Source organism: Melospiza melodia, chromosome 16 (assembly GCF_035770615.1).
Source record: "Melospiza melodia melodia isolate bMelMel2 chromosome 16, bMelMel2.pri, whole genome shotgun sequence".
Lineage (NCBI taxonomy): Eukaryota > Metazoa > Chordata > Aves > Passeriformes > Passerellidae > Melospiza > Melospiza melodia.
In genome coordinates, this window is record NC_086209.1 from 8,549,123 (window position 1) to 8,620,572 (window position 71,450).

Below are 71,450 nucleotides of genomic sequence, written 5' to 3' on the forward strand. Positions count from 1 at the left end.
ATCAGAAGCTGCTTGGTGCTCTTAGTACTTCTCACAGGCATTTCATTAAAACTCCAACATTTTCTCCTGTACCAAGTTATGTGCAGGGTTTCTGTTGTGTCTTTTAAGCAGTGTCCTAGGTAGCTGCACACACAAATTCCTCTGCCTTCGCTTCTCCACAGTCCTGCCCACACACTCACAGTGGTGCATTGCAAGCAGGTGCTGATGGCACCATGTGAGAGAGAAGCCTTTGCAGGAATGGCTTCTGAGCACTGCAGCTAAAATGCCCCAAATAATTATCATTATTGTTTTTCTGTAGAGGACGGGCATTGCAGCAAGCAGGTTTGTACAGATAACCCCCAGCTCCCTGCAGACACTGAATCACTTTTGTGGGCGTTCTCACTGAAGGTTTTAAGTTCTGTTTGAGATTTGCTTTCTGCAGGGAGTAAATCCCTTGTTTTAATCAAATGCCAAAAACGTCAAAACATTTTGGGGGAAAAAAATAAATCTCAGCATTTTTTAGTTAAGAATAAACTTTTCAGGAGTGCCTAAAGGGATATGCCGTGGGTTTGATTTACAAAGGTGCTGAACTGGTTAAATTAGGGAGGGGGAGGGTGAGAGTTACAAAAATGCAAAGGTGCTTCCTTCTCCTGGCAGTCACACTTGCTGGGATGTTTTGACTTTTCCCTGTCATTCTTACTAAGCACTGCTGTGACCCTTGAGGGACTGAAATCCTTTTTGCAGCAGCAGCCCAAAGCTCCACAGGCACAGTAGCAAATTCAGCCAGCTAGGCAGCTCCTGCTGAGAGCAGCCTCCTACAGCTTGTCTCAGCAGTAGTATTTGCTGAGGGATGTCTTGGTGGGTGATGTTCACAGGCACGCTGTCCTACACTTTGTGTAGCTTGGATTCTGCTCAGATGGCTTTCTCTGGTTGTTTGCTTCTTTGCAAGTGTGTCAGGTTTTGTTTTTCACTCTGCAGACAACTCCATGTGCCATGGGAAATCACTGCATAAAGATGTCACTGCACTAAAGTCCCTACAGCTGTTTCTCACTTGAGTAATACCTTCACTGCCCTTAAAAGCATTGGTGTTCCACAGAGACACTTTATTTAGGCGTCCTGGATCGTCAGTGGGAGGTAATTTCACCCACTGGATAGTACTGCATGTTGAAAAGTGCTGATCTCCAGAATGCTGCCTGCCAAGCACGTGAGCAGGAGCGCAGAGCTGCTGGAGATAGCAAGGTATATCCATGCCATCTACAGGTAGAAGAATGAAGCTGGCAATGTGCAGCTCTGGCATCTCCCCTGCTCCAGGTTTGCTCTCTTGGCTCCTGCTGAGGTGGCCGTGAGCTCTGCCATGCAGGGACAGGCAAGGACAGGGCTCTGGGGACAGACCCCTCCATCCTCCTCTGGCAGGGGCAGCAGGGAAACAGCGACTTTGTGCATGGCTGAGCCTCCTGTGTGAGTGAGAGCAGCTGTGGCACCCATGTCCCTGTGTCACCTTGGCAGGAGGTGTGAGCAGTGCCCAGGTGTGGTGCTGCTCCATGGTTCAGGGGAGCTTGGAGAAAACCCTTCTGCACCATGAGGAGCACCACAGCGCCCACAAAGAGCTTGGAGAAAACCCTTCTGCACCATGAGGAGCACCACAGCACCCACAAAGAGCTTGGAGAAAGCTCTTCTGTACATGGGGAGCACCACAGCACCCACAGAGAGCTTGGAGAAAACCCTTCTGCACCATGAGGAGCACCACAGCACCCACAAAGAGCTTGGAGAAAACCCTTCTGCACCATGAGGAGCACCACAGCACCCACAAAGAGCTTGGAGAAAACCCTTCTGCACCATGAGGAGCACCACAGCACCCACAAAGAGCTTGGAGAAAACCCTTCTGCACCATGAGGAGCACCACAGCACCCACAAAGAGCTTGGAGAAAACCCTTCTGCACCATGAGGAGCACCACAGCACCCACAAAGAGCTTGGAGAAAACCCTTCTGCACCATGAGGAGCACCACAGCGCCCACAAAGCTCCTTCAGAAAGCTCCTCCCAAAACAGGCTGCTGAGAGAGGGAGCTCATAAAACCCCTGTGCTGAAGGGGACAATGTGAAGGTGTTTTATCAGCAGGGAAGGGGCAGGAGGAAGTGGAGCCCAACAGTTTGTCAGGGAAGAGAGAACTTTTAAACTGACTGTCAAACCATAATCATGGAAACCTGAGGAGAAGAGGCATCAGCGGGTATGTCAGCACAGATAGGCATCAATCTTCCCTGGCTAGACAGCAACATGATTACTTCTGGAATACTGTCAACAACCTGGAAGTGCAGAAAGCTGATTTGGCCTGTTTCAAATGAAGGGAGGAGGTGGGATGCACCTCCTCCCTTAGATTGTTTACAGCTATTTTTTAATTAGGAACAATTTAAACCTGTACCTCTGTTTTAAAAGATTTACTTTCATTTTGTTATGGCCTGCTCCAAAATAAGGTCAAACTTAGGACAAATACCATCTTAGCCATTTTCTTTCTGTTTTTTAATGTTTTCGTGATTTCCTTCACCTTAGCTTAGGAGATCCTAGCAAAAGTTATAGAGTGGTTGATAGGAAATACTACTAAATAGCTTAAATTTTATCAGAAGAAAAAAGGATTTTGTCATGTTATCAGGAAAATTTTATTTAGGAACAGTTCAGTAAGTGCAAACCATTTGGAACCAGTCAGCAGTGCTGCCCATGCCATGGTGGGACCTCATCACCCAACCAGCATTCAGTGCTGCTGATGGAGCACCTGGCAGGACATCTGTCCCCTCTGCATGGATGTGTCACCAGTGCCAGTGGTTTGGCTGATCCACAGCTGTTGGGTTTAGCTTTGGGGTTTTTGTCACCCTGCTTGTTGTGCTCCAGATACAGCAGTTCTTCTGCAGGGGAAAATGCACTGAGCTGCTGAAAAACCTTGGACAGACAAGATTAGAGATGTGATGTACAGTGACTGTGTGACATGAGATTTCTACTGCTGTCATTCTGCCTCAGGACTGTTTTCTGCTACTGGAATGTAACTATTGGTGAGCATGGTCTCTGCTCTCCATTTCAGTTCTGCAATCTCTTCTTGGTTTTGGAGCACCTCTCTTTTCCTGTGTAGTGGCAAGGGCCATGCAAATGAGAGGCATTTTTTAAGTGAGATTATGTCAAGACACTGTGATTTATAACCACAATATCACAGTCTTGTCTCAACTTCTTTGCACAACTTATCCTAATGGCATCTGCTGTTATCTGGGAGGAGAAACAGAACCTTAGCTTACAGCTCAATTTATATTAATTGCATTTCCTTCTTATGTGTCTGGACCAAACTTTTGCTGTTTGTTTTGCAGGAGTTAAGGGAAGGCAATCAGCAATACCATGGCCTGCTGTACAGCACATTTCAAACAATTAATATGACATTTTCTGAATTAAAAATTACTAGTAGCATAAATGATCAAAGTGGTTTGTCAAAGAAGAAACATCTGTGCTGACTGCAACCCTTTGAAGGCATCAGCCCATTAACACCCATTAAATTGATGATTTATGGGGCTGTGCTGGAGAGGAGGCTTTCTCCAAACACCTTGGGGTATGTAAATTTTATCCCCGAGGTGCTGACAATCAGTTAAAAATCCCTTTGGTGTATCTTACCTTCTTTATCCCCCTCTGTTCTGCTTTTGGAAGGGCAGTGCTTTGGCTGGGGGCTCCAGGGTGTGCAGGTACTGTGTCCAGAGATGATGGGAGGGTGTGAGCATGGCCTGACTCTGATATTATTCCCAGCTGCAGGCTCTAAAAGGCAACTTCTGCTTGTTCAAGCTCATCTTCAGTTGCCTTCCCAGCTGCTGGTGGAAAGGGGAGCTGAATGGCTGGAGACAGCAACCATCAGTGACAGGAGGATTTAGCAGAAGACCTCAGACAGCCAGAAAATATCTGGTGAAGAAAGCAATAGAAAAACAGAGCTTTAGCCCCAAACTCTAGGTATGTTGTGCTATTAAGACATTTTTATTCTATCTGCTCAGCTCTATCTCCACTGCATTAAAATTCCTACCAGCCCTTTTAAATTTAGGGGAATTAAGGGCACACACTGAACTACTTGTTATTAATATCTCAGCACTATTTTCTAATTCCCAATTCATACTTGAAATGGATTAAAACCGCTAATCCTTGACAAGGCAGCAAAATGTGATGCTAATTTATTGATATGCTCTTTTAAGAAACTTTGGGTTTCTTGTCTATAAATTAAATTTCAGCAGAGCATTCAGGGCCCCTTGCAGGCTGGAGAGTGGAGCTCTGTGTGCTGACACACCACGTCCTTGGGCTGAGCACACAGCGTGGCTGGGGAGGGCTGCCTTTGTTCTGCAAGGATGTGTTTGTGCCTTGTTGGCTGTCTCCTGAGGCTGGCTGTGCCCGTGGTTCAGCTCATTCCCCATCAGCTCACCTTGGCTCACCTTGGACAGGGCTGTGACCTCTCCTCTTCCCATGGCTCCTGCTCCATCCCTGCTCCCTCCTGCTCCATCCCTGGCCAGGCTCTGCTCTGCACCGAGGGTGTTTTCAGTCAGCTGTGGGATGGCACTGCTGAGCCTGGCACGGGCTGGGTACTTCTGCTGGGAATTATTTTGAGTCCTTGCACATTTTTCATTACCTTGCAGCTTAATTTCAATCTTCCCCCTGTATGTTTGTTAGTAACACGCTCCTCTATCAAAGGGAGGGGATTATTTTCAGAATATTGCAATTATGTGGCAGTTGTTGCTTTCCTTGGTTGTTGTTCTCTTGTCTGGGAAGGAGTGAACACTGGAAGCTTAGAGAAAGCCTGCCACAGGAATCTATGCTCTGTGCCCTTCTCAGAGCTGAGCAGAGCTGCCCCTGCTGGAGCCAGCCTTGTCCAGCCACAGGGGCCCTTTCACAGCTCTGGAAAGGCAGCAGGAGCAGTTTGTGCATCCATGCCAGGCTCCAGAGCCCTGCTGGATGCTGGGGGGGCTGTCACAGAGAGGGCACCCTCTTTATGCTGGAGTGGAGTCACTGGAACTTCGGGCAAAGCAGATTTTCAACAGCAGCATCCTGGCCATGGCTGAGTTACAGCGAGCCCTGCATGGCCATTAAGGCATCAGCACAGGTTCCTGTGGGTGGTTTGATTTCTTGTCAAACCCAGTTCTCAGGGTTTGACATTTCTGCCTTGTGTTAAGGTCAAGAACATGAAATTTTTGAAGTAATTTCATGCCACCACTGCCTCCTTCATTCTGTCGGTTATACCAGATATTTTTTGTTTGAAAACATAAAAAAGGGAGTTGCTGGTTTTAAAAACATCTCATAATTTGACAAATTTAAATGAAAGTTTTTCTGAAGAATATTTTTAAAATGGCAATTATCACCCCAGACATTTCTGGGAAACTGACAACAAATTTTATCAAATTTAAATTATTTGCAATTAAAAAGGGCAAATTGCTAATGAATCCAAACAAAAGTTTCTGACAAATACCAGCCCATGTTTCTGTCCCTTTATCACACTCTCTGCACCACTGCTGTGCAGAACTTCTGTCTGTCCTCTGTCCTTCAAGGGCTCTCAATTAGTCAATAAAGTTTTGGAAATTCAGAGGAGAGTGAGACTTGTGATTCCCAGATACTGGGGCTGGTTAATGGGGTTGGTGACTGGTGACAGTAACGCTTGCACAGGGCTCTTTTGGTGGTGATGGGAGTTCCTGGCAGTCATTTTTCATCCTGACTCCAAACACTTTCCCACCTGTATCAGGCACAGAGTGAGCTCAGCTGAGTTGCCTGAGTGCATTGTCCTCTCCCCAGACAAAGCTTTTAAATGGAAAAGGCAAATGGTGTCAGAGCCTGAGTGTGGCAGGGGTGGGAGTGAGGGCTGGGAAGCGATTCCTGCCAGGATCCTCAGCCTGGAGAGTTAAATGCACACCGAATTGTCTCAATGTGGTGTTTGTTTCACTGCTGCATGCCAGGCAGAGGACAAGACTGGATCTGCCTGGCGTTTGAGGCAGGTTCTCACAGCAGGCAGAGCTGGCTCCCATTCACACTGCTGAACATTCTCTGTCAAAAAGCCACTGGCTAAGACACGCAGTGTTAATTACAGATAATGTCAGCTGAAATACCTGGAGGAGACAGGCAATAGCTGCAGTCTGCAGAATCCAAAGGGACTTGTTCTGAGTGGCATTAATTTTTAATGCTTTAATCAGGATAAAATCCCTCTGCAAAGTCTTAAGGGGGAGTAGGAGTAGTCTGTTTAATTTTTTTAATATGACCTGAAGGAGGAAGCAATAATTTCAGCAATCTCTAGTGATGACAAATTTCTTAACTGGACAACAGGAAAAAGAAACCTTTCAGTTTTACCCAAGACATTTAAAATTCAGCTGGAGGCATACAGAGAACACCAATTCCACTATCTTTATAAGCCATTCCGTAAGATTTAAATCTCTTGCATGCTCTTTTTTTTTTTTCTATTTCAAAGTGAGACTTCATGCTGCCCTGACAGACACTCCCCTGTTAAATCTGCGGGGTTTTTGCCCAGGAAGAGGCAGGTTTCTCCCCTCCCCTGGTGCTAACCTTGTGTACCAGCCCTGGGTGAGCTGTGCAGGGAGCACAGGCTCAGCACGGAGGGGAGCAGTGGCAGGGCGCCCTGTGCACCCCCAGCAGCTCCTCACCCTGCTCTGACCACATCCTCCCTCCCCACAACACAATGGTGCATTAACAGCCTTTCAAAACCCAGAGCTGTATTCTACAGGTGTGCAAGGCATATGGCTTCTCCCCTATTAGCAATGCAAATTTAATCAACTGGAATAATATTCAAAGGGTTGGCTCAGCACGAGCCAGCAGCCAACAAGCAGTTGTCATTTTCCCCTGCTTTTGACAAACATGAGAAAGATCTTTGATTAAAACTTCAATTCTCCTTAAAACCGATATCCCTTTGGATGAAAGGAAGCAACATCCTCTAGAAGTTCTATTGTATTTCTGCTGTCACTTCCTAAGCAAACTGCTTTTTATGTCCAGATTTCAGCAACATCAGAGAGAAAAAAATCTGTTACTTTCCAGTTGAAAAGCAATCCCTGTCACCAAACGTGCTGGAATTCAGCAAAGTGACAAAGTTCAGGATGATCCGCATATTTTCCCATGTGAGAGTTCTATTGCATTTCAATTTAATTTCCTAGCACGACACTGTTTGTTGTCCCTGGCTCTTGCTGACAGCTCCAATGTGCTGGGTGTCTCCTCCCCTGCCTGTCAGGCAGTGTCAGGTCACTGGGTTCACTGCAGAGCAGGAGTCTGGAGTGCTCCAGTGCCCTCCTGGCTGCAGCAGCACAGCCTTGGTGGCCGTGGTGGAGGCAGCAGCAGGGTCACCTTTCATCCATGTCACATCCATGTCACACCACACTCCAGCAGGAGATGCCCTTCACTGACCCTTTCCCAGCTTAGCAGAGTGGCAGGATGCTGGAAGGGGATGTCCTTGTTCCTCTGGGGTTTTGGGGGCGTTCCAGTGTTTCTGAGCCACCAAGGGACTGGCATTGAGCACCTGTAACTAATGAACCTGCTCCTTTTCTTCTGGCTGACACCAGGTTTGGCCTCATGGCACTTCACTGGGGCTCATTGATGTTGGTGAAGACAAGATCTGGTCCTTGCCTGTGAAATAGCTGCATCCTTGTCCTGTGGTAGGTAAAACTGCCTCTCTTTTGTGTTTGCATGTATACATTGCACATGGTGCTGCACCCCAGGGTGGCCTCTTCTTACATCTGTGCAGTTGGAGGAACCACTATAGTGTCACATAGTCAAGTGGGCTGGGAGACTTCACTAGGAATCTCAGATAATTGTGGTCACTTTATTTTTCATTCACTTAATAAAAGAAAATGTTAAATTACCATGACAGATAATTATGGTAGTAGTTTTCTCATATTCTGGTTCATTAAATGCTGATTGGCAAGGGCTTGCTAACACCTTTCCTGTTTCAAAAAATGTCATCATTTACAGGACTCGAAACAGATATTTTCATTGAAACCACTTTATCTAGAGGGGCCCTGCTTGACACATGTATTTGATCATAAAAAGCATCCAAGTCCATCTGACTGTGGCAGAAACCTGAAATCCACATTGTCTGAAGATGGGGAGGTGGATCCTGTGGTGGGCAATGAGGTTGGGCTTGTCCTGTTGAGGAGCCTTTGTGCTCCAGCACTGAGGGTTTGTACCCATCTGCTGCCTTCCATGACCAGCTGGGACAGTGACTCAGTCTGCAGCAGTGGCTGAGGGCTGCACAGGGGATAATGAAGTTGTTTGGGATGTGGAAGCACTGTGGGGATGTGGGACAAACCTTGGAGCTGTGTTTTCATAAGGGAAACAAGAACAAGGCCAGCCTAAGGAAAATGCAAAGCTAAAACAGGATTGCTGGACTCCAGCAGGCAGAGTTCCATGTGTGCCAGCAGCAGAAGGGGCGGGCAGGCTCTGAGATGCCTCGTCCTGCTCTGCCCTGCTGCTCCTGGGGCTGTGCTGCACCCAGTGCCCTGTGCTGCTGTCAGCACCCCAGCCCTGCCTGGCAAACAGCATTTCCCTGCCCTGGGCTCTGTGGATGGGGTTCCTCCCCTGTCTGAGGCTCTTGGATTACTCAGAACTTGCCTGCAGGCTGGTTGCTGGGGTGGCTGCTGCTGCTAAGTTGGTGTGGTGGCCAGTGTGTGTCTCTGGCTCCTGGCCAGGTGCATGAGGAGCTTTCTGAAACACCATCTGCCCCTTGCCTGAGTGTTTGAGTGCTGCCACTCAGCCCTGGAGTGCCACCAACCCTGTCCCCTCACATGCATGGCCTCCAACCTCATCCCAGTAGTTCTGGGAGGGCTGCAGGGAATTGTCCAAGTGTTCCATGGGGCCTTCTAAGGCAGGGTGACACCTGTGGCCCTGCTGGCTCTGCCATGCCCTGCCATGCCCTGGCTGGGCTGTGGGGGTGATCAGAGGGTCTGGGAGAGCACAATGATGCTGGAAGGCTGGGGCAGGACTCCACCACCACCACCTGGAGAGGAGGACAGAGGTCACAGGAGGAGGTTGAGCAATGTCACAGCTGCCAGGGGTGCTGCAGGAGGCAGAGGGAGCAGGGAGCACGGGGAAGGAGGCAAACATCAGCCCTCAGAGCAGGAGGCAAAGCCCTGGGGCTCCTGGTGCATCATCACACGGGACAAGCAATGCCCCTGCTGTGCTGCAAAGGGTGCAGGTCTTGAATGTGTCTCTCACAGAGCTTTTATTTTTGTTTTCCTGGAGGAAAGTACACTTCAGCATCTCTTCTTGCTATGTGACTTCTTCCTCTTGTAGCCAGGCAGGGAAGTGTGAGTGCCTGAACATCTGTTTGATTCTGGGTTGTGGCTTGGTATGGATTTTTGGTTTTAATAAAACTTGTTCAGCACTGAGAAGCAGTGAGCAAAGAATCTTTGGGCACTTTGATTCCCTTGATTGCTGATTTTTGTTTACTTCAACCTCTTGAAAAGCAAAGCACTTCTTATCTCTTCACAAGAAATGAAGCCATTTCTTCAGCTGCAGCCTACTTAAGGGTGTTTTTCTGATGCCTGTGTTTTCCCCTGAGAAAACATGAAACACAATGCAAGGAGTTTAAGCAAAAAGCCAAAGTCCTTGGACTCCAAAGGCATCAAAGCTGAGCTACTTTCCTTTGAAAATAATCTTGGGTGGGCTGTGATTATTCCTAGGCATTTATAATGCCACCCATCACACAGGTTTTATCCTAGCTAATTTTGTCTTGCATTTCTTGATGTTTTTCCTCTATTATTTTTTACTTTTGATGCTAAATAAGCTCAAATATGCTCCCAGGAGGAAATGCAGCTCTGGGAGGTGGTGCAGCTTGGGATCATGCTGTGCAGGCAGCCCAGTCTTCCCCAGGCCAGCAGAGTTCTGCATTGCTCATGTGTCCAGCAGGGTCTGTGTGTCTGTCCCCTTGCTGCCACCACCCTGGGTGTCCCCTCTCCCCTGTGCTCTAAATGGACTCCTAAAAAGCCCTTGTAATAGACTTTCCCCCTGTGCTTGAATGGCTGCAAACACAAATGGCCCTGGCTGCTCTCAAAGGCTCTGGTGAGCCTTGGTCAGGCAGCACAATGGGGTGGTTCTGATATTTCACCTCCTGAGCAAAACCAAAGGAGTCCTGCAGGTGAGACACTCACCTGCTGCTGGATTGGCATGTGCCCAGCTCATTTGGGTCTGGGAAGGAAACCTGGACTGCTGCAATAGCGTGGCAGAAAGAAGGAGTAAAAGGGTAGTAGCGTCCCTCTGCACGGAGCTGAGCAGCTGCTGTCTGTCAGTCTGTCTGGGGAAGGTGGCCTGCAGAAAAAGCTGCAGCTTTAGCTGAGCCTGTGTCCTGTGGGGGGGCTGAACTCTGCAAACCCAGCTGCTTTTTGGGGTGAATGTGGCATGCAGCAATGATAGGACATGAAATGCCACGACCCTGGGGGCTCAACATCTCAGAGATGACCAGACTGGCTTGAGGCAGTGATCCCACAAAGGGCTGTGCAGAACTGCCTGCTTTTAGTGAAATTCAAACATGAATCCAGTCCCAAGGGAAAACCATCTGTAAGTCAGGGCTGAGCTGTGCTCAGCCAGTCCCTGCAGGTGGCTTTGGGAAGCACCAAACACTTCAAAAACACTTTGGGTAGGAGGAGGCATCAGAAACATCCCAGTGTGCTGCAGGGCTGAAGGGAGGGGCATGGCCAGGCTGCCTGGATGCCCTTCCATGCAATGCCTGGAGCAGCCTCATCCCTCCCTCATCCTTCCCTTCACCTGGCTCTTGGTGACCTAGACTGAGCAAGGAACATTGAGGATTTGCTGCAGAAATTGTGTTCACAAAGTCAGATCTTGAAGTGGGGTTTTCTTATGGGCCTCACTCTTGACAGTGGCAAAATCCTCATGTTCCAAAACCTCTCCTGTCCAACTGGCCTCTAAATACATATCAGGTAAAAAGTTTTCTGTTTTCCTACCTAAGTTACCAAAGCAGCTTTTCCTATTACCGCTTCTTTTCTTAATATTCTGTCTCCCTGTCAGCTACCTATGCAATCTGCTTGTTTGCATATAATTACTTCATTAGACCTTTTTTGCTCAGATTGCTAGTCTTTAGTTTTGAGATGGTTTTTTTAACATTAAATTTTTAATCTTGTAAATTGGCTGTTGTCAGGATAGCTTCAGACCAAGTGAAAGTAATGAGTTCCAGAACAGAAATAACGAGATAAGAAGTAAAATGATCCCAGCAAGACAAACAGTGGCAAAAACCCCACAAAGGGCAGATTTTATTATTCAGATTTTATTATTTTTATCTCACTGCTGATCATGAATTTATCCTGCAGGAAACCTTGCTGGTATCAATGGAGGGAGTATGGTGGGTGTGAGCTGACCTACAGAAGAGCATGCTTCTACTGTGGGTATAAGCTGACCTAGAGAAGAACATGCTTCTACTTTCATTGTTTGGAGTTCCTTGGCTTCCAGAAGCCTTTCTGAGTATGGTGATTCCCTCTGTCAGTATGTCAGGGATTGGAAGTCTCCAGAGCTGCTCCCTGTGACTGTGCTGGGTGAGTGATATCCCTGCCTGTGCATATCAGCTCTCATTCCTCTGTAAATGGCAGGGGGCTCTTGGGGGTTGCATCAGCATGAGTGTTTGCTCCCTTCTCCAGGGCCATGGGCAGTGCTCTGGCACCTGAAGAAGCAGAAATGCTTCCAGGCATGTGCTGTGAGGATTCTTCCTTCTGGATGTGCCCCTTTGTGCCTGTGATGCTCAGTAGAGGAGAGACATGATCCCAACAGGTCCCTTCTAGAAAAGCCAGACTGGGCTGTGAGGAACATGTGGCTTGGCTAAAATATTCTGTGGTAAAACAAAGGAGCAGCACACCTTGGGCAGCTGACTGTGATGTTTGATCCAGTGAGGGCATCAGTGAAAAAGGGAGCTCTCAGGGAAGTTTAAGCTGTAGCTGGGGGAGCAGTGGGTTTTACAGCTCCAAACACAGTGAGCTTCTGCTAGCTAAAACAATGAATGGTGTAAAAACAGCCACTTTAAGAAGTACCCATGACTTCATCACCCAACCATCTGTGCCAAAAAAAAAAAAAAAAAAAGGGAAAACAGGCAAATTGAAAAAAGTTGTTACTGCTGGTGAGTGACACCGATGCTGGGTTTGTTTAAAGCCTGGAACAAGGAGCTGTGCTGAATGATACACAGCTGATCTGGGTGGTGCATGAATACAACCCAAGTTCAAACATTTCACAAGACAGTTTCCAAGGCAGAAATGGTTGAGGGGTGCCCTTTACACATCACCAGCTAAATGGTGTGTGCTCACTGTGTGAGAGCTCCTGTGCCAGCTGGACAGCTGCCAGCCTTGTAATGCTGCTCTAAAAGGGAGCACTTGCCATGCAGAGATTCTGCTTTTTCTGCCATCCAAGCAGACTCACTTGAATGTTAATTTGCTCCCAGCTGCCTGAGACCCATTTCTGCAAGGAGCTGAGCCCTGTGCCTGCTGAAGGGCTTGTTCCATCCCTGCTCCATGGGGCAGGAGCCAGGTGACAGTGGCTTGCTGCACTCAGGGAGCAGTGTGGCACTGGGGTGTGACACCTCTGGCCACAAACACGTTTCCTTCTCTCAGAGTCCAGTGCTGTGGCCTGGGCAAAAAAAAGGGACAGCAGCTTTTCTCTCTCATGGGAGGTGACAACTGGAGAGGGCACATGGGAGTGTTTGGAAAGGAAAAAGCCCCTTGGGGTTTTGGAGCTGGGCTGTGTGATGTGCTCTGGTCCTTGGCCAGGGGACAGCAGTGACGTTGGGAGTGTGGCACTTCGGTGTGGGTGATCCAGCCCTGCTGGGCTCCAAGCTAAAGCCACCAGGGCTGCTGTGGCACCAGCTCACTGCTCCCACAGTGTCTGGGCACACCCTGCTCCTTCAGGGGCAGGCTGGGGATCCTCTGGCTCAGAGGGGCCCCCAGAAACTGATTTACACCTTCTTTTGCCTTGTCATATTCAACGTGGCAAAATAGCAGACAATGGCCTTGGGCCGGGCTCCAACAGGACTGTTTGACAGCCCTTTTCTAGCTCTTTTAAATGTTTGCTGTATCTTTTGATGGAAATCTATAGGTTTTTCAAGTCCATGTGGCAGAAGGGAAGATAACCAGGGGGTGTCCTGAACTGCTCAGGGGCTCCATCAATATTTAGGGGAGACCAAAGCAGGTGGGAGAGGGCAGCAATGCAGAAGGTTTGATGAGAGGCAGAGGCTGCCTGTGGTGAGTGCACAGTGTGTTTGTTGTCATGCCAGCCTCATGCCAGGGCTCTCAGTTCTCTGGGCATGTTGGTGAGAGGACTCCAGGCTGTGATGGTGGTGGTGGTGCCACACTGCTTGGTGTGAGGGGCCATGGGCATGCAAGAGAAGAATCCTCCTCCTTGTGCCACTTGTGGCTGTGTAAACCACTGGAAAAGGCACAGGCAGATCTCTGTTGGGTGATGTGTTTGACAAGGGAGCTGGGATCTGCGCTGAAGCTTCACTGCTTTGATTAGAAGGAACCTAAATGGATTCAAATTTACCTAAATCTTCCTTCTTCTGCCTAATTTCTCTGTCAATATTTTTGGATGCTTAAAGAAAAATGTAGTTTTTTGGTGTCTTTTTTTTAGAGAAGGAGAAAAAAATGGAAGACTGTTCAAAATTTGATTAAATATTTAAAGCACAGTTTTTATTTAGAAACTGGCACTTTATCAAATTAAACGACCCATTAAGCTTGTAATCATGCTCTGTGTTTTGGGGCACAATGCCTTTTGCATCTTTTGAAATGAGAATTTGTGTCATCACTCAGCACGTGCAGAGGAGAAAATAATCTTCCATTGCATTGTTTCATTTTAATGCTGTCTGAAATAATATTTTCAATATCTTTTTTCATTGTTTATTTGCATTCTTTTTCTGACACATGACTTACAGAGGAAATTTGAAATCAAGTCACAAAATTGAGATCGCTGATAAGCTTCTGAAACTCCTTAAATATTCAGCTTGAATATTCTTTCATCAGTGGGTTTGAGTAATTGCTTTTTCACTGCCAGCAGAGGCAGTCATTGCAGCTTTGAGCATTGCTGGGGTCTTGAGGCTGTTTTAAGGTGATCAAATACCTCGAGGTGTGGCTCTTGCAGAGCCCCAGTGTCAGCTCTGGGGGATGGAGCCCACGGAAAGGCCAGTGAAGGCCAGAAGGAGGAATTGAGTCCTGGATTTCTGCAGGGAGCAGGGATGTCAGAGCCCCTCCCAAACCCTGGATGGGAGAGGGGATCCCTGAGCCACAGCCCCTGCTGCAGAGTGGTGTCCCCACAACCGGGGCTGTGCCTGCCACATCCCCAGGGCTGCCTCTGCAGGGTGGGAGTTGAGTCCTCTCCCACATTCCTCATGCCAAGCAAGGACCCTCCCTGTGTCAGCCGGGTGATCACTGCAGGGCTCTGCTTGGTAAGTCAGGGTACACCTTTATTTATTATTTATTGCCATTCATCAGCATTGCTGTGTGCACACTAACAGTGTTTGAGCAGAATTGTGCTCCTCCCCAGTCTGACATTCAAGAAAAGTTCTCCTGTTTTTGTTACCTCTAAAACTAAGAGAGGAAGGCTGCTATTTTTTTGAATGGTGTTTTTTGAATGGTCCGCTTCCTATGACAAGGCAGACTTAGAAATGCATTGCATTCATAGACTGAAAGATGTGACAACGTTTTAAAGCCCTGTATCCTTCTGAAAATGTCATCTTTTTCATGGAATGACTACAAAAAGTGGGTTATTTGCATTAAGAGATTCACAATGAATGTTTGCAGATTAATATTACAACATATTGTCACTGTGGGAATGGCCAAAGATGGACACAACACTCCAAAGTTCAAGTGGCAAAAGCAGAATCTTTATTACAGACAGCTTATATATATATGATTGTTTAGATGATTGTTTATATGATTATTTATGTGATTATTATATTTATATGGTTATCAGAGGGCACCATGTTTAATTCCAATTGCTCAGCAGCCCCTTGTAACTCATTCCATTGGTTGGCAATGGTGTAGATGTTCATCAAAACTTTTCTCTCTAACCATGTTTACATGTTTGTCAGGTTTTACCTCTGTGTGACAGCAGGTGAGTGTGGCTGTAAAGGAGGGTGACTGCAGCAGCAAAGCCATCACTGCACTTTGTGTGTTGGGAGAGATAAGGCTGTATCAGCAGAGCAAGCAACTGAGCAAAACCTATTGTTGTTTGTGGGTTGGAAGGCAGTTTGATATCGAAACATAAAAAGCCATGCAACCAGATCATTCTTTGCTCTGTGCCTCATTCTTGGAATTAGTGCCCAGCTTTTCAAAGTTGTTTTACTGCTGACAGTTCATTTGCCATGAGGAGCCCAGGCATTTCCTGGCATCCTCATCCTCAGATCAGCTCTGGGGTCAGAGCCTCTGAGGATCACTGTAACTGCTGGTACTAATTCAGTTTCTTTATTCCTATTAATGACAAGTAATGGAGCTTCCTGCTTTGCCTCTCATGATACCATTGACTATTTCCAGGTTCTCGCACTGGTTTTCCACAAACCTCATTTTCCCCTGCAATATAATAGTCATACACAAATCTTTCCAGTGAGCAGTGTGCAAGAAAATATGCTCCGAAAAATACCCAGAGCACAGGCCAAGTCTCTTACACATGCAGTGCAGTTTGGTTTCCTTCTGAGCTAATTCCCAGTTCACAGAGTAGGAGGAATATTCACAGGTGTCACTGTAATGTGCTGGTTCTTGGAAATTCAAAATTATGTTCTTTCTCATAAACTGGGGATAGCATATGTAACCTTATGCTAAAATTATGCAGTGCATCAGTGAGCTATTCTTTTTTTTTCAGAAATGAATATTGTTTATTAGATGAGGTATTTCTTAATCCCAAATTTTCAGAGCACAGTTATTTCCTTGGTGAATATGAGTAATTCACACATATTCTGCTACATTTCCTGTTTGGTTCTAAGGGAAATACTTGCAGCATCCAGCTTAGAGGGTCTGATCCCCAGTGGGAGGCTGACATGACTTGAAATACCAAAGAACTGAGGAAAAGATAAGAAATATGTAAATATTGCAGTTGTTGCTGTCAAAACTCATAGACTCATTTAGACTGGAAATGATCATTGAGTTCAAACACCAGCACTGGTGGCCAAGGCCACCACTAAACCACTTGTTGTCCCCAAGCACAGCATCCAATGTGCTTTAAACCCCTCCAGGGATGGTGACCCCACCCCTGCCCTGAGCAGCCTGTCCAGTGCTGGATAACCTTTTATGTGAAGAATTTCTTCCTAATATCCAACCCAAACCTGCCCTGGCACAGCTTGAGGTTATTTCCTCTTGCCCTAATACTTGTGAGAAGAGACTGATCCCACCTTGTCCCACCATCCTTTTGGGTTCTTGTGGAGAGCAGGAGGGTCCCCCTCAAGCCTCCTTTTCTCCAGGATAAACAACTCCAGCTCCCTCTCCCTTACACTGCTGTAGGATGCTACTAAACACTGAGATGACAGGGGTGAGGTGAAGTGTTAGCAGCACATTTGCATGGGTGGGAAAACCAAATGAGCACTGTTAAAACTGAAATGAAACCACCAGTGATGCAGCAGATTGTAGTGGGTTACAAAACAGGAGAAAGCTTAAACATGTATGGATATTTTATAACTCCATCATAGGGTATTTTAAAGCACAGGGCAAGCAGCAGTGAGTAAATATTTAGGGCTATAATTTTTGCACAGTCATATTTAGTCATATATTAAATGTTTACAATATACTTCTCTCCCAGAATTCAGCCTACAGAGAAGAATATTCTGCTTTTCTGGAAAGTGCTTGTCCTAGTCATAGAACAGGTTGGGATGTGCTTATTTACCCTTCATGCAAAGATTGCAATGCTTGCCAGGAGGGGCAGGTAGGGAGGGGGTTTGTCTGGACCAGCAGTTACACCCCCAGGTGATGACTGGAGTTTGTAAATGAATAAGTCCTGGAATTTGTTCCAACAGTGAATATGTTGTGAATTGGGCACTAAAGCAGGAGCTGTGGGTGCCCATAAACAAGCCCAGCTCTGAGAGCTGAGTGCAGGGATGTGCTTGCAGCTGTGCCTCAGCTGTGCACAGGGGGTGGGAGTGCTTCTGGTGCCTCACACACACTCTGGCTTCCTGTCCTCCTCCTACTTGAGGTGGCCTTTCAATGAGATTTACTTCCTAAATAAAAAATGCTGGACAGTAAATGTGAATTGCAGTAATAAAGTAATTTACTCACTCTTGTTCTGTCTGCTATAGGCCTTGAATAAGAACGCATGTGCATTTAGAAAGCCTGACTGCTTCCTAAATCCTGAGAATGTGGGATTCTGTTGGATGCTAAATACTGCAAATTAGAGCATGCATTTCCTATAAATGTTCAACAGTTTCAGACTGGCCATGATTTGCCTTTATTTTGGCTGCTACCAGCCAGGATTGGACAGCACACAGACACTTCTCCTTCCATTTGATCTGCAAACTCAGATGTAGCCTGTTCTACCATAGCAGATGCAACTCCTTCTTTGTTGGAGGGACAACATGACCAAGGCTTTCTCACCCAACAGCTGACTGCCCACCAAGTTGCTCCTGGATACAGTGGAAGGTTGGATTGCTTCAGGAGCCCTGAACTGCCCCCAGCTCCCCAGCATGGTGATGCTTGGAAGGAAATCCTACAACCTGAGCACACACCCAGCTTCTCCCAGTCATTCTGTCCTGCACAAAGGTATGCTGCTCTTTAACACCCTTGTCACTGCAGTGATGTGGATGTGTTGTAACCACCCTCTCTGCTTTTCATCTGTCTGTCACCAGCTGGCAGTTGTTGATGATTTATAGGATTAGATTTCAGAGCTCATTAACCAACATAAGAGCATCTATGTGCTAATTTCATCCTGTCAAATATTATTTGTAATAAACATGCTGGTAATTTCACCCAGTGGGGTTTATTGACTAAAACAGCAATGAGGCAGTGCCCACACACTGCTCTGCTGGGTCTGTCATTAGTGAGCAGGCTGGGTGGCACAGCCCCATGTGCTCCTGAAGCCCTGCTCAGCATTTGTCAGATGGAGAGCCTGATTCAGCAATCCCTGCTGCTGTCAGTGGAATGGTGACACTTAGAGCCCTTCTTTTCCCTGGTAATTCCAATGTCTTTAAAAGCATCCTCAGAACACAGGCCTGTACATGGGTATTTTCTTTTTACCTGAAAGCTCATGCCAGCATTTGTAGCTTAGGCAACAAAATGTTATTTATTTTGAGAGCCTAAGGGACCATCTGTTAGCAAAGCAAGGAAAATAAAAGCATCTGAAGGCACAGCTGGTCCCATGGCTGCTGGCTTTGGGTGCTGGGACCCAAAGTTCCTTTCAGTAATGTTCCACACTTGCTCTGAGCTATGGAATGCTTGGAAGTGGCGTTCTCAACCTGCCTGATGTTCTTCATGCCACCCAAGTCCACCTCTGGCGTGTGCTTTTTTTCCTTTCAGGAAGCAAGGCAAGGTTCTTAATCCCACATCCCTGCTTAGGGCAAATGACTATTGCCAGGAAAAGCTGCATTAAAACAGTGCTTGTCTTACAGCCAGGGAGTCAAAAATCAGTGAGTGGAAACTCCAGAGAGAAATAAGGACAGATCTTGTGAAGCTGGATGCTGAGAGCTTGGGATCGGACTGTATTGTGACAATTGTGACAACTGTAAAACTAGAAGACAATCCAAATTCTCTGTGATGGGAGTTCTGGGCTCAAGGAAAGAGGGTGGAGCTGGAGAAGGCTGTGCATGCAGGGCCAGGCGTACATGGGGTGCATGTGAGCCCCAGGCTGTGCCTGTGCAGCCACAGGGGAAGGGTTCTGGAGAGAGATGTCTCCTCTCCAGGCTGCTGCTGGGAATGTTCGGGGCAGGAGCCACCTCCACCACATCCCACACTCCCACTTTCCCTGGGCACAGAGTGAGGAATGGGCACCCCAGCACCAAGCATTTGTTACAGGACTCACCACTGTTATGCCAGCCTGGGGTGTTTGTTACAAAGGCAGGCTGTTGGTGCAATGTAAACAACAATAAACCCTGCTGGCATAGCAATTCTGTGGTTAGGCCAATTCCCCATGTTTAGAAAAAATGATTTCTATGTGTTTATTAAAGTCTGTAGCTGCTGTGGTGAGGATTGATAGCACTGGTACCCATGAGATGAACAGATGGTGCTTCTCCTGTGTTTTGTTACTGCTGTCACAGATGGGAGAGCTCCTGCTTGAGGAAAGCCCTGCTTGGCAAGTGCTACCTGCTGGGGGCTGGGATGAGGAGAGCAGCCTGGGTGTCAGGTCCTGCAGTCTCCATCCAGGAGCCTATGGTCACTGCAAGCCTCCCCAGTGGTCAGGGCAAAGCTGGCTTAAGAGGAAAGTGCCATGAACCTTCTGTGCTTCTCTTTGACACCTCTGGTCTTCCACCCCAGCCCAGGCAGATTTACAGAGTGAGGGAGAGAGGCTTTTTCAGTGGTGGAAGCTTCTGCAAGTGTTTCCCTGCCGTGGTGCACCCTCCACCTGCAGGGCAGGGTGTGTGCCCAGTGCTGTTCCTCCATCCCAGCAGAGCCCAGTGCTGTGTGCACTGTCCTGTTCCTCTGTCCCAGCAGGGCCCAGTGTTGTGAGCACAGCCCTGTCCATCCATCCCAGCAGAGCCCATGGGACCCAGCCAGGGCAGCCTTGCCTTGCCCCTGCTATTCCTCCTTGGCATCACCACCCACCAGACTTGGCTGCAGTTTCCCAGATATTAACACTGAGGGCACATCTATCCTGAAATTATCTGTCCTGAGCCCTTAACTTGCAAGCCAGGCAGGCTGAGCTTTTGTACTGCAAAGGCACACATGGCTTTCACCTGAGCAGACTTGTTGTAGAGTAGCCAGAGCTGCTGGGGATTGCATTGGGAAGGAAGGTTTGTGAAGTTTTTACAGGTTCCTCTCCATTCTGCTCCCTGAGCAGCTCTATAAGCTTTGTTTGGCACATCATAAAAGCTCTTGGGTGGTTTGGCAGCCAGTTGTCTTGTCCCAGTGGCCAGGCCTGCAGCAGCAGCTCCCAGCTTAGCCCCTGTGCTGGCTGGGGGCATCTCCTCACTGGAGCTGTCACGCTGCCAGAAAAATGCTTCAGCAGCTGCAGTCTGACTCCAAAATGCTCTTAAAATCCCATTTACAGGATTTCCTCTCTGCTTTGCAGGGAGACAGTCCTGAGCAATGTGCTTAGCTGTTTGACAGCTCTGCTGGCAGCTTCAGCACTGAAACATGGCTGGAAAAGGGCAGGATGGCCTGTGACCCTGAAATGTTCTTGCTCCTCTGTGCTTGCCATTGATTCTGCTGCTCAATTTCCCAGCAAGACTAAGTCTAAATCATTTATAGGTAGGCATCTTTCCTGCTCTGAAAAGCTTCTTAATAGATTTGTAACTTGAAGGAACATTTTCCATTTTTTTAATGATAGAAAAACGTTCTGGAGATGATCACCAATATCAGCATTTCTCCAAAGGTCACAAGGCTAAAACTGTTCAGGATTTATTTTTATTTTTACTTAATATATAATTTGAATGCAGAAACAAAATAATGACAATGAAATTCAGAAGAATTTAAGCAAAATTACTTTGTTTTTTATAGAAGCCTGTTAATGAGCAGAGTATTGATATTCACTTTAGGAGTGGGCTTTGAAAAGTTCAGTATTTTATAGATTTCTATTTTAACTCTACTGCTTTGAAGCTTAATTTACCTCTGCAGCATGTTCAGCTTTGAGGTGAACAAGCAGTAAAGAGGTTGTTCTTTGCTGGGAAACGCTTCTGATATTTCTGCATGGTGACAGAGGGACACCCTGCATCCTCAAGGGGACACTGTCCCTGCCCTAACACCCAAACTCCTGAGTGCTCCAAGCTGGACATGCAGGTGCTCAGGGTGCTCACCTGGCTCAGTTACAGCTTGCCAGCTCTGTACCACCTTGGACCCACAGGCTCCTATTTTCACAGATTATTTCATAGCTGAATGGAAGTGTATTTATTTCCAGGACTGTCTCTCTTTTCTGGAAAGGTTCACCAACCATTTTTAATCAAAGCCCTGCCTGCCCCTGCATCACCCCCAGCAGTCCCTGCTCTGTGCCCAGCTGTGTGTGTGCCACTCTGTGGGCACTGAGCTCAGGCACAAAGTGACACCCCCTGCCCAAAGCAGTGACCTACAGCCAGCTGTGCCAGGGGCTGTGCCGGGGGAACCCATCTGGGCGTGGTGCCAGGGGGATCAATCTGGGCGTGGTGCCAGGGGGGATCTGTCTGGGCGTGGTGCCAGGGGGGATCTGTCTGGGCGTGGTGCCAGGGGGATCAATCTGGGTGTGGTGCCAGGGGGATCCATCTGGGCGTGGTGCCAGGGGGATCCATCTGGGCGTGGTGCCAGGGGGGATCTGTCTGGGCGTGGTGCCCGGGTGGGATCTGTCTGGGCGTGGTGCCAGGGGATCAGACTGGGTGTGGTGCCAGGGGGATCCATCTGGGCGTGGTGCCAGGGGGATCCATCTGGGCGTGGTGCCAGGGGGATCCATCTGGGTGTGGTGCCAGGGGGATCCATCTGGGCGTGGTGCCAGGGGATCCATCTGGGCGTGGTGCCGGGGGGATCCATCTGGGCGTGGTGCCAGGGGATCCATCTGGGTGTGGTGCCAGGGAATCAGACTGGGTGTGGTGCCAGGGGATCCATTTGGATGTGGTGCCAGGCGGTCAGTCTGGGTGTGGTGCTAGGGAACCAATCTGGGTGTGGTGCCAGGAGATCAGATTGGGTGTGGTGCCAGGAGAACCAATCATGGTGTGGTGCCAGGGGAACCAACCGGGCTGTGTTGCCAGTGCCCCCACAGTGGCCAGAGGGGGATGTGTGCCCCGAGCTGCAGTGCCCACTCCTGCCTTCTCCTGTCTCCCAAAGGTCCCCACCACTTCACCAAGGCAATTTAAAGAATGACACTCAGATGATTCTCAGTACCATCTGCCTAAACAGTGCTTTTTCTAGAAAGCCAATTAAGCTACAGTGCTTCTTTGCTGAGAATGATGGCTGCACTCTGATGAGAAATGCACTTGATAATTTAATAGGCATTTTGTCTTTTTCCTAACAAGATGTGTTGATTTCTGAGAGGTCTGTTATTCACTAAGAGAGGAAAATATATGAACTGAAGTAAAACATAGAATATTTATTAAGGTGAAGGATGTTTAATCTCTGTGAACTAAAAATAAAACTTGTGAGCTATTAGGATTATTGGCATTTCCTAAATTTCTTTATCATTCAGATGTTGGGACAGTGGGTGGGGAAAATGGAAGCTCTTTAAATTAAAAAGAATTGTTCTGAAATAATGGAAATAATAATGTTTTGAATTTTGAAGTAAAAAAAGGAATAATTTCAAGGTCAAAGTCAAAATGTTCAATAATTTTTAGGACTCCAGTTTGAATGATTCAGTCCCAATCTGCAAGAGGATTCTTGACATTTCAGTTCACAGAAGTTTTTGATTGTCTTTGGTGCTGGAATATAGAACATTTTCCAAGTCTCAAATGCAATATGATTGGAAAATTCTTTTCCACTCAGCCCTGGTAAAACCTCCAAGGAAGGGGGTGAAGACACAGGCTCCCTGCCAGAGCACAGGAGCTTTGCTAAACCAGCATATCCATATTCTTTCTCTTAGAAAATGCTTTTTCCTCCACTCCAAATAGTGGAGGGCTCGATGGAAGAGCAGGAGACACAGTGACACTGTCCCATGCTGGCTGGAAACCCTGTGGTGCCTCTGGGGCACACAAGGTCTGAATTTAAATCTCCCTCTGGTTTGGATCTGCTTCAAACAAATACCTGAAAGCACTGCCCTCCCCAGGGCCTCTCTGCTCAGCACTTGTAGGCAGACTCAGAAGAATTTGACTTTATCAGGGATTTGAGACTGGCAGCAGGTGAGTGTGGGGCAGAGAGAGGGTGAGCTGTGGGGAGAGGGAGAGGCTGGGAAAGAGCCACATCAGGAACTGACCGAGGCAGGGCCACGGCAGCAACCAAAAGAACAGGCAGGATGAAGAAAGGCACGGGTTTTCATCTGGCAAATCCTTGTTTTGCCTCATCCTGTTTTCCTAAAACAAGTCAAATATGGAAAGTAGCACGTCATCGAGATGGGGCCACACTTCTGTATTTACTGCAAACGCACCTGTGCAGCTGGCAGTCAGTCCCAGCGTGGCTGCAGGGTTGGAGCCCCCTTGGTTTGGTGCCTGGTACCAGAACTGAACTGAAATCCTGCAGAAAGCAAGCAGCCTGTCATTGCCCTGCCACAGGAGTGCAGCAGGGGCTGCAGGTCTGAGACTGGCACAGGGTGCCTGCAAGCAGCCCCTGCTCACCAGGAGATGCAGCATCTGCAGGGGCCAGCAGAGGAGATGAACAGCTCTGCTACCTTGTGGGGAATGCTTCAGCAAAGCCAGAACACACTCCCTGAAACTGAGCTTCCACCCCAGGAACAGGTCACACAAACTGGTATAAGCTTTAGGGTTTATAAACTTTATAAGGTTTTATAGGTTTTATTATTTTTTATTCAATTATATAATATTATATAACTATATGACATTAATTATATAGTTATATTATTATATAAAATATATATTATATATTATATATATTGTATATAATATATAACACATAATATATAAAATTATATCTATTATATATAAAATTATATATTATGTTACGTATTATACAATATGTTATCATACATTATATTATTACTATATAATTATATATATGATATATAATATATTATATTAATATATAATATATACTATACTATATATACTATAGTATATATTAATATATAATATATACTATACATAATACTATACATATTATGTTATGTTGTGTTCTATAATCATCTATTATATTAATTATTTCTTATTATTTATTATTTATAAGGTTTTAAGGTTTTTATTAGGTTTTATAAACTTTAGGGACCTCTGCTGTATGTGGTCCAGGATCCCCCAGCACAGCTGGAGCCCTGCCAGTGCCTGCACAGGCACCACCATGGGCACCATCCCAGCACCAGGAGCCCTTCCTGGTGAGCCTCTCATCTAGATGTCCCAGGACATGAGCACAGTGTCCCACACTGCTCTGCTCCTCTTTCTGCCCTTCCCTGCCTTATGAGCATGTTTTTCTTGGGTCTCCTTGAATCTTCTCTAAGCCCCATTTGCACTAGAAATCTGTTATACATGCTAAACCAAGCAATACTGTGCTAGGATTGCCACATTTTCCCTTGGACCAAGCACATGCAGAGAGAAGTGAGATAAAAATCACAGCTGTTCTGCAGAAATGGGCTTTCTTTTGCCCTTTGTTGTTGAAGATGGTTTGGGGCATTCTGACATTTTATAGACTTGACTAATGACTCACTTCCAGTTACTCTCAAGTCTGGAATCTTGTCTCTCTGCAGCTCCAGGGAAGCCTGAAAGATCAACCTCTTATCTCAGGGGCTGAGTTCAAGGTGTCCCAGAGGAGTGATGGAACCCTGCTTGTCCCAGGGCTGCTCCTGGACATCTCCTGCTGGGCCACCAAGCATCCCATTGCTCTGCTTTCCCTTGCCAGGAGGTGTTTCTGGCAGAAAGGGAATTCCCTGGCAGAAGGATTATTGGGCTGGGAAAGGCCCAGTAATCCAGCTGGCTGGGGCACAGTCAGTAAAAGACAGAGCACACTTCATAAAGGACTCCAGGTTTTAAGATGTTTTCAGGTAACTTGAGAGCCATGTAAGGTTTATGTAGCAGTTAATAATGTGATATAGGCTCCTTAGAGGTTTCCTGGTCTCTATATTCTTGAAGTTATAGTGCTTCCTACTGTTTTTGAAAGTGTGTTTATGTAAATGCCAGAGAGAAGAACAGAGATTAAAAGTGCTGAGATTATGCCTGCAGCAAGAGCAAACAGGCGGATTTCATTTTTGGGACACTGAAGAAATGCAAAGTGGCCATCTGCCAAAGGTTCCTGTGAGCTCTCAAACAGTACTGTGAGGTAAAACAATATTGTAATTTAACCAGAGGGTGACTAATGCTGCTTCTGGCAGCTGCACAGGGGCTGGAAATATTTGCACAGCCTACACCTATGGATCTTCTCAGGATCCTGTTGGCAGTGATGCTGTGGGAAGGTCAGCTCCTGGTTCCTGGGCAGGGACCCAACTGTTGTGTTCTGGGGCTTCAGGATCAATGTTATTCTGGTATTGACAGACATTCCTTACCTGAGCAGCACCCAACAGAAGCCCCTGGAACCATCCCAAGTACCCTTTAATTGGAATGTATGATTTGTTTTTTTTGAAAAACCCGGTGTGTTAAATTACTGCAGTGGTTCAGGCAAGGACTGAATGAAATGGAGCTTCTTCTTTTGATTAAAAGGTGTAAATTAGTTTTGGAACAGGCTTGAATCTTGTGGCTGGATGAGACAAAACTCTCAATCCCTCTGCTGGTGTGTGCCACAGGACTGGTTGGCACCACAGGGCTTTGTGCTGAGCTTGCATGACATGCCTAATCTGCATTTTATATGGAAAATCCTCTCCCTGCCCCTGCCCTCCCTACCTGGGAAATTGCATCTCTGAGTTTAGATAAAGGCTGTAATTCCTGTGTTTCCAAAAGGCCCTCCTGAAACATGAGCAGCAGTCAAACAGTGCTTTGAGCCATCCCCTCCCAGGGCACAGCCACAGCTCAAGGCCAACTTCACAGCATTGTAATTCCAAGTGATTGGAATTTATGGTGGCTAATCTGTCAGAGAGCGTATGTTGGAGCAGTGTTCAGCTGATCAAGAGCATCAGCTGATAACTGCTGCTACCTCTGCTGTGTGATCTACAGCCTGATTCTGAGTGGAAGGTGTTTAGCCTGTGGCAGATTATGAGACTAGAAAGAAATAATAAAACCCAGTGTAGATTTAGGAGGAAAAGATAAAAGTTATTGAAAAGCAACTATCAAAAAGCAGCTGATGAAATGGTTGAGGTGTTACAGCACCAGCAGCAGTAATCAAGAGCCCTGCTGAATTGTTGGGCTGCTGCTCCATTCCAGATCTAGCTGGAAGCAGATGTTGAATGAAGGTGCCCAGCTCAGGGTTGCAAAAATGCAGGCAAATGAGGAGATAAAATAGCAGCCCTTTAAAAGTGATCCTGTTCAAGGGTACCACAAGGGATTTCCAAGGCAGTTTTTTGCAGAATTTAATTGAAGTGCTTTGAAATTTCTGGGAAGTGAGAAATTGCTTGGCAGGATTGTTGGATTTTGGCCATGAAGGCTGAAGAGTGAGCCCTCACTGGTAGCCAGGCAGTGGAAATGTGCTTGGCTGGGTCTCATTTGGAAAGTGTGAGGATTGCCATCAGCAATGTGGGCATCCCAGGCATGGAGGGATGGTAGGAGGAAGGGATCAGCAGCCAGGCATAGACAGGCTTGGCTTGGTGCTGAGGAACATTCCTCTTTCTCACCCTGCTCACGTGTAAGGTACTTTGACTCATCTCAAAAATGCTCTGGAGATCATGTTAGCAATCCAAGCCCTGTCTGTGGAGAAGTATCAATGACTTTATGCACTTTATTAATCAGTTTATGCACTTTTCCTCCAGCCTGCCATGATGCTGTGCATGTCCCATTTCTGCTGCTGGGGCTGCCTGAGGGTTTGGACTCAGTTCTTCCCCAGCCACACTCAGTGAGGACAGGGCACAGGGACCTTCCCACCCCTCTGTCACTGTGTGCTGCTGCCATGGTCCCTGGGGCAGCTGTCTCCTAGGTCAGGCTGCAGTTCACCCAGAGATTCATTCACCAATGGCCCTTGCAGTGCCAGCCTCAGGATGAGACTCATCCCCACCTTCAGGCAATGAGTCCAGCAGGTTTTGCCATCACTGCTCACTGTGTCCCATTGAGGAGTGCTGGGGAAGCTTTGCTTTAGAGAGAGGAAATGTGCTGATGAATTAGGAGCAGTGCCAGGCTCCCAAAAGGACTTGTCCTTTCTTTTTAATAAGGTGTTTTTCCTTGTAACCTCCCCATCATTTCTAATAAGCTCCTGCACTGTCAGAGCCACACTTGGCTCTCTTTCTCATTTTCCATCTCCTTATGAGAGGGGCTTATGGGAGATGAATGTGTCACAGGAGATTCTGCTGAGGATGGCTGACTGTGCAATCAGGTGGGGCTCCCATCTGACTTTCTTTGGGCTTTTTTGTTTGGGTTTTCCAGAATAATGTTTCTGAGATAGGGAGTAGACCCTGGCACACATATATGGCCAAGGTTCCTTTCCAAAGGGGGCCTTGGGAGGGAGGGTTGTCATGGTGAGAACTGAGGTAACAAAGCAAGGTTTATCCCATAAATTTAATTTTCTATCCCTTCTTGTGCCTACTGGAACTGTACCTGTACTGCTAAGTGGGAACACGGTGGTGCTGCCTAGGTGTGATCAGATCAGTCAATCTTTTTATAGCAAACTTCCTTCAAAAGGCTTAAGTGTGATATCAAAACAATTCATCTTTAAATTTGATCTGAATGCTTGATCATGCTAAACTGGAAACTCTTGTGCAAACCTTTCCCAAACAGTCCTGTGAAAGGCAGAAATTGCCCAGCAGATTGTCCTCACCATGCCTGCCTTGGAGTGATTTGTTACAGTAAAATAAAAATGTCCAGAAGTAATAAATTAAAAAAGAAATCCTCTTCATCAGTGCAAGGAGAATGTAGTCTGTAATTTATTATGGCAGTGACAAAGAAGTCAGTTGCATGAATCTAACTTTTGGAGCCTGTAGAGATTTCCTACTGTTCTCTTCCTTTTTGCAGGACATTGGACTGGTACAGAGATATTGGCTGTGTTGTCCAGATCCTGATCCCACAGGGACTAACAGGAACCGTGTTTTTGGCTCAGAGAGAAAAAAAGACAGCTTATTTTTAGTCATATTTATGTCAGCTGCCTCTGAGTCCATAAGTGCTCAACAGTCAGGATGAATCCCAGTTGGGGATTCAAAGCTGGCCTGAGGGAGCCTTTCTGCCCCAGCACCTCGTTAAAGTGCAGATCTCTCCCAGGTTATGAGAGGAACTGTGCAGTTCATTGCAGCAGAGTTGGTGTCACAGTGTGCAGGAGTGTTTTCACTTGTCTGTGGGGTGAGTGTGTTGCAGTCCTGTAACTCATACAGGGTGTTCAGACCAGAGGGGTCTCCTGTGAATTCCTGCTTCCCTGCTCTCAGAGAATGACCAGTCATCTGACTTAATTAAACTCAGCTAAACCTAAAAAGTGTTAGTCAATGATAGTTCCTAAAGCTTTGTCTGGGTAAGTTTATATGTTTTGCAGTTCTAGGAATAGCTCAAATAAAAAATGGAGCTTCTTTAGCCACTATTTTTGCTTCTAAGGGTCTGAAACATATTTTTTGTCCAAAAATAGCAATGAGCTTTATGAGGGACTGCAGTACATTCAAAACAGTTTCTGGTGGCCTTTCAAATGCAATATTCCATCTTGTCTTGGGGTGACTTTATCATGCTGTATCCCCCATTGTCTGCTTTGTGCTCAGACAGGGGTCCTGAAACTTTAAGCTCAAAGAGGGGGCAGCCAGGGGAATTCCTCAGTGCCAGATTTGTGTTCAGTTCCTACAGACTCCCCTGGTTCTCTCTGAGCTGGGTTGTCTAGCACAGACAGAGGGGGGGTACATCTTTGCTTTTAGTTGGCTTCTTGTTCTTTAGCTGAGGCAAGAAGTTTTTCCCAGGACTGTGGCTTCTTCTTCTGGAACTATTCAGCTTTGCTCTGGTACAGAACACCAGACCATCACTGGGAGCCCCACGCTGCATCCTGGCTCTGGACCTCAGGAGAAGCCCAGCAGCACTCCAAAAGTCCACCAGCTTTCTCCACAATGAGGTTTGTTATCTAAGATTATTTTTTTTTTTTTCAATTTTCTGTTCCTATGTGCACTCTGCTTGTTAAATAATCTGGGTTTTTTACTTTCCTCCAAGAAATTATTTTCGAAACTGTGGGGGAGATGCTGCTGAAACCTACCTTTCTTTAGAGGAGACACCCTTTCAGGGAGTTTCCTCCTGATTTGTCTCCAAACCGAGACACTTCTCCTCTTCACAGTGCCCCAGACCTTTTGTAAGCTTACCAGGCTTTTATCTCCCACTGCTTGGGAAAGCTGCTGTGTCTCCCTGGAAAGGGAAATGAGCTCTGTGCCCCAAACCAGCCTGCCCTGCTCTGTCCTTGCCTAGTCCTCTGTGCCCAGATCTGCTCCAGGACTCCTCTGTGCCCAGATCTGCTCCAGGACTCCTCTGTGCCCAGATCTGCTCCAGGACTCCTCTGTGCCCAGATCTGCTCCAGGACTCCTCTGTGCCCAGATCTGCTCCAGGACTCCTCTGTGTCCAAATCTGCCCCGAATCTTCTCTGTGCCCAAATCTGCCCTGAGACTCCTCTGTGCCCAAATCTGCTCCAAGACTCCTCTGTGCCCAAATCCGCCCCAAATCTCCTCTGTGCCCAAATCTGCTCCAAATCTCCTCTGTGCCCAAATCTGCCCCGAGACTCCTCTGTGCCCAAATCCGCCCCAAATCTCCTCTGTGCCCAAATCTGCCCCAAGACTCCTCTGTGCCCAAATCCGCCCCAAATCTCCTCTGTGCCCAAATCTGCCCCAAGACTCACCTACAGCCAGCTGGGGGCTGTGGCAGCTGCCACAGGGCCCTGGTGGAGATGCTGCCATCAAGAAAGGCACCAAGCCCCACTGTCCCCTCTCACTCCCTGCACATCACCTGCATTTTCTCTGCATCCCCTTGAGGCAAGGGGGAAAAGCCCCTGAGTGTCCAGGCTGGATGGGGCCATGCAGCCACCCAGCCATGGGTAACTCACACTCTGGAGTAGAAATAATGCCACTTCCAACCATAAACTGCCCTTGAAATTTTAATTGGGTTGTTACTGAGATGAAATGTGCTTTCTAGTTTTTAATGTGTTTATTAAGTTGGCATATATGATTTATTATATCCTTAATTATTAATTTTCTTGCTCGTAAGTGTCTGGATTTTTGTAAATTATGAGATGGGGAAGGGTAATGCTATCACAGGGGAACCTTAAGTGAAATGAAGGGGTTGGCTTTTTAATGCAATTTATATTTATGAGAAACTAATAGAAGATAATTTTATATTATCAAAGTAATATAACTAATCCAAGATGATTTAAGGAATGATGATCAGACAGGTCTGTGAAGTGATGAGAGCAGAAACTGAGCAGCTGAAGGATTTAGGTCCTAATTTTGTGAAACACTTTAAAACTCACTTTTGTTGGTAGGGAGGTTGTCCTGCATTAAGTCCTAAGCATGAAGAATGTTACTAAGCATTGCTCAAGGCTGCCCAATATTCTGTTTTCTGTGAGGTAGGGTTTGATCTAGGGCAAAATTGAATATGAGATGGATTCAAGCACAATTTTTGCTTGGATTCATTCTCATGAAGCTTCATCTGCTGAGCATTTGCAGATTATGCATGTCAAGAATGGGGTGAGCAAGGCTGGGTTAAATTGGTTTAATTCAAGTTCATAATTTCTGGTGGATTTTTATTGCACTGTGGGTGAAAAGAGAGCTCAAATTTTAACAGAGAGATCAAGTTGTAACAGCAGCAAGTGTCATTCAGCCAAGGAAAGGAATGAGCATTATACCACTTCAGTAAGTCACAAGCACAGGGTACAATCAACATTCTTATTAATTCAGGTGAGAGGTTCTGAGCCTGCTTGTAAGTGAACAGTAGTTGCTCATGCACTTCAGAGTTCTTTAGTCAGTGCTGTGTCTGACTGTGAAGTTTCATATTGAAGTAGTTCTGAGTTAACAAGTCATTGCAAGTAAATAAAATTAATCCATTTGAATCTCTTGCATTAAATGTTCTTTTAATTCACAGCAATTTAATTGGTTTTTTGGTACAGCATGTGCTGTAAGAGGACAGTAATGCTTTTATTCTGTAATCCTAGTTCTAGATGGGGAAAAAGCAACAGTATTTGAATCCCTGTTTCAAACTGCTTCCTGACAAATAAGCTTTTCCTGATATAAATGAAGGAATTGTCAGAATCCACTTTTCTCAAATGTCAAGGTCATCTAGATGTTTTTAAATTAGTTCATGCCAAGAGAAATTAATGAACCAGTAAAAAGACAGATACAGAGGTTTGGCTCTGTGAACATGTTCGTTAAATCATCTGAGAGTCCACTAAATATGCTTTTGATTACTTTCTTGACTTTATTTCTTTATACAATTTGAATAAATCTTCGTCACACCTCAGTTTGCTGGGAGACATATCTCCACTTAGCTCTTCTTGGAACATTTTTCAGTTTTATATTAAGCAAATATAAAGTTCTATAACCAGTATGCGGAATAATGATAGCAGTTATTCTGCAGACACTTTAGCTACATCAATAGAGGTGTAACATAAAACAGGAATGCAGTTTAAAGGGGTTTTTTAAGGAGTAATCTCTTGAGGTGAATGGGTAGCTCTGGTGGACTTTGCAACATTTAATGCAAGAACATTTAATGCAAGAGCTACAGGGTGATAATTCCCCAAAGATTAATTCCCCAGATGCTGCCACAACTACTAAAACTTCCCACATTCTGGAGAAAAGAGGAATAAGGATTAAGGTCCTGCCATCCATGGAAACTCCATCATCTCAGAGCTCTGAGGATCCCAGCAGGGCCAGGCCAGGCAGGGAGCAGGCAGAGTCCCTGCCAGGAGCAGGGTGCTGGGCACACACCAACAGCAGGAACAGCTGAGCTCTTTCCTCAGCTAGCTCAGTCTTTCTGACTTGTTTTTAATTCTGTGTCATCATATTGAAGTCTTTTCATGGGTTGTTTTGAATTGCCTCACACTGGAGAGGTAACAGCAGATTTGTAGAGGCTGCACAACTTGTGCCTGAGGTTTTCCTGGTGACAACTTCAGGACTGGGCTCTTTCCTCTCCTGGTTTATTGCACTGCATTCCTCTCAATTTTCATCTGCACGCCAAAAAATCAAAGGCACTGACTCATGGAAATGCAAATTTGTTTTCCTCTTCCAATTCCAGCTTCATTCTTTCATAAGAGGGGAACTGAGGTTTTAAGTCAATAGCTTGACTACATCTAATGTGAATTGATGGTAGGTGCAAGAAGCTTAATACAGCATTGCAGCTCCTTCACTTCTGCTGTGAACTCAAGAATATTTCTCAAAAGGAATGTCCCCCAGGCATGGGCTGCTCTGCTGACACCCCAGGAGATGAGCCGCTGCCTTTGGCTGTGAATCACAGCAGCTCCAGAGGTGCCAGGAGGGGAAGAGTCTGGCAGAGGATCAGGAGGTGTGAGAATGGGTAAGTGCAGACCATGAGAACCCTCTTCCACACCCTCAGGAAGGGACATGGCCAGCACCCTCAGGAAAGGGACAAGGCCAGCACCCTCAGCAAGGGACACAGCCAGCACCCTCAGCAAGGGACACGGCCAGGCAAGGGACACGGCCAGCACCCTCAGGAAAGGGACACGGCCAGCACCCTCAGGAAAGGGACATGGCCAGCACCCTCAGCAAGGGGACACGGCCAGCACCCTCAGGAAGGGACACGGCCAGCACCCTCAGGAAGAGACACGGCCAGCACCCTCAGCAAGGGGACACGGCCAGCACCCTCAGCAAGGGGACACGGCCAGCACCCTCAGCAAGGGGACATGGCCAGCACCCTCAGCAAGGGGACACGGCCAGCACCCTCAGCAAGGGGACATGGCCAGCACCCTCAGGAAGAGACACGGCCAGCACCCTCAGCAAGGGGACACGGCCAGCACCCTCAGCAAGGGGCATGGCCAGCACCCTCAGCAAGGGGCATGGCCAGCACCCTCAGCAAGGGGACACGGCCAGCACCCTCAGCAAGGGGCATGGCCAGCACCCTCAGCAAGGGGACACGGCCAGCACCCTCAGCAAGGGGACACGGCCAGCACCCTCAGCAAGGGGCATGGCCAGCACCCTCAGCAAGGGGACAAGGCCAGCACCCTCAGCAAGGGGCATGGCCAGCACCCTCAGCAAGGGGACAAGGCCAGCACTGGCCTGAGGGAGGCTGCCCTGCACAGCTCTCAGAAAAGGCAGCTCAGGCAGGCAAAGACAAGAGGAATTTCTCCCTTTCCCCATCCTGTGGTGCCTGGATGCGGCACCAGGGCTGGACCTGACAGACCTGGCCAGGGCTCCCTAGGAGAGGATTCCAAGTCCCTCCAGGAGGTTGGTGGCCACAGAGGGACACCCCCTCCCAGGCACCCCTGTTCCAGCTCCCTCCCTTTCTCAGATCAAAATTCCCACTAACCTCGGACTGCCAGCCCATTCAAAGACTTGCAGAAGGAATGAGTTAAATAAACACAAGATCTGACCTCCCAGAGGAGGGTTGATAATTGAGCACTAATTGGAGCAACATTTGAAAAGCCATTATGGATTTTATTTGCAGTTCAGTAACTGCTTAAATGCCTGGCTCTAGGGCAAGGGGGTGATGCTCATCCTTACTGGGCTGGAAAGGGGCTCTCTGTGGGCCATTGTGTTTGGGCACTTTCTGGTTGTGTTTCTGAGAGCTGAAGGAGATGCTGGTTCAGTGAAAGCCTGGTTTTGCAATGCAGGAATTTTTAAATCAGGGCTAAATTGCTGACAGCTTATTTGAACACGATGATCACACATTTGTTTCACTCATCACCAACACAAATGGTAAAACCAAAGCAGATAACTAGAGCCCAAAATAAAACAAAGGCATGCACAGCAGGTACTGCTAGAGGAGCAAGGGGATCTCATTCCTTATCACAGAATCATTAAAGTTGGAAAAGATCTTTAAATTTATCAAGTCCAACCATCAACCCAGCACCATGTTCACCACTCAACCATGTCCTAAAGTGCCAAATCCAAATGTTTTTTGAACACTTCCAAGGGTAGTGACATTAAAGTCCCTCAACCCCACGTGATACTGGAGCTGTGGTCTCTCCAGTGTCCTTATCTCTTAGATAAGGATGGTGGGCAAATCACAGGAAAAAAAATCTCAAAACTACAACCTGTTGCCTTCATCTGATCTGTCCTCTCTTGCTGCTCCCCACAGGGCATTCCTGCATCGCCTCACGGTTCAAAGACAACCAATTATTTAACAGAGAAGCAAAAACATTTCCCTGGTTTAAGTAATTCAATTTTGAAGCAACTGAAAGAAAGCAGAAAGTTTCACTGTACAGCAACAAAAAAAATTCAGCTAAGAGATGGCAAAAAAAACCCCAAGAAAAATAATGCAAGGTACAGTTTTATTTATCTATCTAAGGGCAGCAGGGAAATACTGATGTCAGTGATGTTCTGACTAAAAAACACGGTGCAGTCTATGAAGGGTCAGTGAGCTGCTGGCCCCCTCTGCCCCATGGCCTGCCCTGCCAGCACAGCTCACCAGAGGGACAGACTCACCTTCTGCCCTCTTCTGCTCCACAACCTGGGAGCAGATACTTCTTTTGGAATATAAATCTTACAAGGCTTCAGATGTTTTCAGAGCCCAGACAAATGTTGTGCCCATTAGTCAGAGAAATATTTCTTCCTTCTCTGAAATCCTGAATTGGCTTTTGGTCTCAGATCTTATGCCAGAGATTGCCCCTGGTTAATTATGTTGGATTTCAGTAGTTCTCCCTCTAGCTGCATGTCCAACAGTGAATTGCCGAGTTTATCTCTGCAGTAGCCCGCATTCCAACTCTGCTATGTTACATTAAACCATAAAAAAAAGAGCACAGGAATGAGAGCAAAAAACAACAAAAAAGTGGCTGCATCCTTAGGAGCTCTGAGACCTGTTAACTGAGGTGTGATTAACCACCTGATTTGTGCAGTACTCAGCAAGAGCACTCAGGGAAGAATTAGCATCCTGAGGAGAGCACAATAACATCTTAAATCTTGGCCCTGGCTGAGTAGCAACTTACATTAATATTATAGTAGTGGAAGTTGAACCTAGGAACATAAATAGGAAGGACTACATCACATTGGTTTCCACATGGATCCAGAAAAAATTAAATACATTTTTGGATTTGGAAAAAAAATTAAGATCAGCTTTGCCTTGAAAGGCATATCATACCTGCTCATATTAATAACTGTTGGCTTTTACATGTAATAAAACATATTTGGATTATTTTTTAGTTATTCTGTAATTGTAGTAGAAAAAAATGAAGATAACTATATACCTATGCTAAAAGTGTACCATGACACTGAACATCTGTGAACTCCAGGTCAGGTGCAGCTTTTGGGGCTGACAGCTGTTCCATGGGAGGGTTATCACCTGGAATTTCAGCACTTTTCAGTGGGGCAGCAGGTGAGATGCATGGCAGTGCAGGAAACAGGGAGGTGGGAATCTGGGCATGGCTTTGGGCATGCTGAGCTGGATCCATGGCTGGCAGGGACTTGCACTCACCCTGAGGCAGAGTGTGTGCAGGTTGGGCTCCACATGTGACAGTGCAAGGGCAAATTTCTCACTGATAAAAGGACGATTGGATGAACAGTTCTCAGTGAAAACCCACTGTGGAAACCACTCTGAAGAGGCTTTACTCGACAGAAAGACACTGCAGGATCAAGTAAGTAAGTGTTGCCAGAGGCATGGTAAGAGCTGTGCTGTGTTCTTATAGGAAGGGCTAGGTTCTCTGGGCAGCCCAAATCCCTGTGGGAAAGACAGAACTGGTGAGACACACAGATTTTCAAGCAAATGCTCAATTACAACATCAGTAGCCCCTGATAGGTGCCCAAATGACTCCAACTGGCCAGCTCTTCCTCACTGCATCCATGACTCACACCACTGCCCCAATTAGCCTAATTGGGACCCAGCCAATTCCCCATTGCTCCTAGTTAAATCAGCTCCCCTCCACACATGGAGATGGCCTTAGCAGGGGGTTGCTTTCTGGCTTTGCTCTCCCTGCTCTGTCACAGGGCTGATTGTGGTGGGTGGGCTCTGCAGAGCTGGGGGAGGCTGAATCTGCTCTGGGGGCTTCCACACCTACCCTCCTGTGAGAATGGGGCACTTCTTGGCCCTTTCTCTCTGCAGGGAGAGGCAGAGGCACAAGGCCTGTAAAGCCTTTCTTATAATCTTCCTTTCTGGTTTGTGTTCATCTGGAGTGAATTCAGCTGCAAAGAGAGAGATGGAGCATGGAGCTCTTGTAGTTTAATTTGAGTTTGTCACCCAGAGGTATTGGGGTAATTATCTTTCTAAATCTGTGTGTTTTGACAATGTAGAAAACAATTTGGAGTCATACAGGGGTCACTGACTTGTTTTGTTCTTGTTCAAGAATGACAGATTATTACACCAACAGTGTGCCAAGGTTGATGGTAAGCACAGAAATGTGTCATTTCTCTGTCCTGCCTGGAATGAAGATTTCACCCTTGTGTGCTCTGGGTTCAGTTTATTGAAATACAGCAAGCAGCATGGAAAAGCAAATAGAAGCTATGCACTAGCTGTGCACTGGTTTTGCAAAAAGACACAGGTGGAAACCAAACTGCAGGTGAGAGAAGAGCTGAAGTGGCTCAGCATGCAGAGGGGCTCCTGGCTCTGCTGCAGGGTGTAGGTGACAGAGAAGGTGAGAGAACAAGGGTGCCTGAACAGAGCTAGGGATTGATTTGTGTAGAAAGTGTGTTTGCAAAGGCTAATCTCTGAAAGTAATTGGCATGATGAAATCTAGCTCTCAATTCATGTACAGTCAGGCTACTGCCTGGTATATCCTGCCCATCTCACTTAACACCCAGGAGCTAGCAGCAGTTTGTGCCAGGAATATGGGATGACTCATTTGAGCTGTTTTGTTTGAAGAAATCAGGTCCCTGATTGCTCTGGTTATTCTGAAGCCTTTCTCACTGAGAGGAACAAAGTATGCCCAGAAGATGTGGAAGGTTTCTTTTTTAGTATGCAAATGATGTCCTTCACTAAGTTTATTCTTTGTTTTATTCTTTGAGGTGAGGGGTGCCCTCCATGCCCTGACAAAAGGTGGTACAGCACACACACACCAGGCTGTTCTTAGGCTGGCTGTTCTTGTCTAATTGATCATCAGGGGACAGCAGGGGTAGCAGGCACCTCTGGAGATCACACAGCCCAGCCCTGCTGGCAGCAGAACCTGCCAGAACAGGCTGTCCAGTGCTTTGTGCTTTGCCTATCTCCAAGAACAGAGAGTCCACAACTTCTCTGGGCAACCTCATTCTTGTGTTTGACTACCCTCACAGTAAAAAAAGTAAACAAAAAGCTTTTACTTTTTGCCTGTATTTCAATTTTTTCCTGTTACTGTGCTCAGAAGAGTCCATGATGGAGAGTTCTTTGCTGTCATTCCATCAGGTATAAGATCCCCAGAGAGACATTTTAAGCCTGGATGTATTCTTTTCCAAAGTATGTGGTTCAGCTGCCAAACTTGTGAAAACACAGACTGTTATATCCATCTTTTCCTGTCTCATCCCCCAACACCACATTTTTATTGGTCTGTTCTTGCCAGCTGTTGCTCTGTTTGCCATCATCCTCTTCTGGAGGGCTGGATGTTTTCCCTGGATGCCAGTCAGCCTCTTTTGCCCTTCTCATTGCCCTCTGTCCCATGGCATGCTGGCTCCCAGGATGAAGGGTGGTGATGGTTTGGTGGCCTGCATCAAGCTGGTACCCACAAGGTGGCCAGACTTTGGGCCTAGAATCCAGGGAGATTTTTTCTGAGGAGAAAAAAAGGAGATAAACTTAATTTTCCCTCATACATATGTTCAGTAAGGCAGCAGCTGTAGAGCTGCCAAGAGGAACTCAGGAGAAAAGTGAAATATGTGGGTTTCGGGGTTGGTTTTTTCTGTTTTCTAATACAAGAAGGCATTATTCATCCAGCACAGTAAATTGCTAAGCTTCTAGTTCATAAACAAAATAAATAGTTTAAATAATGAAATGATCCTTGTAGAGCAGGCCCAGAGCTGGCATCGCAGCCCTGCTTCTGAGATCTCAGCGTGTGCCCTGGAGCCAGCACTCCCTGAGCTCCATTTCTCCAACAAACACCCAGAGCAGGAATTGGCCCCTGAAAAGAGTAGTGGGAAACAAGGCTGGAGCTGGCAGGCTCAGCCAGGCAGGATGGGCTCCTTCCAGGCTGAGTCCTGTGGTGGATGGGGCAGGTGGGCTGGGAGCCAGCTGGACAGGCCCAGGTTCCAAGTGTGCTCCTCCTCAGCTCTCCGATGAGCAGAGCACTGCTCACAGCTCCAGGACCTCCACAGTTCCTTCTCCCACAGGGTCAGAGAGAGACAGCAGAGGTTCAGGGTTCACAATCCTATTCCTTTAGAGCTGCAGAATTTCTATTCAGACCAGGAACTTAGATGTAGAACCTGAAAATACACAGGTTTTTTCCTTTCATATCTGATTTCTTTTCCCTCATAAACAAACATTCTCTTTTACATGTAAACACCAATATTTTCTTCAATAAACTTCCAGCAGAGGTCTGAAATAGCCGTGTCTCTCCAGAAAGTCACATTATTTGAGTAATTCCTGCTTCAGACAGGCATTGAGGAAACAATATTGTCTGTGAGTAAAGCGCCCCTTCTTTTCACAGTGAAAGAAACAGTGTTTCAAAGATTAGGACTCTCAAAAATTCATGTGTTTTTACTGCTGAACTTATGCTGCTTTCATATTTCTACTAGAAATGACAGTTCTGTGTTTAAGGGGTTGGCAGACTGTTTATAGCAAGAGAAATTTTGATGTTGCAAGTTGTGTAGGAAAAGTAGGAAATGAAGCTCTAAACCACAGGGTAATTGGCAGAGTTTTGGTATTGGTTGTGGGGTGGGAAAAGTGTAAAAGTACTTACCTGGTTTGGGAAGCAAAATATCCAGAAAGGTTCTATTTCAAAGGAATCCACTTTTTGATTGGCACATTCATCAGAACCACCCACTTTTACCCAACTGAAGCCCCATGCTCAGAATCATAGAATTATTTAGGTCAAAACAGACTTTTAAAATTGTTGAGTCCAACCACTGATCCAGCACTGCCAAGCCCACCACTAACTCATCCCCAAGTGCCACATCTACACATCTTTTAAATCTCTCCAGGGATGGTGACTCCACCACTGCCCTGGGCAGCCTGTTCCAATGCTCTACAACCCTTTTGGTGAAGAAATTTTCTCTAATGTCCAATCTAAACCTCCAATGGCACAACCAGAGGCCATTTCCTCTTGTCCTATTACTTGTCACTTGGGAGAAGAGGCCAACCATCACCTGGCTACAAGCTCCTTTGAAATAAGGTTCCTGTGAGCCCCCCCATCTCCCTTAGCTGCTCCTGCTCAGGCTTGTGTTCCAGACCCTTCTGGAACTGCAGCTTCCTGCACTCACCACAGGGTTTTGTTGTAGTGAGGAGGAACCTTTCTGATAGAGGCTTTTGGCTGTAAGGTCCTCCATCCTCTTTGATACATGAGATCTGTGCACCACTTAGGTTATGCTGAATGCAGCCCTTCCCTATCCCAGCAGCTGCTCTGAATTTCTGTGTTTTGGGGATTTTGTAACTATTTGAAGAATCTCTCTGTAATCCTATATCATCAAGCACACTGATCTGGTTTTCTGCTTATTAGCTTAATATATCCTGCAGGTGGGTGTTTTTATTTCATTGCAAGTCAGGCTGGAACTGCCAAGCTTCTCCTTGCCTGTTTGTCGCTGTTATAACCACGAAGAAATAAATTTTGCTCACTCTAACAGCCATGACCTTTTCAATCTCAAGTGCTTGCACTGAATTCCATTTGAGTTAGCAATTTTTCCTCCAGCACCCAGAAAAAAAACTCTTCACCCTACAAATAACTTTCACAAATGCAAAATCTCACTGCTAATCAGTCAGGAGAAACGTCTGGCATTTGGTGAGACTCGTTAAGCTGGTGGCTCCCAACATGTGCACTGCTGTTAAAGGGCAGCAGGAAGGAGCTGAGATGGTATTTGCAGCCAGCCTCTGCTGCTGCTGGAGCATCTGGGGCAGGGAGGTGATTGATCAGTCGAGCTTAAGCAGCACTTAATTTGCTGTTATTGATCTTCCACCACAGGCAACAGATACCATGATCCAACACCCGGCTCTTGGGCCAAGTTAAAAGGCACCTGCTTCTAATTTCCTTTGCTGACAACATGGCTGGGCTCATTGTGGTAGAGAAACCCACCCTACACGACGTGGGAAGAAGGCAAAGGAGAATCCCGTGGTTTTCAGGGTGAGTGGACAGTGAGATGGAAAGAGAGCAGGCAGAATGGCAGATCCCAGAGGGGCAGTGGCACAGGATCGGCTGGGGGCCTGTCACTGCTGGTGTCCCCAAGGTTCAGTACTGTGCCTGGTGTTGTTTAACTTGTTCATCAGTGGATAAAGATTGGAGGAAGGGTAGACGCCTCCTCAGCAGCTCTGCTGACCACACGAAGCTGGGAGGAGTGGCCAATAGCCCAGAGGGCAGGGCAGCCCTTCAGAGGGACCTGAACAGGCTGGAGAGATGGCAGAGAACTGTCCAAAGTTCAGCAAAGGGAAATGCAGGTCCTGCACCTGGGGAGGAATAACCCCAGCCACCAGTATAGCTTGGGGGCGACTGCAGAGCTTGACTTGTACCAGGATGACTTGAGAATAAGAGGAAGTTGAAGCAGTGTTTGGCTGGGGGGAAATTGGCCTGACAGGGGGAGATGAAGCCATCAGAGGCACCCCCTCTGTCCTAAGCTGGCTGAGACACTTCATGTTTGTTTTCATAGCCTTGCACAGAAAAAAAAGACTAGTTATTGAGAGAAACGTGCCATATGCTGCTGCATATGGCTGAAACATCTGCATATGTACCCAGGGATCTGATATATGTGATGAGCTTCTGTTACAAATCTAACAGTGAAGAAATTATCTTTTGGAATTTTTTAAAATTAATTTTTTAAAACTATCTCTAAGGCTCTTGGAAGGAAGTCAGCCTCCTGGCTTTGTCTTGGTGGGATTTCATGGTACTTGCAGGGTGCAGTGAACATAGAAGGTGCTTACAGTTGTTTGTTGAAGAGTTACCAATACTCCTTCCATCCCCAGGGATGTCTGAAGGCTGAGTGAGTTGTCCCAAACTTTTCCATTTGCCACTGCTGCCAAGCAAGCAGCAGAGGAGTGAAGTAAATTAAGGAATCTCCCATACTGGAAAAAGTTGTTAGACAAAAAGGATTTTGGAAAATACCATATATGGGGTAACAAAGTGGTATTTGTCTAGTTCCCCACTGAGCTAGAAGGATGCCGTAGGGGTCTGAGACACAAAGTGCTTCTGGACACAGAGAGCTCTTCATGAGAAAGCAAAACAGTCCAGCTCATTCAGTTGAAGTTGTGGTGCAAAATTCTCAATCACAGGTAAATTCCCCAGAACTTTTAAGGCAGAAGTCACAGAATCATAAATCTTTTAGGCTGGAAAAGAGCTCTACGATGATCAAGTTCAGCTGATAACCCAGCACTGCCTTGCTCACCAACACACCCTGTCCCTCAGTTTTCCATACAAAGTCTGTGGATCTTTGTTTTTTCCACTCTCAGCTGGAACCACTGAGAGCCTTTGTGTCTTTGAGCCCCTTAAACTTGCAGGTTTTGCATTTGCTGCAGGGAAACTGCCTGTGGGCTCAGATGGGGTCAGGGGGTGACAGGGAGATTGGAGGCATTTCCAGGCTCCTGAAATGCTCCACTTGTAGCAGTGCCCAGAGGGAAGCAATGAATGAAATCTCTTCATAATGAGGTTAGTCACTTCTTAATTCAGTATTAAAATTATCTGTTTCAATATTGAATCAACATTTAATAAAAATCAATGAAAAATAGATTGTAAAACCATCTGATTTGTGGATGGTCTTAGATGACAACTACTGAAAAAATTAAAGAGCCCAGACTGAAGCCCTGTGTTTCAAAATAACACAAAGTAAGAAATAATATATCAGTATTGCCTGCAACCTGCTCTTTTGTACCAGAGATATAAGAACATAAGATTCCTACAGAAGGTTTCTTGGATGGCAAAAATTCCTAGATACTGCTTGAATTATGTGCCAATAGCTCAGCATTTGTGGAAGGTGTCATCTAATTAAACCAGAATTTTTAAGTACCAGACAGCATGAAGACCAGTAATAAGAGAGCAAAATCCATCTGTATTACAGATGGGATATGCAACTCTAATAGTATGGCTTTAGGCAATGTTTAATTGAGTAGTTAAATTATCTTTTCCAGACGGGAAAATAAATTACTGCTCATCTCTCCAATTTATTTTAGCTTCTCCACATTCTGTTTCCTGAGGGAGTGGTGAGGGAGTGTGGGACATCCTCAAATATGCCTGGGATGATTTATTCACCCCATGTACCATAATTTCCCCTTCAAGGAGAATGTCTTATATGCATGTGGAAGTTGGTGTGTATGTAACTGGCTGTATTCTGCTCTTTTCTTGCAAAGAATCTCTGCTAATCACTGTGCTGCTAATCACAGCTGTATGTTACATGCATGTGTTTGTGTGGTTTTAAGTATATTCTTTCTAAAAATGCAAGAGAGAGGATTGCTGGTTCTCCATCCTTCAGTCAAATCAGGACTGTGTATCTCAGCAGAGCCATGCAATTTGCCTTTGAAGTTTTCCCAAGCTTTGGGATAGCCTGAAAATCTTCACATTGACTCACAGCATTTTGTAGAATGGGATCATTTGTGTCAAATATCCTGAGGACTGTTACTCCTCAGGTTGCCTAAACTCAACCAGATGAGCAGACAGCAATGCAGGATACCCTCTGTGGCACATGGGAGCAGAACTGAGAATGTTGGACCATTTCAGTTAATTAAGCATTGGATCCATGTGATTCCATCTGCCTGAATGGGTCAAATGTCTGCACACAGGCACAGCCATGCTAGAGTATGCTAGCTTGTGTGCTTTATGCTGGCTACAGGAGCACATCAGGTGTTCCATCTGGGGTGGAAATTTCTGCCCCAAAGTCACTCCTTGGAAAGCCTGGAGCAGATCTGAGTTGGTTGCTTAGGTTGGTACCTGACTCTGGCTGGGTTGTGTGACTGTGATGTTTTTGACTGAGTGCTCTGAGCCTAAAAACAAATTTCTCACATCTCGCAGAACTACAACCCAAATCCCCTATGGTGTCTGAGTATTTGTGAATGTAGTAACAGGTCTCTGTGCAAGGCAAACAGCTGGGCTCAGTCTGCCCCTTTACAAACAAAATCATGACTTTTTGGTCACATCCTAGCCATGGTCTTGGCTGTGAGCTGGATGAGATAACCATGTTCCCCTTGTGTGGCCCAAAACTGCTGAAATTCTGTGGGACAGAGAAGGGTGAAGCAGGTTTAAAAGCACTTGGGGAGGAAAGGCTCTGTAGTAGTGCGGGAGAATCTTGTTGCTATTGGAGTATTCATACCTCTGAGAATAACTGATGGGACTTAAGAAAATTACTTTTAAAATTACAGGTGGTCTATTTTTCCCCTTGGTAAAAGTTTTTTCTAGCAAAGTTAATAAAAGATTGTTTTCATGAATATGGATGATTATTGCCCAGAAGCTCCATGGGTTTTAGAAGATGCCCTCAGGGGAAAATGCTGACTGGAAGAGCTGAGGGTGCAAAGTTGATACCTCAAATGTTTCTCTGCAGACATGTTGAGTTCAGAGTGCTTCCAGGCTGTAGAGGTGCAGCGTGGTCAGTGTGAGCCCTGAAAACTTCTTTGCTTGGTATGAGCTGTCACAATTTTGAAAATGAAGGTGCACAGATGCTTTTTAGGCTGCCTGGAACACAAATCTAACACACACAGTTGTGAAAGGAATTTACTAGCCACTGCTTTTCAATAAGCCTGTCTCTCTTAGACCAGTCCAAGTTCAGGGCTTTCAAGCAAACAGCCCTGAGGCACTGCTCTGTAAGGATGAAAGGCTTGTTCTCCACTCAGGACTGTGTGGAGCAGTAAATACATGTTTTACTGCATGTCTCTGCACATCCATAAATGATTCCATATTGCAGTGCTTGGAGGGATCAGAGCATTGTGTACCAACTCAGACAGGCACTGATCCAGGCATGGGGCACATGCAGCTCTCCCAGGGGACAAAGCCAGTCAGGAAAATACATGGAGCAAGTGGCTGAGGCTCCTGCAACCCCACCTCCATCTCCCCACAGTCAGGTGCTCACAGCTGCACCTTCCCCACTGCTGCAGTAATTTTTTCCACATGGAGCATCACCAGTTGTCTCTGAGAACCTGAATCTGCCTTCTGCAAGCTGTGCCTGGTACCAAAACAGACTGCACAGTGCTGGCTTGCTGTTTGCTGCCCAGTCCATCCACCTGCCATTGCCTGGGGGTTTGACCCACCTCTGAGCCAATTGTTACCTCCTAATTTGGGGTGATGAGTTTCTCAGGCCAAAACATCACCTGAACAGAAAAGACAGTGTGATTTTAGAGTAGATGCACACCCAGGGCCTTGCTTACCTATGCTTACTCCTCAGTGTCCCCAGTTTAGCTCTTGCACCCTGAGTTCTCCTTTTCATTGTGCTGTCACATCCCAGGTGAGAAGAAGAATGATGCTTCAGTTCATAACCCTGCCCTTCTTAGTGACACTTCAAAGAAATCAGTGTAGTGATACAAGTGATTTTATTGAGTTGTAGGATTGTATTTTATGCTCTGAAGGAACACTTACTTCACATAAAGGGTTTGACATTTTTATAGAAATGGCTATAACTGTGTTATTCTATACGAGGAAGAATTTATTAAGCCTCGATCTGGATCTCCTTTTATGTTATGCAAATGACTAATAACAACCCTTCTTCATTACCAGCTCAGTGCCCAGGCCAGGGTTATTAAATCCCCCCTTCCCTTCCCTTCCTTCAGTCTGCATCTATCAGGCTGCCACATTAGGCTGCAACACATCAGAATTCATAAAACCTGCCCAGACTTGTACAGGGATACAAGGCTGCAGAATTAAAGCCCAAATTGCAGAGCACTGTGGGTTTTTGCCTGCTGTGAGAGGAGCAATCCAAGGTATTTTGGGACATGGTGTGTGGAGTGAGGCACAACACCACCTTGTTTACTTGTGATTGTGAAAAATTTCACAACCACCATATACTGGGGGGAAAAGTAAGGGTTCATTTCCCTCACTAGCAGATAACACATCCTGCTTTTTCTATTTTCAGGAGTGGTTTCTGCTGTGTTCCATCCAGATGCGCAACCATCCCCTACAACTCCCTGCTCTGATCTCATCCTGGAGCTGGCTACGGAGGGCTGGGGCACCTGTGGCACCAAGCAGGGCTGAGAAGATGTTTCTGCATTCTGGGTGATATTTAGACATTCACACTTGTAAGATGAATCTTATTTCTCAAAAAAATCTTTGAGTATGTTGGAGATTAGTTTAGGTTGCGTGATATGCTGAAAGTTGGAAAGCACTAAAGACTTTTCATTGTGTAAAGTCAACAGACTAAGAAAGTAGCCATCCCAGACTCATCTGATGCTAGATAGTTGAGGGCAGTCCCCTGGGAGGCAGACCTGAATTAAACTTTAAAGGTGCATCCCAGAAGTAAAGCCCATTTCTCCTCAGTCTGGGATGACCACACAACCACTGAAACTGGGTAAATGGGCTGAGGACAATAGTTGCTTCTCTGGCTTCTGCATGCTCTGTAAATATCAGCTGAATCAAGTGCTGTAGGTGAGGAAAGTAAAGGAAAACCTTGTTTTGTGGATGTGGATGGGATTTTGTGTGGGCTAAACACCAACTGTTCACCATCTTTTGTGGATGGATCTAGCCCAACTGATCAGAAGTGGCATGTGCTGAGTGAAAAAATACATATCTGAGGGAGTTCCTGGCCATCATTTTATGGATGAAAGGGAGAAGAAAAAGACATTCCTGTGAGAATCATTTTCTTAGCAGGGAAAAGTTACCAGTGCTCTTCCCAGAGCAGTTTCAGGAGCTGTAACTATGTTTTTGTGTATCAAAGGAAAAGGGTGTTTACACCTGACCCAGCCTCTGGGTAGATGAGATGTTCTGTCCTGGGAAATTGTCACCTTCAGGGTGGCTGCCCTCACACAGCTAATGCAGAGCACAATTTTTCCCTGCAGTGTAGTTGTAGCAACCTGCCAGTGTTCACCCAAGGCTACAGCAGTTTTCTCTGCTTCCATAGCCTTCAGGTCAGACTCTGGCCTGACAAAAAGTGCTAATGTAGATTCTCCAGAGCTCAGTCTGTGATTTCTGCTATATACCATTGACTTCTTAAAGAAAGAAAAGTATTTGTATCCCAGCAAAACACATAATAAAAATTATAATTTAGATAGAATTTTAGGGTAATTACCTATAGTGAGGGTTGGATTGGTGTGAGCATCACCAGCTCCTGCTCTTTCTGAACTCATGTCCAGCCTTTTGTTGCACCCCTGGGCCCGCAGAAAGGGCTGTGGTGTGCACCAGAGGTCCCGGTGCAAGGACAGCCATGTGCTGGGGGCTCTGCTGCTGCTGGCTCCTCGCAGGTGCTGCTGTGGTTTGAGCCTCTGTTCAGGTATCTCACAGCTCACTGATGAGCAGAGCAAGTAAAGACTACAAAGCTGCAGTCTGGAAATGAGAAATAGATGCTGGGTTATAAAATATTATGCAAGTAAAATAACAGCTCTCTTTAAAGCCAGAAATAAACTTCTTTGATGAGGGCTTAGCTATGATTCCTTCTATACTGAAATAATTTCAGAAAAGTGCAGCCAGCTTCTAGAAAAAGCTTAAAACATGGGATTTAATGAAACAGAGTTTAAAAACCTCCAGAGCCAGCCATCCTTCCAGGGCTGTGGGGTCGGCTGAGCTTTCCCAGCACCCCGAGGCAGATGTGGGGCTCAGCACAGCGATGCTGAACGCGGAGCCCGCAGCCGGGGGTCGCGACAGGGGGGGTGGGATGGTGTTGGACGGTGCTGGGGCCCATTCCCTGCTGTGCAGCTCCATCTAGGGGCTGCTCCTGCCCGGGAGCAGCCGGAGCCGGGCATCGCCGGGCACGATCCCGGGAAATGGGCTGACCCTAGCGGGGACATGCCGGGGATGCAGGAGCCCCAGCCTGTGCCATCTCCGGAGCTGCCCCCAGCCCTGCTGGGCAGCGCGGGGAGAGAAGTCCTGGACCAGCAGGGACTGAGCCTGGTCAGTGCAAAAAGGATTCGGTGCCTTGGGCAGGCAGAGGTGAGTCCTCTTTGCGATGGCACTGGACACGAGGCTCTTAGAAACATCCACTTTTCATCGGGTGCCTCCTCGAGCTTAATCTGATTACATTTCTTCAGTGAAAGGGTGGTCAAACATTGGAAGAGGCTGGCCAGGAAAGTAATGGACTCATCATGCCTGGAAGTTAAAAAACGTGCAGATGTGGTGTGTGGGGACATGGTTTACTCAAGGAGCTGGCAATGTTGGGTTAATGGTTGGACTTGCTGGTCTTAGAGGGTTCTTTCAACCTTAATGATTCTGCACTTCTGAATCAACTCAGGCTTACCTCGATTTAAGCCCAGTTTGGTGCAATTCACTCTGGTTCACTGATCCTCATCCCTGTGGTGAAAGGTGCTGTGAACTCCAGGGCTGGGAGCAGGCTCAGGACCCTTGCAGTTCCCCCTCAGTGGAGGCATTGCTCACAGGGAGGAAGGGAAGAGCAGCAGCTGGGCTGGGAGAGCACAGCAGCCAGGCACCATTGTGCCTCTCTGAGCTCAGGATGAGAGGGAGCTCTGCTGTCTCCTGGGCCACCTCTCTGCAGGCAGTAGTGACCTACAGGTAATCAGATGGGATGGGATCTACAGTTAATAAGGCTTGGGATGCTGACAGGGCAAGTTTCTGGAATGGTTTTCTGTGTTGAGCTACACAGAAAGGACTTTGGTGAGGTTCTCTGAGGAGGACCTTGTTTTCCAGCTCCTCAGGAGGATCTGCATGGCTCATATCCCATGAAGCCCCTCAGGAAGGAGGAAAGCACATGAACAATGTGCTCTGGGAAGGACTGGGGCATTGCAGCCTTCACATGTGGCATGAAGGAGGGTAAACAAAGAAGGCTGACCCTGTGCATTATGCATTATCCTTTACAGAAGAGGTAAACCTAAAAGCATGCAGATTCTGAATGCCTAACACAGGGAAAGGACAGGGGAACTCAAACTGTGAGTGAAGGTGCTCTGCTCCAGGCTTGCTGGGGATCTGATGAGTGGTAATATATGATCAAACACTAATTGCCTTCAAATAAGAGGAAAACCAGCTCCAGGCCAGCTGACAGGGAACCTGCTGGCTCCGTCTGATGCATATTCAGAAGCACATCAGCAGCAGAGAGAGCCAGCACGTGAAGTCAAGTCTCATAAGTATTTGCTAGTTAATGATCCCAGGGGAAAGATCACAGTTTTGCCACAGCCGTGAAAAGAACACCCTAATCATTAACTGAGTTTACAGGTAATCACAGTTACATCATCCTTAGCCATTTTCTAATATCAGAATAATCAGAATCAAAATAATCAGAATCATTTTGAGGGGGGTCCTTCTAAGCTGAAGAAGAATTGGCCACAAAACCAGACTTTTCCTGCTCTGTATTCAACAGTCAACGTGTCTTAACATGACATTTCATTAAAGGCCAAATTTCTACTAACCTCAGCAGAAACAGTAACAAGCAAAGGGAAGACCAGCAAATGAAACATCTTCTGGCGATAAAGATGCAGCATGATTCAATGAAATGTGAATATTATTTATTTAAAGAGTGATTGCCATATCATTGCCATCATTTACTGTGGATGACAGTAAAACAGGAACATCTGTCACCTGGCCTGGAGCTAATGCTCCCATGCCCATGTTCTGTCCTCCATGTAATCAGTGTATGACATTTGCTGCAGTCTTGAAGCAGAGCTTTAAGTGTTTTATATTTTCCAACATGCTTAATTAGCAGCTTTAGTAGTTGTCTATAAATTTCACCATGAGGGGATGATAGAGCAGAGACCTTTCACACAGCACCAAATGGATAACTGCTGTGGGCCTGCCACTGCTGCTGGGCAGCCAGTTCAGCTCTGGGTGAGGGAGAAGAAGGGAATGCAATCCTTTGGTGCAATGGTGAAAAGCCTGACAGAGGGAAAGTGGTGTTTTCTCATTTTCACACAGAGAACAGGAATGTGTGCATGTGTGGGGAGAGCAGTCATGGGGCAGAGACATGAGGTAATGGAAAGTTATGACAGTGGAAAGAAGTAGAACCTTGCCCAGACTTCTGCACCTTCAGATCCTCCAAGGCTCTCTGTTCTCCAGCAGCTTCTCACAACACACAAGTACCTACATGCAGACTAATTAGAACAGCACTGATGTGTTTTCCTGAAAAGACTGGAGGTAATAAGAAGTCTGAAAGGAGGGGCCATCCTGTCCAAAGGAAAGGCTGAGAAACACTGGTCTCTGTAGCTCACAGGGGGCTTTGCACCCTTCATGTCTCCCTGTGGCTGCATCCCATCCAGCCAGGCTCTGTGAAGCTGGGTCCTTCACTGCCTGCCAGAGAGCCCTACAAGAATCCCTATCTGTCCCTATGTTCACCAAGGGGTCTTCAGTGGCAGGCTTGAGATTTTTTGTCTCTTTGTTGCTAGTTTATGTAAAAAATCAGAAAAAAAAAAAAAAAAAGCCGAAGTCCTGAAAACCTTCAAAAGCCTCAGCTGTTTACCCATGTGAGTTTTAAAGGCTGTAACTTGTGGCCCTGGTGGGGTTTCAGAGGAGCTTCAGGCAGGGTTTCCACATGCCTTAGAAGAGGATCACCAGTTTTGGTCTGCAGAGGAGCTGGTGACTTTCTCCAATCTTTTTTATATCTTCAGATATGAAAATCTCCAAAGCTCCAGATTTTCATATTCCACACCCTCCCCGTAGGTAAAGACAAAACAGATCTCTATTTGCATTTTTAAGGTGTAGAAATGAACCATCCTCATAGATATTTGATTACACAGTTGAACAGCAACTGCTGCTCAGTGACACGTGCTGCACTGCCCATTTTTCCAGAGCAAAGCTGCCATGGTGCTTTGGATAAAGCAAAGCTCTTCACTGAGAGCCTTCCCTGAGTGAGGATGCTCTGTTGATTCACTCTGCAGCATCTCCTGGTGATTTTCTCCTCCTTGTGCCTAGTGGGAAAGCTGGGCAAAGAGAAAAGCCTGATTTGCAGCTCTCCATCCTTCTTGGTGGAGAAAATATGAAGCATGCTACTCAGTAAATTAAATCTGTATATTCATAGTGTCCTTTAAACAGTGTTCATTCACCTGAAAGCCAAACTAAGGCTATGGCTGGATTCAGATGTCTTTTGGGTGAGTACTGGATCCAAACAAATAACTCCTGTCACTGTAGCTGACCTTGGAGAATTTTATTAGTTAGTGAAGATGCCAAATGCAAAGAACAAAACTGAAGCCACAATGTCAGTTAAAAATTAGCTACTCTATTAATTAAGTCTTGCTTACATCCTAAGCTGCTGGTATCCTGTATGGCTATAAGCATATTACCATTTATTTTATGGAGAATGCAATTGACATCACTGTAATACTGATGAATGGCTTAGTATGTAACAGGATGGTGGAAAAACTGATAATTTTATAAAAGTATAAATTTTGTTGTGTGGATGGCCCAATGTGCTGGATCTCTGCAATGCTTTCCAGGACACAGGATGAACGGGGACTATTTCTTGTGTCAGCTGCAATGAACATAAAATAGAGGTTTTCAGGAGCAGTGGGAAGGGGAAGCAATTTTCATGTAACTGATGTTATGAAGCTCATCAGAAATTCTTCACTTTTAGGGCTGTTTCAACAATGAAATGACAGGTTTTTAAATCCTCCCACACAATGCAGTCATATAGTAGTATCACTAATTGTTGTACTATAGTATTATTTACTCCCAAGCACTGTCTTTCTTATTGCTGGTTTAAAGTACATGTGTATGTATGTGTTCATATCTATCAATCTTCCTTCTAAACCAAAACTTTCTGCTTTCTGTCTCCAAACAGCATCACCCTGTTTTCATCTGACCCCAAGTGCTGAGGAAGGTGGTAATGTAACCACTTGGTCAACCTGACTGCCAGGAATTTTCCTCTACAACAAAAGGAAAGCCACATAGTCATGGCTATGACCCTGCCTCTGCAAAGGACCCTTTCCCTCTTATTCTCCACAAATATTGATCTGAAAGCCAAAGGGGAATGCTTCACTCCAGGCCCTACTGAAGAACTTATTGGAGACCCAAGTTTCTTTGTGCTTCTTCTCACCTGCAAGCAAGAAACAGCTGAGGGCAATCCTGCTGCTGAGGACAATCCTGCTGCTGAGGGCATCTTTTGAAGGAAAAGGGCTGTCAGCCCAGAGCCAGCAGGCATAAAGTATTACAGTTCCCATTGCATTGAACAGCATCCTTTTATGAGCTGACAGTATGCAAGCCATAAAATCCATGGATGTTTCTGTACTCTGTAAAATGTGTTCTTTAGATCTGTCCAGGGAACAACAGCTTTTCCAGTTTATTTTTATGGGTGAAGTTGAGGAATGCATTCAATGTTTGTTGCACAATCCTCTGCTACTGTGGCTGAGGGATTGCTCTTCCCCTGCTACTCCCAGTGCACTGAGCCCTTCCTGCTCTAGAGGTTATTGTGCCAACCCCAAAACCTGGTCTGCTGACCCAGGTTATTGCCTTGTTGCATTTGCTCTAGCCACTCTCTTGCTTCCAGTGGTGCCTGTGAGCTCAGAATGAGAACAGGGTTTTTTCTCTGTCTCCTGCTGGGGTCTGGTGCTACCCAGCTGTCCCCACTCAGAGCCTGCAGAGCCCTGGCTGCCACAGGACAAACCCACTGCAGGAACAAGCCAGAAAAGGGGGAATGGGCAGGGTGGCAGGTAGAGCTCATGCCTGTGCCTCAACCCTCACTGGTTTTCTAATATAGGTTCAGGTAGTATTCCTTAGAGAGTCAGATAAGGAAAATAAATACCAAACATAGAATAAATGCAGAAGACAACACATAACCCTAGATGAACAGTTTAGTGCTTCTGTGTTGGTATAGAAAAGTAGAAGCATCCCCAGGTTTTTATGGTTTTCCTCTAAGGGCAGTCCAATGTTCTGTCTTCATTGAATTTTTTTTTCTTACAAAATTTCTGTTGTAAACTAGAAAACAATCTCCCTTTTGTGACCCTTTTGGCTCAGGTGGAAAGTGTTTGTGGTCTGCCTCAACTAAAACAATAATGTGAAATTTTATCTAATCATCTAGTGTGAAATTAGTCAGATGTGACATTTTTGCCCTTGTGATCGACTTGCAATCAAGGAATATACTTTCAGTAAATGAACAGATAGAATTTCTCTAAATTTATTTGTCATTGCACTCTTCTATCCTGCTATGGTGGCAAATAAGTTAGAGAATTATCCACAGTCCACCCACCCCCTTTTTCTGCCCCACAAAGAGAGTTACACTTATGGCAAAAGGATAAATATAGCCAGAAGCTGGGGGTAATGAGCTGAGCCTTAGTCCATCCATTGGAAGATCCTTGAAGAGAATGCTTTGATCCATAACAACATTCCTGGTGAGAAAAGAGGCACCACCTGAGTCCCTGCACAGCCAGAGCCAGGTGCTGGTTTGATGTTTCTGCGCTTCAGATGGGAGCAATCCCTCAGGGAAAGGGTGCAATGAAAACAGCCCATGAACTAGTGGAATGAGGTCATGTCTAGAGAGCTCAAAAACAGAAACTGTGGCCATGCAATGTAAAGAATCCACTAGTTAAAGACCCCACTGAAACTTCTGTCATGCCTTATCAATACTAAGATTTCTTCTGTTTCAAGAGCTTTGTTGTGGTCTCCTTTAGGCTATGAGTTTTCCTTTCATGTATTGGATATTCCTGCTAATGTCAAAGCTGATTGTCATTGTCAAAGCTGACTGTTTTTAAATTGTTTAATGGCCACTGTACTGGAGTTTAAATAATTCTGTACTGTATTGGGTTTTGTGGCAAGGCTTTGGTGAAGACACCAGAAGCCTCCCCTTTGTCGGACAAAGTCAATGTCACTGGCAACAAAATGAACCCATCACTGGTTGAGGATGAGGCCATCAGAAACACCACCCCCATAAACACCACCCCCATCCTCACAAAACCTTCTGCACTTTCTGCAGCTAACTACAGCCCAAATAGCACTGGGAAGGGGATATGTTTTCCATGCATTTGTGCTAACATACACTAGTTTTTGGAAAAGTACTCCTCCAAACCTGCAAAAAAATTTGACCCTACCCACTTTGTAGTCAGCACCATTTGTCTGGGCAGGGGTATAGAATGTCACATACTGGTTAAACTGCATATAACTTGTAAGACTTTGTTTACTTTTGCCTCTACAGAAAAAGCATCTGTTTCCTTTCAGTGTCTAGAGTTTCACCTGAAATTGGTAAGTACTGGTTGACTTGTATCAGCTGAGGGAATGAAGCCTTTCCCACTTTGTTTTTGAAGGTGCCACAGGTGTTACACAATGCATGTGGAAGGCAGCTCTTTGTTTTCATTGCAAAATGACAGCAATATTAGAGAGAGGTGAAAATTACTCTGTGATACTTCCAAGTTCCATTAGCTAATAGAGGTGTCTGAGCTCTTTGCTCTAACTTATCTTGGGCTGTGCACTAACAGGGAGTACAGCCCTATAATGCCCAGATAAATGCTCTCTTTGCCAACCCAAGCATTCATGTCCCTGTGGTTCTGTTCCCACAGAAGATGGGTGGCCAGCTGTGTAACATGCTTTGTGGTTGTTGGGCTTTCAGCCTGGACTATCATGGAGAATTCCAGAGTTAGCCAATCCATCATCTCATTTTTCTTGAAATATCTTTTCTGGGGCGTAGAGGTTCACAGAACAGATAAATATTTATTTGTATATCATCCTTTTTGATACATTACCATGGAAACAAGTAATGAAAAAAAATACTCTCAAGCAAGTGGTTTTGTTTTCAAATATTATCTTTTCAACTTTCACCTTTCCAGCTCTGCTCCTGTTGGGAGATTGGATTCTCTTTCTGCATCTGCCACTAGATGGTATTGCATTAACAGGCACCTTCCTGCCTCTTCTGCACCCTTGAGACACAGGCCCCAGAAAAGCAGGGGCTGCCTGTGTTTTTAATGTTCTTCAGGCATCTCCTAGCAAATATTGAGGACACAGAATAGCAGATATTTAGTCCCACAGCTGGCAGCTTCTTGTGCTTGCAGCTCAGTTTCTGCTTAAGGACAAGTTTTATATTTGCTCTATAATCCACAAGGTAAGAAAGGTCTTTCTTTGTTCATCCTGAAATTTCAGAATACCTGATGTATAAAATCTGAAGCAAACAGACAAAACTTTGTATCCTCCAAGTCTTTTAGCTAATACAAAAATGCAAATAAAAGGCTTCTTTTTCTTTCACAATTGTAAAATTTTTTCAACAGTTTTGTATTTCCTTTATGTGCTCACAAAAGAAAAGCAGCTAATATGCAGGAAGTCATTCAGCAAAATTGTTATTATTCAAGGAGATAAAAACATCAGTGTGGTGAGATATGAAGTAACTTTATATTAAAAGTTAATGACTTGGACTGTTCAGTCTAAATTATTTGTTATTTCCTAATCCTTGATATGCATCTTTATGGTAAGTTTATATGATGTGAGACTTATTCCACTTTTATATTTCCTTGTTTTGTTGTTCTGTTATTAAACTTTCTTATGTCATTGCTTTCTCTACTGGGGAAACTATCAAGAAAGTCAAAAACTTTCCACCAAAAGTGGAAAGAACATCCTCTAGTGTTTAGATGTTCTCTGTACCCACATTCATAATTTTTCAGCAATCCAATTTCTACCTTAAATTAACTTTCTGTCTTAAATTAACTCTAAATTAACTTCATTGATTTGCTAAAATGATTTTTAATTGCTTTAATTGTTTATAAGTAAACAAAACCTGTTCCCACATTTAGGTTGAATGTTGGGATTGGCTAGCTGAAATTTTATTGGGTGTTTTGAAGAACTCTTTGGCAGTTTTAAGCTTGAGTCACACAGCAAACCTTCCTTGGTGTGTAAGGGCTACAAAGGCCCTCCCTGGTCCATGCCAGCCCCTCCTGCCCCTCTCATGCAAGCTGTCCCTTTGCTGGCTCAGGTAGCAGTGGATTCAAAGATGAGGAGGGCTCCTCTGTTTTAAAAGAACATAAAATTGGTTGGTTTACAGTGACAGCATGACCCCAAGAGCCAGACCCGACCCCGTAAGTGCTGAACAGCTTGAACTGTGCTGCATCTTAACGAACACAAGGGAGCTGCCAGCTGAGCTGTGTTCATTGCTGGGGGTAAAAATGTGCTTTTAACAAAATTCACCTTCTTTCTCACGCATGTTGGAGAAAACAAAATGAAAGGCCTCAGTATTTGTAACCAGAGTGTAGAAAATCAGTGCTGCAGACAGTGCTGCTCCTTGCCTTGCACTGCAGCTGCTGGTGCCCATGCAGTGTCCTCCAGCCCAGGTGAAGGAAACTCAAACTCTGAGTAAACTCTGAGAGGCAATATCACAGCAGGAACTACCAGAACCAAAGTGCTTATTTCCTGATCTTACTGACAGCAAGGAAAGGAACCATCTCACATTTCCTCTCTTCCAGGGTAGCAGGGTGCCAAGGTGGCCCAGGAGGGAAGGAAGAGGCCACTGTGCCGTGCCATGGGCAGTTTGGCACGGCAGCCAGGAGCAGGGCAGGGCTGCAGGAATGCCGGAAGGCTGCACCCTGCTGGAAAAGATGAGGAAGGAGTCCTGTGAAGTTAGTGACTCACACAGTTAAGGTTTGGTGTGGCTGTGGCAAGATATCAACATGATTTTACCATAAAAGGGGCAAATATGTAATTACTGTAGTATATGAGATTCAATGAAATGGCAGCATCAATTAAACAGCTTCCAGAGTGTTTGTTTGGAAACTTGCAATGCTTTATTTCCTGCAAAAGCTGTTCATTGAGTGTCAACAATTAATTCCCCTGCAAATGAGACTGATTGCACAGCAGAGACTGTAATATTCTGGGCTTCTGTTGGAAAGCTGGGTTCAAGTCCATCCTTTGGTGAGTATTTAAGCAAAGTAGCTTCAGCAGGAATGTGAATGAATAGCTTGAACATAGCATAACCTTGGAAATGCTTAGTGCTCATCAGGCTGGAGGAGAGTGGACTCTGCAGGAGTCCTTGGACTCTCATTTTCAGAACCTGTTAGTTATGATGGGGATGGTTTCTTTCAGATTTTGATCAGAATGTTTTTCTTTGGCTGGAGAAGGAATTTCAATTTAGTGGCAGGAGAGCAGAAAACCTTTAAGTGAACAAGCCTCCCTCCTAACAGGATGACATAGAGACAATTTGCAGTGTCCCTTTCAGAGAATGCCTTGGCCCTGTGTTATTTCATTTGAAGTGTTTTGTACTGATGAGTTCATCAAAACATCAATACCACAGGTTTTGCTGGCTCTGAGACCACAGCCATTTCCTGGAAAGCCTCAGCCTTCACCCAAGACATCTGACAGCAGTTTTGCCATACACAAGCACTCGGTTTCTTTCTCTCAAGGAAAGCACCTGTAAGCAGCACAGATGGCACCACTGTTCCAAGCTGGCAGTGAGCCTGCTCAGGGCAGTTTCCCTGCAGAGATGATGACTTTGCTCAAGCCCAGCTGAAGCCACTGCTGCAGTCCAGGTCCCAGGCTGCCCTCCATTGTCACATCTCTCTTGCCCCCATCATTCTATCCTTCTGTTCCTTCATCCCTCAGTCCCTCTGTCTCTCCTTCCCTCAGTGCCTCCATCTTTCCATCCCTCCATCCCTCTGTCCTTTCATCCCTGCATCCTTCTATTCCTCTGTCCCTTCATTCCTCATTTCCTCCATCCCTCAGGCTATTCATCTCTCCTTCCCTCCAACCCTCCATTTTTCTTGTCCTTTCATTCCTCATTCCCTTCATCCCGCAGTCTCTGTCTCTCCTTCCATCCCTCAGTCTCTCCATCCCTCCATGCGTCTTGTCCCTTCTTCCCTCCATCCTCCTTGTCCCTTCTTCCCTCCACCCCTCTTTCCCTCCATCCCTCAGTCACTCCATTCCTCCTTCCCTCCATCCCTCAGTCTCTCCATCCCTCTGACCCTCTATGCCCCCGTCCCTCTGTCCCTCCATCCCTCACTCTCTGTCCCTCCATCCCTCTGTCTCTCCGTCCCTCCACCCCTCACTCTCTCTGTCCCTCTGTCCCTCCATCCCTCATTCTCTGTCCCTCCATCCCTCACTCTCCCTTTCTCCGTCCCTCCACCCCTCACTCTCTCTGTCCCTCTGTCCCTCCATCCCTCACTCTCTGTCCCTCCATCTCTCACTCTCTCTGTCCCTCCATCCCTCTGTCCCTCCATCCCTCACTCTCCCTTTGTCTGTCCCTCCATCCCTCACTCTCTCTGTCCCTCTGTCCCTCCATCCCTCACTCTCTGTCCCTCCATCTCTCACTCTCTCTGTCCCTCCATCCCTCTGTCCCTCCATCCCTCACTCTCCCTTTGTCTGTCCCTCCATCCCTCACTCTCTGTGCCTCCATCCCTCACTCTCTCTGTCCCTCCATCCCTCAGTCCCTCCGTCTCTCAATCCCTCACTCTGTCCCTCGTTCCCGCTGCAGTATTCACCTCCCACCGCTAGGCCGCGCCAGCCCCACGGTTGCTATGGCGACGGCGGCGGCGCTCCGCGCGCATGCGCGCCCGTAGCCGGTGTTTCCGGCGGGCCGAGGCGGCGGCGGGCGGCGATGGAGCGGTACGGGCCGGGCCCCGTCAGCGCCGTGCCCGTGGCCGAGTTCAGGCCGTGAGTCTCGGGGAGGGCGGGACAAGGGCCCGGGGGCGGTGGGCGCGGGGAAGGCCGAGCGCCCGGCTCCATCAGCCGCGCTGGGGCTGCAGCCCCGGGGAGGAGCGGGAGGGAGCGGGGCTCGGGCGCGGAGCAGCCGGAGCGGGAGGAGGAAGATGAGGATGAGGAGGGCCCCGGTTGGCCTGGGTCACGCTGTGTAACCCCGGGCCACCCCCAATGCCGAGCGTGGGGACACGTGCCGAGCTCGGCTGAGCTTATACACGAATGTTTGTTTTTGCCGCGTAGGGAAGCGATGAGAGTATGTCAGTGTAAGGAAAGTATTTGTCAGCAGTGGAGTTTTTAACTTTGCTAATAAGCTGGAGGTCATCTTACTCTTCTGTGGGTAAGTGTTGATAGAATGGTTTCTAATTTCCCCAGGGAAGTTTTGAATGAGGTTTTGTCCTCCGCCCCGACAGTCCTTCAGGCAAACGCTGATAAAGGAAAAGAATTCGGATGTTTTTCTTTTTTAAAGCTGCCTAAATGTATGGCAGCGCATGAGCAGCCAGCAGGGCTGTTGGCTGCAGTGTAGAAGCTGTGCATGGCTGCACATAACTGTTAGAGGACAAAACCATTTTTTCCCCATTTTCACCTTTTCTCCAAAGAAAAACATATATATTTGTGTTTCAACGCCCCTAAGGACTCATATCTTTGAAAGTCAGAAGGGTATTGCTTGGCTTACATGTTTACTTAACCATAAAATAATGCAGTCAGCCAGGCAGAGTGAGTGAGAACTGGTGGAAACACACAGAACCAGGCTGTGTGTGGTGTTTTGTAAACACAACCCCTGTTCTAGCAGGTCAAGTTCAAGGAGACCCTACCAAGTACATAAAATTTTATAAGCCCTCTCTTGTCAAAGGTCTTCCAGGTTTAGGTCTGTGAAGGCAAAGTTTTGGTGTAGTGGGTCTGTGTTGTGACTGTAACTACGCTTATTCCAGTTTCTTAGTTAAAAGCTGAGAAATTATTTTTAAATAGAGGAAGAAGACCTAATAAAAAGGAACTTGGAGTAGTAAGCTGTTAAATTCATTCAGTGTACTTCCCTTTCTACCCTGGCCTGTAGGATTTGTCATTTTCCTGGACTTGTAGTTACTTTACCAAAAAAAAGGAACTTGGCAAGTTTTAATGCAGGATACTGTCATATGACATGTGCATGTGTAACTAATATTAGATATTTAATAAATATGCAGTAATGCACTGATAAACATATTAACATAACCTCTATATGTTATAATGCTTGCAAAACAGTACCAGGGAAAAGTCTAAAGATTTAATTTTTAATTTTAGTTGTTATTTTTTTTTGTGAGCTTAGACTAGCAGAATCATTACATTGTTTTGAATACTCTCATTTTTATTGCAGCCAACAAATACATACTTCAGTCTTTATTGCTTCCAAACAATACACTTGCTCAGTTCTTGAAAAGTAATCAGCTTCTGTTTGGAATAAGTTCTTGTCCTGTTTCAGGCATATATATTGTGATTTTATTTTGTCTATAACTTCTCTTATTTATTTCAGAAATGAGGGTTCATTAACATCAACTTTAAGAACACTTCTATTCTTCACAGCTCTAATGATTACATTACCTGTTGGGCTATATTTTTCATCAAAGGCATATGTGTTTGAAGGTAATTTTGTTTCTGCCAATTAACATTATTATTACTACAAAAAAACAGGAGAAGCACAGTCCTCTAATAGCATCTTTGTTCTTCCTGTTTTGAATATTTGTTTTCATATATATACAAAAGATCGTGTAATGTCTTAATTAGAACAGAAAATTATATAAATGGTCAATGTATCTTTCCCTGCATTGTGGTCTGCAATCCAAAATTTGCTGTTTGTTATACAATGATTTATATTGCATAGAAGTGCATTATTCCCCTTACCTAAAGGGTGTTTAACACTACTGTGCAGAAGACTTTTGTCAGAATCATCAGAGTTATGTTTCCTGCAGGTATTGCAAACTAAGCATGCGTTTGAGACAGAATAATGTTGTTTCTGAGGTTTATATTTTGTTTTTGAAACGTGTGCATTTAAACAAGTTATATGCAATTTCAAATATTGAATGTGGTTGCTTCTGGAGCTTTCTTTCAATTAAAAAAAAAAAAGGAAGAGAGATTATGGCTGTTTGTTTGAACAAGCAGCCATGTTGTAGTCCTGATTCTGCAAGGCTTTAATACTCACCTCCTGCAGTTCTAGAAAGCTCTCCTTCAGAGGTGGGGAGGAGGAAGGGAGAAAGCAGCTGCTTTGTGAGCAGTTTATGAGTGTGTAACCAAGTTGTTCTGAGATGATTCTCCTTTGGTGTGTACTGCTGTGTGTAGTACACAAAGGCTCAAAGGTAGTTAAGTAACTTTCAAGATCCTTTTTAGCTTTTTTTTCTTAATTCGAGGTGCAGCAAGCTGAGCTTTAACTTTGCTGTGTCAGTTAATGGCAAGATCTGTTGGCACTGAAAGGATTGCCTTTGCAGGGTGATGGTTTTGGAGTGCTGTTATGTGTAGGTTTTGTTTGCTTTTGGGGAGACTTTGTTGGGTTTTTTAAATTAATTAAGGGAAACAATATTTCAGTGTTTGGTCTTTCGATATTTGAAAGCTTATTTTATATGAGAGGCGTTCATGAATCTTAGCTGTCAGGGCATTATTGTTTTACAGTCTAAATACAGAAGGTAATAGTCTTCTAAATTTAATTGTTCTTCTACTGTTTTCTCCTGTTTTAGTGGCAAATTATTACAGAATTCTCCCCCTTCTTCCTCCCACCTCTCTCCCCCATGTTATTGCCCCACAAAGAGAGTTACATTTAGGAAAAAAGGATGTTGAGGTTTGTTTGGTGCTGGAAGGTACTATCAGAAAAAAGTGAATGTTATAGACCTCTAAGCTGGTGATGTCAAATCTAGGTTATTTTATCTTAAATATTGAATACTGCAGTGATGCTTTGCTCCCTCCAGAAATGGTTTCAAGGCCTTTAACTGTCCCAATGAATTGTTTCCTGTGAATCGTTTTGAGCTCAGACTTTTGATACAGGAGCAAATGAAACTTTGGTCTTTAGGGAGAATTGTGACTTGCCATGTCAGAGTTCCTAGCTCATAACTAATATTCTTTCTTTGTTTTCTCAGGTTCCTTGGGGATGTCTGACAGGGACAGCTATTTCTATGCTGCCATAGTAGCTGTGGTCACTGTCCACGTGGTGCTTGCTCTCTTTGTTTATGTGGCCTGGAACGAGGGCTCGCGGCAGTGGCGCGAGGGCAAACAGGACTGAAGTGAAGATCCTCCGTGTCTGGTGTCCACAGACTGTGAAAGCAGATTTTTTGTGAGCTGAAGGAAAAGCATTCTTCCAAATGTGTAATACACATGCACTAAGAGGAGGCTGGTGCCTCAGTTGTGGTTAAAATAAGATTTGTGCCCATCTTGACTGTGTACTGGTGTTTTCTGTAATGGTGATGGAAGTTGTTCTTTAGCCAGCTTCTACTGTGTTGAGCAGAGGAGGCCTTAACTTGCAATTAAAGTGGAATAATTATATTCTTTTGAAAACTCCTGTAGCTCCTTTTGCCATGCCTAGTATTTTTCTGGCTTGCTCTGAAAATAATATTGGCATGAAGCAAGCATTACATTTTCAAGGAATTAAACTGCTGTTTAAAAAAGCTACACTACTTACTATGCAGCTACAGTGTAAAAGATGGAATTTCACTTTGCTGTGAATAGTTTCCTGATTTATATGTGTTGTGATTTAACTCCAGCCAGCATGCTGCTCACTCACTGTGACCCCTCAGTGGGATGAGTGGGGGAATCAGGAAAGCAAAGTGAGAAAACTCATGGGTCAAGATAAAGATAGTTTAATGAGTAAAACAAAAGCTGCACATGTAAGTGTGCTGGTTTTCAGTACAAATTCAAACCATAGCCCCATAGTAGCTATTATGAAGAAAACTACCTCTATCCCAGCACAAACCAACACAGTGGGATAGGCATAATTAATGTATTTCTGTATTTAGAAGTAATTTCAAAACCAGAATTGTTTAGAAACTCAGGTGATGTCTTTCTAATGTGAAGTACAATTTTTTTTTCAAATATATTTTTATTGCAGTGTAAAATTCAATCTTTAATTTCCTTTTGGGAGGACTGGTATTACACATTGCTCATCTTTCTCCTTTTCTACAGTTTATCCTGGTAATGCAAAGGAAAGGGCATAGCATATTTTTTTGTATGTCTTTGGACAGGTATGTATCTCCTTGATATTTGCTGAAGTGTGCACTTGGATTTCCTGTGGTAAAGCAATGTCAGTAGCAGTTATAAGCTGCTGTAATGGCTGGTAGGGGAAGGAGCAAGAGAAAACAAGCTGTAGTTGTCTGCAAATGGTGTTCTTTTTGAAGCAGAGGACACAAAAATGACCACATGGAAAATTGACTTCTCTTCATAACTACTTACTTGTACACTGTGAAATGGTACAATATGTTGATTGTTTTCTTTTTTCCTTGGTTTTGTGTAGAACTTCTGTAGTCAAACCTTAGTGAGATTTTTGCGCTGTAAGATAACATGAATTTCATTCCACTGTTGTGCTGTTGTTAGCAAGCTATTTAATCTCTGGCTAAAACATTTTTCCTAAAGTTCCAGCAAAGCAAATTTTCTTAACCCTAATGATGGCTGTTAAGCTGCTGTGCCTGAGGCCATTCTGTTAATTTGAATTCTCCAGTTTATTGTATTAGTTTAGCCTTTCTTGGAAGTTTTTTGCTTAATACAGGGCTTGGCGTGGTTTTGGTGCTGCATGTGTCTGTGTAAAACTTAGGTATAAATGAGGCAAAAATTGGTTATCTGTGCTCAGTGGCTTGAGAATTATATCCCCAAGCCTCATTCCTGTCCTGTCCACCCCAGTCCCAGGTGTGCACAAGCATATGCACCATGGCACACTAATGCAAATCAGTTTTTACTCTTTGTTTCTGCCGTGTTACCTTTCCTCATCCAGAGCCCCCTTGTCAGGTTGCTGCTGGCAAACTGGAGAATCTTCTCAGAGTACTTGAAGTGCAAAGTTAGTTTGTACATGGGCAATTGGCTTCCTGTTCTCCAGTGTCTGATGTGTACCTTGTGGAACAAATATTGCCTTTTAATAAAGACCTACCCTGCAATATGAGATCCAGTGAACAACATGTGCTGAACACTTTTTGAATGTCTTTAATATTCTACGTGTAGAATACAGCTTAAAGCAAATATATAGCCTTGCTCAATAGCTTAGCTTTTTTTTTTTTTTTTAACTTATTCACAGTGGAGAATAAATTAAGAGTTACACTTATGAAATAAAGATGTTTATTTGGTGATAGAAGAGAATTGCAGAAAAAATGAATGTTACAGAAGCCTAAGATGTTGACTTCAAGGGGAACACACCTGTTATGCTCTATTAGCTGGGTCCTGTGCTGTGTCTATTTTGTTTCATGTAGTAGAATCCCTAGACACAAAGTTAATTTCCTAGAGATAACAGGAAAATAATTCCTTATTATAACTGTTGGGTTTAGAAAATCTGACAAGTTTGGACTCTGCTGTACATGCAGGCACTGCAATGTCTCAGCAGTTGGGGGTACGAGCTGAGCATTAATCCATCCATTGGGAGATCTTTGAAGGTAATGCTTTGATCCACCACAACATTCCTGGTGAGAAAAGAGGCACTGCCTGAGTCTGCCCAGCCAGAGCCAGGTGCTGGTTTGATGCTGCCTGTGCTTCTGAGTGGGAACAATCCCTCAGGGAAGGGCTGCAATGAAAACAGCCCGTGAAGGGTTGTCCCCGTGGAGCCCAGGGAGCTCCATGGGGAGCATTGTGTCCCCTCCTCCTTGCCAGCAGTGAGGAGCCACTCTGGAGCACTCTGCTCCTGAAGGATGCACCCTGTGGGAGGAACCCACACTCAGCAGTTTGTGAGGGACTGTCCTGGGGAGCAAGGAGGGCAGGAACTGTGTGAAGAGCTGACCACAACACCCATTCCCTGTCCCCCTCTGCCACTGTGGGGAGAGGTAGAGAACTTGGGAGTAAAGTTCTGGGAAGAAGGAACTGCTGGGGGGAAGGGGGTTTTATTTAACATCACCCTGTTCTGATTTGATGGGTAATAAATTAATTTCCTCAAACTGGGTCTGTTTTTCCCATGATTGTAATTACTAAATTACTTCCCTGTGCTTTTCTCAACACGGGAGCCTTTTGTTACATTTTCTGTCCCCATCCAGCTAGAAAGGGGAGTGTTACCAGGATTTTGATGGGCATTTGGTGCCCAGCCAAGGTCAGCCCACCACATTTAAACTGATAAAAGTTGTGGAGAGATCAGCATTCTTCTTGGTTCGATTTTTTTATTTTCTATAGACTGGTGATGTAAACTTTTTAACGGTGTGGTATTCTAAAGTGGTGCTATAAGCTTGTTAATTTTACTACTAGGAATGGATTTGAGACAGTTCTTAAAAAGACAACTGGGAAAACTGTCTACATAAGTCCTTCAGTACTTCACAGTTCTCTGTCACTCAATGGTCTATCCTGTGTTTGCATAGGTTGACAATTGATTTAGCTAAAGCAAGCAGTTGTTTTTCACTGTGAGCAAATACCTCAAGACAGATTTTAACAGAAATTTTCCAGAACATTTTCCAAGAATGAATAGACAGTGAATTGGGAAGTGGGAAATGAGTGACTTTTCATTAGTTTTTGTCTTCTGTACTCAATATCTCGTTTTTTCAAATGCCTGCAGGACACTGTGGTGGTAGGTACCCAGGCTGTGACTGTGGAGGTGAGTGAGCAGCTTTGGATTGTGCTTAGGGATGCCCGACTAAACTCCTTATTAACTGCCAGCACTGAGTAAGAAGTGTCCAGAGCAAATGGTGGTGCTGGTGATCATGCTGCTAACAGGAATTATCACTGATTAAGGTATATGAACTTGAAACAGTCTTTATAGTATATTTGAAACAAAACACTGCCTACCTGTTTCTTGCATTGTAAGAAAGGTCCTAGTAATAACACTCAACATTAAAAAAAAAACAAAACCCCAAGAAACAGCCAAACACAAAACCAGCCCTGCCCTCCAAAGGCCCAAGCTCCTGTGCTATTTTCACCCTCAGGCAGAGGGCAGGCTGTGTTGCCTGATCACTGATGGGCCAGGGGAGGGTGTGGTGCTCACTGAGAAATTCTCTTCTCACCTAGTGCGTTGGTGAACAATAAAATGTTTTATGTTACTGCAAGTTTGGTGGGGTTTGCCTGCTGTGACTGCTGTAGTTCAACAAAATGTGCTGAGGCTTCTGACAGCCCTGGCAGCTGGACAGGGTGCACTGAGAGCATCAGGCAGGGCTGTGGTTGTACTAGTCAAGGTGAGTAAGAGATGAGACAGCAAAGGGCCTCTCAAATAACCAACTGAGCCATACTTTGTGGTATTACAAAATACCATCTTTTGATATATGACGGCAGAGGCACCAAATGTTTTGTTTTGAAATGTTTATTCCACTGTTTTTCAAGGGATTGTGCATAACCATTGGTCTGTAATATTGAATGTAAATAATACAAAATAGTAAGCTAATTCCATTTTAAACTTCCAACTAAAGTTGTTCATAGGTTGACAGCTTTGCTATGTGAGATCTGGGACACATTTATTTACTTTGTCTTGTACAAACCTGCATTGTTACTGGCTCTGAGTCATCTCATAGGGCATGGTCAAACCCTTGGAGTGTAAATATTTCTTTAAAAATACCAAAGAGCAACTGCCACTCTAATGTTCCATTAGCTCCAATCAACTGTCAGTTTAAGAGTAATACAGAAGCTGCTCGTTTGAAGGTGACAGAAAGCAGAGCTTCTTGTGTCCCTGTAAGAGGAGGCCTTCAGGTGCTTGAATGGGCCTTGGAAGAAGAAATTGCTGTGTGATTCAGGGCCCCCAGAGTCATTCTCTTATCTGAAGGTACACCAGTGTCTGAATTTCTGAGCTGTTGGCATAAAGCTTGATTCTCTTTGTTAGGAGAAGCAGTGTTGTGTAACAATGCTGAGCTGTAGTTGTAAAAGAGGAAATGGAGGTAAGCTCTTGGGACTTGAGCTCTGTTTGAACCTAAGGTAGTAAGAAAAAGGATGGGGAAGATGCATGTGGATTCCTGTAGAAAGCAGCTTTTTTAGGTGCTGGTGTCCCAGTTCTGAAACCATGAGACAGAGCCAATTGAGGTCCTGTTTCAAAAGGCAGGGATACAGACTGGGAAGTTTTATGGGGAAGAATGCACAGGGTGAAGAGCTAGGAAAGTTGAGTAGTTAATTTGGGGACTGGCTGGCTGAATGCCTGGGATGGAGATTTTTTAGTGCAGGTTTGCTGTCATGCTTCACAACCCTTTTGTCCTACCAGCTTTGGATGGTTCTTGCTGAGATGATTCCCACTGTTTGGAGGGGTGATCAGCTGCTTACCTGCAGCTGTGCTCTGAACACAGTACAGACTGCTCACAGGCCTGCAAAAAAGCTGTTGCTGCTTTTAGTTGCCACATGAGACACTCTGGTTTAATAGTTTAAGTGGAAATAGCTCAGGGCATAGGCACAGGGGGTATGTTATTAATTAAAACTGTTTGTAATTGAAGAAGGATTTATGAGTGAGAGTAATAGCAGTCGGAGATTAAGAACAAACACTTCTGTGGGTGTAGGCCCATGCTGCAGGCACCATGGAGGAGATGTTTAATACCTTTGCATTCTTCATCCTCAAGATGCAGTTCTTCTTACCATGTTTAAGTCATTAATGTGGCTCTGCTAATGTTAGAGATCAACTGGAATGCTGCTCGTTTCAGGGAATAAGTCTTTGATGTGTAGCTGGTTTTGCGTCTGACTGAGAACACAGAAGAACCCACTTTGAGCCCATTCCTAGAATAATTCCTACAGAATTAGCAAGTGTTGGGTGATTCTTAATGTGAAGCATTATGATAGAACATAGAGTTTCCTTTACAAACTTGTGTTATGTCTGCAATGCAATGCTTTTTTCTCCAGAGTCAAGTATGCCCTCACCAAAAAATTCAAACCACAGGTGATTTTGATGCTCTGGGTGTTGGAACTATTTTGATGGCTGTTTGTGTTAGGTGCAGCTGCCTGTTCAAATGTGGAGTGGCTGTAGCTCATCATCTGCAGGTTTTGCCCAGTATCCCTGAGACTTGGGTAGGCACCAAATCCTGTGTTTAATAGAGATTCCTCTGCTGGCCTTAATGCTTAGGGGCTTCAACCCGCTCTCAGTTTTGCTTATTTAAACTGGGCCTTGAGTTTTATGTTTGAATTGTGATGGCCTCTTTCTATATGGTAATGACTGACTCATTATTAAGCCAATTCCTTTATTTCTATCATTTATTTTTAACCTGTTACAGTTCTGCAAACAGCGACAAGTCACTCACTCCTTTTAGTACTTCTCTTTCTTCACCTTTCCTTACTAAGTGCTTTCCATGGAAGCAAATATTGCCTGTAGTGAGATATCTCTTGTGATCCCCAGTTAAGATAAGGTTGAGCTTTGTAGGGCAAGATGAGGCTTTTATAACACTTGGTAGGTATTTTGCTTTCCTACCCGTGTATTTTTAGAATTGTTTTTTCTATCACCTCTGATACTTAAGGCATGAAAACAGTGATTTCAGAGGAAAAAATTTCCAATTTTATAGACAATTCCTGTATCAGTTATCTATTTGTCATGGCCCTTTGGGAAGAGTTATTAACAACACCAAAATAGCAGCATTTTTCTGTGTTGTCAGATACTTACTAGGTTCAGAACAGTGGTCAAACAGTGGTTCAAACTCTGTGGTCAAATGTAGTTTTATTTTAGAATATTACAGGACTCAAGAATATTTAAGTACACTGAGTAACACTAGCAGTGGGATCCAGGCTGCTTTCATTTCTCCAGCCCTAAAAGAAAAATACATTGAGCCTTTAGGTCAGGAAATCTTAGAGATCCCCTCAGGAATATGTGATGGATGCAGCTCTTCAGGATACCTACCCATGCCAAAATGCTGTGTTTGCTTTACATCAAGCTTATGCAAGGGATTCATTTGGAAGAAGAGCTGAGTGACTTGTGAACTTTCTACCTCAGCTCAGCTGTGCTCTAACTGCATGGTGTAGATTGCTATTTGATGGGATAAATGATTTTTGTGTGCTTTATGGACTTTGTTCAAAAAGTGAAGAAGTAATTAATCTCAGCAGGTAATTCTGCAGAGCACCAGAACTAATTTGCTGCAGTTCTATTCAGTTACAGATGAAGCAATGGAGTAATGTGGCTGATTACATAAGCATGAGCTCAGTTGATCATATCTGTGTGTGGATATAATTCATGAACTCGTTGACCAGTAAAGCAGACCAGAGTAATTTATTTTGTGTTGTCTCCTTGATTTGTGACAAGTTTTCCTTCAGTTCAAACTCTGCAGTTTGCTCATCTCAGAGATCCATGTACAGGCTGATTGACCAGTAGAAGGAATTGCTGTGTTTGTAGAAGCCAGTGTGCTCTGTGCACTGTAAGGGAAGTCCCCTTGCCTGCAATCCTGGCTTTTGGAGAATTGACAAGGACTGGTCCTGAATCAGATGATAATAGAAATGCAGAAAATGAGGTACTGGAGGTAACTGTGCCATGACTGCTGTGGTTTGGGTGGGTAAGACTTATCCATCAGTAACAGAATGTCAACTGACTCTTCTTTTTCTCATTTGCATTCCTAGCACTGGGAAATCAGTATAAAGCCATCATTTGCTCTTAACAGTCTTTGAAAAACACAATCTGTCTGTAGCATTTCCTCAGGAAAAAAATGTGCTTTAAACTAGGCTTTTGTTACTTGGTACAAATTTAAGCTGCTTTAGCCAAAAAAAAGAGCTTTTTGATAAAACTGCTGTTGTTGATGGATTTTCCTCTCCAGAATACACTGCATATTTCTTTTGTGCTAAAAACAAAGGTGAATATTATAGAATACTGTGTATGGCACTTTGTACAGTATCCAGGTATCACTTACCTTGCAGGTCCTGCCTCCTCTTCTTGCAGCTATTTCCAAAGAACAAGGCAGGATCCAGCTGCACTCCTCTGTATGAGCACACAGGAGAGTGCTGTCCCAGACAAGTCACCACACAGCAAGGTCAGTCAGGCTAAAGGGATTGCCAACACACACAGCAAACGTGTGCAGGTGGAAGTGTCAGTGCAGTTAGCACAGGATAGCTCCTGGAGTTGTTGGACCTGGCCTTGGAGCTATGGCACAGGTACCCTTGGAGAGGTAAAGAGATTCACTTTGCTGGCTATGGCAGATCACAGGCTCAGAACTGGAGGGCAGCTGGGGGAAGAGACTGGAACTTGAATTTTTACCCACTGCCAGCGATATCTGCTATTTACTACCACCCATCCACAGGGATTTTTTCTAGTGAGAACTTCAATCAGTGGATACCTGGACTTTTACCTAATTTTGCATAGCCTGACGCCGTCATCAAGTTCCGCAGACATTGTAGCCCATGCTTTCCTTTCTTGTCAGTTCTTCTGAATATTCCATTAAATCCCTGTTTCAGTATTGTTTTGCCTTTGTTCAGCTGGCTTTAGACTTTTCTGGGTTTCCTTCAGGTACACCTTTTCCCTGTCTCATCATTTCCTTCCACATCTAAAAAATTAAAGTAATAAAAAAGGCTCATTGAAATTTGCACACCGCTGGAGGATGGTGCTGCACTTGAACAATGCCATTCCATTATCTTTTTCATGGTGTTAGTGCTGGACTTTTGCCCTGCTCCACACTTCAAGAGCATGTCCCTTCATTTTGGCACAAGGTTCAGCTGGGAATGAGTTCAGTGGTCAGAATGCAGAATATGCATATGGTGCTATCCAGGGCAAGGCTTAGCATGAGACAGGAAAATGCAGCAGTGAGCAAATGATAAAGGAATTAAACTAATATACATTCCCTATTTTATCATGTGTGCCTTGGGGTATGTGCATGTCTTAGTGTTAGCTCTAAGCAGTGCATTGTTTGGGAAAGTACATCCAAGCATGACTAATCTGCGTTTGTCTCCCTCTCCCAAAACATTGTTTCATTTGAAATGTTTTATTTCTCCGTATTTAAAGAATATTCTTTCATAATGCAAAAGCTATTTTTCATTTTTCTAGAACAATTGGTTGAAGTGTTTTTATTAACCTTTCTATTATTTAAGTACTTCTATCTGCAATACACAATAGAAATGAATTTATTTTGTTTGAGACAAGCTTGCTTTTATCCTACAGAAACAATGACTCATGAGATTCATCCAACCATCATCTGTATTCCTCCCCCAACTAATAAGTTAAATGTAAGTTTTGTGTTTGAATTAAAAGCCAGCCTGTGCATACCTCACCAGGGAGCTTGTTTGAACATGGAGTTCACAAGAGGAAAATTCCTTGCCACAGTAAAACTGCTTCATTGGGCATTAAGGAGCTTTGCAAAGCTGCTCCTGAAGTGAAGAAACAGCATCAGATTTAATTCATTGCTCACACTTACAGTGGTCCTGGTCTGGTGTGCACTTCACCAGGATGCCAGAAGGTTTGTGGTGCTGATACATGAATAGACTACAGAAGGCAGAGACCTGTAATGCTTTGGAGAAATTAATTTTCTTCCGGAGAAAAACACTTTGAGCAGAGACAGCATGTGGAAGGAAGAAGCAAAACACCACCACTGGCAGAAGTGGGAAGTTGATCTATGTGTTGGAGCTCAGAGATTGTTGAAGGCTCCAGAGGGTAATTCATACTCCTGCCTTCCTGCTCAGTCAGAATTATGGCTGCAAGTGCAGTGAGAACCAGAAGCTTACATAAGAATTCTGCCAGAAATATGTTGGGCAGCTCTGTGAATGGGCAAGGAATGTCTTTAGTTTGACAGGTAATATTTACTTTCTCCCATCCCATCTCCAGACAACTGCAAGAGAAACCTACTGTGACTCACTGCAGACCAGTAGGCCAAGAGAGATTTTTACATTTCTCTGAGAGAGTGGATTTCTGTTGGCTTTGATGGATGTGGTTTCATGGGCACTTCAACACTAGGACTGGCATAAGTTCAAGTCAGGCAGGGTTTTCTTTTGGGTGGATTTCTCTTGGCTGTTATTGACAGCTTTCCTTAATTTGATTTTCATGAGTGATGTGTTGATTTGACATAGTCCTATGCATGAGCTGAATGTAATATTCCAAATTTGACTGCAAGGTAAACAAATTCCCAATGCAAAAGGCAGTCTCAAAGACTTCCAAAGTCTTCTCATGATGAAAGTAATTTCAAAGTAAAAACCTGTGTGCTGAAAAATATTTAATTTCACAGAAAAGTAATTTAAGCAGCATATATTTTGCAGTTTGATGGTTTCCATACAACACAGTATTAGTTTCCTTGTTCATTTGTAGGTGTCTGCTCATTAAGTAAGATCTTCTTCAGAAAGTGTAGGGGCTGTTTAAATGCTTTAGGGGATGAGGATATTTATTATGAGCTGATAATCCTTGTAACTTGTTACATTAAAATATAAATGGATTATATTTCGATGAGAAGCATGAAAGTGATTACTAAACTATGGAAATAAATGTGTTAGAACCCTAAATAGTGTAATAATCCTCTAAGGGGAAATTGCACCTCATTCATTTATAATGGTATTGTGATTGGCTTTGTTTTAGCCCAACTTTTGAGTCAATGCTTCCATGAAATTCTCATGACTTGCCTTCCAAAATGACATCAAAGACAAAAGGAGAAAAACAGTCTTGACAAAACCAGGTCACTACATCAGCAAGAGCAGAGTGGGCTGAGCAGCTCTGCTTCCTAAATCAAAGCCTTGCTGCAGGAGCACTGCTGTGCTCCCATTAGTGTGTCACAAACGCCGTTCTCAGCAGCGAGGGACCAAAAAGTGTCACAACTACAGAAAAAAGGCTGAAGGCTTTGGCCAAAGCCTGGTGCCTATCTCCTCAGAGCGCTGCTGTGCTGAAATGAGGATGTGG

At 45.2% G+C, this 71,450-nt stretch overlaps 1 protein-coding gene and 1 long non-coding RNA gene across 3 annotated transcripts; both read left to right on the forward strand.

The window, feature by feature from the left end:
* Nucleotides 1-3,779: 3,779 nt before the first annotated feature.
* Nucleotides 3,780-52,091, forward strand: LOC134425684 (uncharacterized). 2 transcript variants are annotated; one of them, XR_010029747.1, is made up of 6 exons: nt 3,780-3,950; nt 7,535-7,627; nt 17,538-17,695; nt 28,641-28,789; nt 44,964-45,126; nt 50,757-52,091. It is a non-coding gene; the product is annotated as an uncharacterized LOC134425684 (long non-coding RNA). The 2 variants fall into 2 exon arrangements; XR_010029748.1 differs by lacking the exon at nt 28,641-28,789 and having other exon boundaries at nt 3,834-3,950.
* A 5,330-nt stretch (nt 52,092-57,421) lies between these two features.
* On the forward strand, nt 57,422-62,675 carry VMA21 (vacuolar ATPase assembly factor VMA21). Its single transcript, XM_063170528.1, is given in 4 exon segments — nt 57,422-57,463; nt 57,465-57,529; nt 59,079-59,188; nt 60,670-62,675. Coding segments are annotated over 4 exon segments (360 nt in total). The 3' UTR covers nt 60,813-62,675.
* The last annotated feature ends 8,775 nt before the right edge of the window (nt 62,676-71,450 follow it).